Source organism: Brachypodium distachyon, chromosome 3, assembly GCF_000005505.3.
Source record: "Brachypodium distachyon strain Bd21 chromosome 3, Brachypodium_distachyon_v3.0, whole genome shotgun sequence".
Lineage (NCBI taxonomy): Eukaryota > Viridiplantae > Streptophyta > Magnoliopsida > Poales > Poaceae > Brachypodium > Brachypodium distachyon.
Window position 1 is genome coordinate 22,246,141 of NC_016133.3, and position 68,313 is coordinate 22,314,453.

The 68,313-nt window shown below is 48.6% G+C and overlaps 8 protein-coding genes and 1 long non-coding RNA gene across 20 annotated transcripts in view; 7 read left to right on the forward strand and 2 right to left on the reverse strand.

Moving 5' to 3' along the window:
* The first annotated feature begins 16,592 nt into the window (after positions 1–16,592).
* Positions 16,593–23,245, forward strand: LOC100821420 (NEDD8-conjugating enzyme Ubc12). Of its 2 annotated transcripts, XM_003573791.4 has the most exons (6): positions 16,593–16,776; positions 17,935–18,047; positions 19,157–19,265; positions 21,713–21,791; positions 21,879–21,995; positions 22,818–23,245. In XM_003573791.4, exons 2-6 carry the CDS (start codon positions 17,939–17,941, stop codon positions 22,953–22,955), a joined length of 552 nt encoding a protein of 183 aa, XP_003573839.1. In that variant the 5' UTR covers positions 16,593–16,776; positions 17,935–17,938; the 3' UTR covers positions 22,956–23,245. The 2 variants fall into 2 exon arrangements, with proteins under 2 accessions (XP_003573839.1, XP_024316703.1); XM_024460935.1 differs by lacking the exons at positions 16,593–16,776; positions 17,935–18,047 and adding an exon at positions 18,088–18,817.
* A 2,771-nt stretch (positions 23,246–26,016) lies between these two features.
* LOC100839102 (phenolic glucoside malonyltransferase 1) lies at positions 26,017–27,890 on the forward strand. Its single transcript, XM_003571670.4, has one exon. It carries the CDS (start codon positions 26,174–26,176, stop codon positions 27,557–27,559), a length of 1,386 nt encoding a protein of 461 aa, XP_003571718.1. The 5' UTR covers positions 26,017–26,173; the 3' UTR covers positions 27,560–27,890.
* A 4,325-nt stretch (positions 27,891–32,215) lies between these two features.
* LOC100839410 lies at positions 32,216–36,345 on the forward strand. Its single transcript, XM_010236361.3, has 3 exons — positions 32,216–33,795; positions 34,287–34,476; positions 35,627–36,345. The coding sequence occupies exons 1-3, from the start codon at positions 32,275–32,277 to the stop codon at positions 35,752–35,754; spliced, it is 1,839 nt and encodes a 612-aa protein (XP_010234663.3). The 5' UTR covers positions 32,216–32,274; the 3' UTR covers positions 35,755–36,345.
* A 1,013-nt stretch (positions 36,346–37,358) lies between these two features.
* Positions 37,359–38,496, forward strand: LOC112271817. The gene is made up of 2 exons (XM_024461998.1): positions 37,359–37,822; positions 37,932–38,496. The coding sequence occupies exons 1-2, from the start codon at positions 37,411–37,413 to the stop codon at positions 38,021–38,023; spliced, it is 504 nt and encodes a 167-aa protein (XP_024317766.1). The 5' UTR covers positions 37,359–37,410; the 3' UTR covers positions 38,024–38,496.
* Positions 38,497–43,422: 4,926 nt separating this feature from the next.
* Positions 43,423–49,584, forward strand: LOC100821726 (probable cinnamyl alcohol dehydrogenase 1). Of its 9 annotated transcripts, none has more exons than XM_010236363.3 (11): positions 43,423–43,752; positions 44,719–44,826; positions 44,927–45,009; positions 45,678–45,731; positions 45,966–46,115; positions 46,369–46,467; positions 46,858–46,971; positions 47,082–47,309; positions 47,526–47,811; positions 48,936–49,086; positions 49,163–49,584. In XM_010236363.3, the coding sequence occupies exons 3-11, from the start codon at positions 45,005–45,007 to the stop codon at positions 49,357–49,359; spliced, it is 1,284 nt and encodes a 427-aa protein (XP_010234665.2). In that variant the 5' UTR covers positions 43,423–43,752; positions 44,719–44,826; positions 44,927–45,004; the 3' UTR covers positions 49,360–49,584. The 9 variants fall into 9 exon arrangements, with proteins under 9 accessions (XP_010234665.2, XP_024317693.1, XP_024317694.1 ...); XM_024461925.1 differs by having other exon boundaries at positions 43,424–43,752; positions 46,357–46,467; XM_024461926.1 differs by having other exon boundaries at positions 43,424–43,752; positions 45,681–45,731; positions 46,357–46,467.
* A 713-nt stretch (positions 49,585–50,297) lies between these two features.
* LOC104583624 lies at positions 50,298–50,996 on the reverse strand. The gene is made up of 2 exons (XR_731485.3): positions 50,905–50,996; positions 50,298–50,591 (listed from the first exon to the last, which is right to left on the reverse strand). It is a non-coding gene; the product is annotated as an uncharacterized LOC104583624 (long non-coding RNA).
* A 3,713-nt stretch (positions 50,997–54,709) lies between these two features.
* LOC100822350 lies at positions 54,710–57,643 on the reverse strand. Its single transcript, XM_003573794.4, has one exon. It carries the CDS (start codon positions 57,558–57,560, stop codon positions 54,984–54,986), a length of 2,577 nt encoding a protein of 858 aa, XP_003573842.1. The 5' UTR covers positions 57,561–57,643; the 3' UTR covers positions 54,710–54,983.
* Positions 57,644–59,661: 2,018 nt separating this feature from the next.
* On the forward strand, positions 59,662–62,715 carry LOC100840016 (protein DETOXIFICATION 29). Of its 3 annotated transcripts, none has more exons than XM_024460396.1 (8): positions 59,662–60,214; positions 60,316–60,860; positions 60,992–61,078; positions 61,206–61,262; positions 61,356–61,594; positions 61,772–61,890; positions 61,974–62,060; positions 62,312–62,453. In XM_024460396.1, exons 1-8 carry the CDS (start codon positions 60,017–60,019, stop codon positions 62,336–62,338), a joined length of 1,359 nt encoding a protein of 452 aa, XP_024316164.1. In that variant the 5' UTR covers positions 59,662–60,016; the 3' UTR covers positions 62,339–62,453. The 3 variants fall into 3 exon arrangements, with proteins under 3 accessions (XP_024316164.1, XP_010234666.1, XP_010234668.1); XM_010236364.3 differs by having other exon boundaries at positions 59,665–60,214; positions 62,361–62,715; XM_010236366.3 differs by having other exon boundaries at positions 60,078–60,214; positions 60,311–60,860; positions 62,361–62,715.
* Positions 62,716–66,899: 4,184 nt separating this feature from the next.
* Positions 66,900–68,313, forward strand: part of LOC100822656 (acyl transferase 1) — a 3,491-nt gene continuing 2,077 nt past the window's right edge. The window contains exon 1 of the mRNA XM_003573795.4: positions 66,900–67,584. Within this exon, the coding sequence (XP_003573843.1) occupies positions 67,159–67,584 (426 nt within the window). The 5' untranslated portion in view covers positions 66,900–67,158. The remainder of the gene's footprint in view (positions 67,585–68,313) is intronic.

Consider the following 68,313-nt stretch of genomic DNA (forward strand, 5'->3'; position numbering starts at 1 on the left):
ATCTTCTTCTGCAACTCGCATCCCCGCGCTCTTGCCAGCTTCCGCCCTCGCTCCCCATGGCGCCCCCCACCACCAGGAAGGGGAAGGAGGTCCAGTCTTCGAAGAAGCCCACGACCAGCAAGACCGAGGCGGCACTCAAAGCGGCCGCCGCCAAGAACCAGAAGAGGCGGGAGATGCGCGCAAAAGTAGCCTTCTTCCGCCCCGGCTACAACGGCGAGGCACTGGGGAAGCTCCGGCACGCCATCGCCTCCAACTTCAACGAGCACGGGGAGACGCGGATCTTCCCGGCGGGCGTCGAACACCAGGATAACGACTTCCGGGTGTTCGCGCGCTTCCTCCTCTGCGGCATGGTGCCGCCCTTCTCTCTGTTCTTCCACGCGCTGATGGAGTCCTATCAGCTGCGGGTGGCGCAGCTCCACCCCACCTCGCTCTTCCTCCTCGCCACCTTCTAGTTCCTCTGCGAGGCGTTCGTGGGGGTGATGCCGTCGGTGGGGCTCTTCCGACATTACTTTTACCCGCACATCGACAATGCGAAGGCGATGTCGTCGAGGGTGGTTTTCCGCGCCCACGACCAGATGAAGTCAGATTTCATCGTCCGGTCGGGGAAGAAGATCGAAAAAGAGTGGCGGGGCGACTGGTGCTGGGTCCGAGTGGAAGACCCCCAGGAGTTCATCCAGCCGCCGACGAAGCTGCCGGTGCCCCAGATCAGCTGGCAGGATAGGTACCACCGCGACGCCGACCTCCTCCCCATCGTGGAGAAGATCAAGGCGCTGCGGCTAGCGGGGCTCACAGATGTCGACGTGGCGCACACCTTCGTCCATCGGCGCATAGCCCTGCTGCAGCTGCGTTCCCGGCCTGCGTGGATGTACACGGCCTCCGGGGACAGGACACGACTCCAGGCGGACGGCATGGACTTGGAGTCCCTCAAGACGTGGGTGAAGGGGATCTCCGGCGAGGTCTTCCAGTCGATAGAGTTCCCGCCGGGGGTCTCCGCTCTCCATGCCGGCGTCAAGGCGCTCAGCGACATCGTCGGCGCCTTCCCGCCCTGCAACGAGTGGGGGCTGATGGACGACACCCCCACCCGCGTCCCGCACGCTCCTCCGCAAGCACCCCGCGGGAAGCAAGTGCTCGAGAAGAGCGAGGGCGGGTCCGAGCCCAACTGGCCCTCCCACCGGTCGCTGGACGACGAGGCGGGCCAGGTGGCTGTGTCCCTGGAAGTCGTCGCCGTGGAGGACGACGACGAGGAAAGCAACGACAACGCGCCCCAGATCCTGAGAAGGTCGAGGGCGTTCACGGCGGCCGCAGCCACTTCCACAACAGCGACGTCCGCCCCGGCAGCGGCCCCCAACCTGGCGGCGGCCGCCGCTCCTGGGGCGCCCGTTGGTACCACGACGGCATCCGCGGCAATAGGGGCCGCGAGTTGCCTCGGCGGCGGCCCCTGTCTCGCCGGCCCCGGGGTGCTCGCCGGTACCCCGGCAACGTCAGCACCTGCGGGGGCCATCGGCGCCCCGACCACGGCCTTCGCTCCGGTAGCGGGGGCCTCCGCGAGCTTCGCGCCCGGCGTCGCGGCGGCATCGCCATCGACACCTGGAGTTCTCCGGGTCACGACGACAATGCGGGCGCCCACGGCGCCGCCCGCTCGGGGGGTCTTCCGGGGCTTTGCGCTCCGGCGCAACCCTCCGAAGTTCTCCTCGCCGGCGGGCACCAGCAAGAGGGCGAGGAGTGATTCCCCGCCCGGCTCGCCAAGCAAGAGGACGCGCGGGGACGCTGGCGGCGCCACCGACCCCGTTGCCTCGGGGGCCAGCGTCGGCGCGGGCGCGCCCTTGGCGACCCAGCCCAAGCGGAGGCAGAGCCGGCACTAGGTATGTCTTCGTCGATTCCCTGCAACTGCAATTCCTGCTGGCCAAATTCACAAACATACCTTCCGTTTTTGCAGCGAGCGGCAGCTCGCCCGCGGCAAGACCCTTGGACGCTCCCGCTGGCACAGGCGAAGTAGTGGAGGCTGCACCGGCAAGCCCGACGGCCGCACAAGGTAACCGCCCCGGTCGCCCTTATTTGCCTTCAATAGCACCAACCATCGCCGACCCTCACGCTTTTCCACGGGTGCAGGCACAAGTGCGCCCGCGCCAGGAACAGGCGCGGCCGTGGTCGACCACGACACGGTCGTCGGGACCACGGGGGCGGAGGGGGAGTCGGAAACGGCTCCCGTGTCCGCCCCCGCCGTGACGGACACAGCGGCCGCCCTGGGACGTGGCCGGCTCGGGCTCACCCGCCGTCCGGCAGGGGACGACCCCCGCCGGAAGCAGGGAGCCTTCTCCAACCCCGGTGTCCCGGAGCCTGGGCACGGGGGAAGTTGTCGGGGAAGGACGGCAAGACCCGCGGGAGCAAGTGGGCGACCCCGCGCCCAGCTCCACTTCGGCAGCTGGGGCTTCATCATCCTCTGGGGCCCTCCCCGGCACCGACCTCGGCACCCTCGCCGGGGTCGCTTGGAATCCTCTTACCTGGGATCCGAGCGTCTTCGAGCGGGGGCACCGGTTCCTGGACGCCGTCCAGGACCAGCAGTTCGCCTTCGTCACCTCCTACAACGAGGTGAGGGAGCGCCACACCGCCGCCAAGAATCAACTCGGCGAGGTGCGGGAGGCCATTGAGAGAGAGCGGCGCGAACTCTCCCGGCTGCGAGAGGAGGCGCGCCTCGCCGAAGAGGAGGCGCGGCTGGCCCGGCTGGCCCGGCAAGCCCTGGAGGCTGCTCGGGAGCCGGTAGTCCCGGAGACCGAGCTCCGTCGGCAACTGGAGGTCCAGCGCACGGAGCTCCAAGGAAGGCTCGACGCAATGGCGTCAACCCTAGAAGCTTCTCGGAAGGAGCATGCCGAGGTGCTCGCGACGGCCCAGGCGCAGCTGGACGAGAAGAGCGAGCTAATCGCCAACTACCGCGGCGAAATCGAAGGCCTCCGCGTCCTGCTGAAGGTGCAGGTCAAGGCCGCCGAGGATGCGGCGAGAGCGGCGACTCAGCACGAGGCCGAGCTCAACTCGGTCAAAGGCAAAGCGGCCGGGCTTGAGGACGAGTTGGCCGCCGTCCGGGAAGAGCTCGCCAAGGCCGGCGAGGCCAACGCGACCCAGGCCTTAGAGCTTGCGAAGCTGGAGGGCCGTGTCAGCAAGCCTAAGAAGGCCGCGCAAGACGCCCGACTCCATCACAGCACGCTGATCGGGCAGCGGCAGCTCGAGACGGAGAAGTTGGCGAAGATCGCCGGGTCGCTGCACGACCTGCTGCCCAAGTTTGAGATGCAGGCGGCGGAGGTGGACGGCACGGACGTCACGACGCTGATACCCTTCTTCTCCGACTTGTTGGGGAAGCTCGGGGCGCTCGACGTTTGGATCGCCAAGTACGGCGCCAACGAAGTCGCCAAGTGCGCCCGGAAGGTTGCCGGGACAATCCTCCCGCGGATTCATCTCCGGGACCCAAAATTTCCCTTCGAGTTCCTACTGGACGCTTGGTCCGACAGCGAGGACGTGCCCACGCACACCCAAGCAGTGCGCGAGTTCGTCGACGAGGTCGTCGAGCGGATGCAGATGAAGCCGGAGCCTGAACCCCCCGTCGACCCGCCGGCCGAAGACGGCGACAGCTAGCTGCCGCAACCCCCCGCTAGACTCGTTGCTTCCCCTGTACCTCCTTCTTGTTTGCTTTACCTGCAAGTATGGCGCTTAGCGCCGTTTGGACAATGACCTTTTGATTAGTCCATGTAACCACTCGACACCTAGTCAATCAAGCTTGTTAGTTTGCTTAATTTCTGTCCTTTATTCCCGAGGCCGCCTCGCGGGGTGGTTCCCTTAGCCTTTGCGTGTCTTGCCTTGTGTTGCGGGGGGACTCGCGCACGCCTCACCCTCGACCAGACCAGGGACCCGGGACGGACCCGCAGTGCCGACCTGGGGCCAAGCGGTAGCGGGGAGCCACTCCGCTTGCGGGGTAACCACTCCAAGCCGTGTCCTCCCGGGGCGGACTCGGGAGCCACACGGGGAGCGCACTCCCCCCGCAAGCGTCCCTTTTTACACTCCGGCTACGCGCGGGATCCGGGGCCGCACCCAGCGGGGCAGTGCTCGGTTTCGTTCAGCTCTTAGCGAATTCAGCGTTCATGTTCAGATACTTAGCTTTTTCGTGCGGTCCAATGTTTCGCGATGCTCTGCAGTAGAGTGCAGACGGGGCGCTACCTCGGTAGGAAACCATCCGGGGTACCTGTTCAAGGGAAACGATCTCGGAGGGATGCGGCAGGAACGCGGGGGCAGGATCGCCGCTGGCGGCAACCGCCGCCGCCGATGCTACCACCACGCTCACGCGGCAACCCGCGCCCTCAGGGGCGGACCCTAGCCTTCAGGGACGAACCCTGGCTTAGGAGGACTCCGCCCCGGGAGCAGCCACAAGACGGCTATAACGCTCTCGGCGCCAGCTTCGCCACACCCCGAACGGCGGGTACGGGTGACGAGGAAGTTATAGCCTTCCAGCGACAGCCCCCGCAACTGGGGAGACCTGAGTTTTATCTAGGGGACCCGTCCCAAGGGATGCGACGACCCTTGTTACCTGGGAGCTAAACTGCTCGAGGGCCGCGGCAAGGACGCGGTGATGGGCCGGAACGAGCGACGAGCGCCGGCACCGGCGCCATCCCAGCGTCCTCGCAACGACCCGCGCCCGAAAAAGGCTCTCTCAAAGGGAATGCGGCTGGGTCTCCGTGATAGTGCACCCGCCGGCACAAGGCACGGATGGCACGCACTACCATAGAGTCTCCGCGCCGACCCTGATCCTTGCGGAGGTGTCCTACAGAGGGGGGCGACAAGGGCTCTGTGGCAATGCACCCCGTCGGCGCCAGACGCCGACGGGACGCACCACCACAGTGCCTCGGCGGCGACCCTCGCCCCGGAACCACCCCTTTGAGGAAGGGGCACAACGGCAGTGCACCTGTCGGCGTGGGACGCCGATTACACGCACTACCACCGTGCCTCTGCGGTGCCCCTCGGGGTGGGCTCGATGGGGTGATGCGGCAGGGGCGCAATGGCGGCGCACCCACCGGCGCTAGGCACCGGCGGGAAGCACCACCTCCGCGCCTCTGTCGCACCACCTGCTTTCACAGCCCCGAACCCGGCTTCGCTCTGAGCAATTCCATGGTTGGGGCACGCCTTTTATAGACACGGGAGGGAGGCTTGCCACCGCGCGCGACTGATCTGCACGGCACCCAGGCGCCTTTTCCCCGAACGCGGCGCAGTTTCCGCCGCCATGCTTACCGGGTAACCACGGCACACGTGGCGGCCAGCCGTCAACTCAGAAGCCTCGGAGTGTGGTGAACCCCTTGTGTTGCGGTCCTCCCTCACCACAAGGCACCGGTGTATGGTGCGACCCGTGGGCAGCTCACAGGCACCACAGCGTACAAGATTCCTCCCTTTCCTACAGGTTAGACTCTTACCAGATCCGAGGTGCTGAAAAAATTTCAAAACTTACGAAAACAAGTAACACAGGTAAATTAGATAAATCTCATCTCTCCTGCTTCCCAGCCCCCGGCACAAAGGGGTCAATGCCAAACTTGGATGTGAGCGTTTCCATTCCCGGGTGCAGCGACTGCGCGGTGCAGGCGGCGGGAGGCCGAGCAACCGCACGCCGAGTGGTGCACGTTGCGGGAAGCCCGCCAGCGGCATGTCCAGTGATGCACGTTGCGGGAAGCCCGCCAGCGGCATGTCCAGTGATGCACGTTGCGGGAAGCCCGCCAACGGCATATCCAGTGCCGGAACGATCCGGCAACGGGTTTTCGTGCTCACAACCAAGTAGGAAAAGACACCTTTGTGCATCTAAGGCAGGAGGCAAGAGGGGGAAAACACGCAAATGAACAGGGCAAGAACAAAGCTCGGGGGTGAAATACTTATCTTTATTCACAATTAACTAGCGGTTTACGCACGGGGGCTGCCCGGTCAGACTAGTTCGAGAGGTATGCATCGGAGGCATCACCTGAGGGTCGGGCTCCGCCGCTTCACGGGTAGAACTTGCGCAAGTGTTCAATATACCAGCTATTGGGCACCGGCAAGCCGTCTTCGGTTTCCAGGCGGACAGCCCCCGGCCTGGTCACCTGCACTACCCGGAAGGGGCCCTCCCATTTCGGAGTCAACTTGTTCCCGGCCTTCGTTCCTTCTATCCGACGCAGGACAAGGTCTCCGTTCTCGAGCCCCCGGGGACGGACTCGTCTGTCGTGATAACGACGGAGTCCCTGCTGGTAGCGCGCGGCTCGCACACCAGCCCGGCACCGAAGCTCTTCGATGAAGTTTAGATCGTCGACCCTTTGCTCGTGTTGGCTGGCGTCGCCGTACGCGTGTACTCGGGGAGATCCATACTTGAGCTCGAGGGGCAGCACCGCTTCTGCCCCGTAGACAAGGGCGAAAGGAGTTTCGCCCGTTGCCCGACTAGGTGTGGTCCAGATAGACCACAGCACGGGCTGGAGTTCTTCGATCCAGTGCTTCCCGTGGCCTTTGAGCTTGTCAAAGGTTCTCGTCTTGAGCCCCCGCAGAACCTCTGCGTTGGCTCGCTCCGCCTGTCCGTGGCTCCTCGGGTGAGCGACGGACGCGAAGCGCAGCTTAGTGCCCATGTCTTCGCAGTAGGCATGAAACGCCGCGCTCGTGAATTGCGTGCCGTTATCGGTGATGATGCTGTTAGGAACACCAAACCGGCACACAATGCCCTTAAGGAACTTGATGGCCGCATGGGCGGTCACCTTGCGCACTGGTTCCACCTCCACCCATTTGGAGAACTTGTCGATGGCCACAAACAAGTATTCGTAACCGCCAACCGCCCTTGGTAGCTTGCCGACGATGTCTAGTCCCCAGACCGCGAACGGCCACGAGGACGGGATGGCATGCAGGGCCTGGACTGGTTGGTTGCTCTTCTTCGAGTGGAACTGGCACGCTTCGCACGTCCTCACCAGCCGCTCTGCATCGGCCAGGGCCGTGGGCCAGTAAAAGCCATGCCGGAAAGCCTTGCCGACTAAAGCCCGGGAGGCCACATGGTGTGAACATGTGCCTCGATGTATGTCCTCCAACAGTGCACACCCTTCTTCCTGCGGCACGCAGAGGAGTTTGACACCATTTGCACGCCTGCGGTAGACGCTGCCGTCTATCACAGTGTACATCTTGGCTCGCCGCGCTACGCGCTCCGCGCCGACGTCATCCTCCGGGAGAGCCTCCCCTTTCAAATAGCGGGCGATCTCTTCCACCCAGGGAGGAATTTCTCTGCCAATGCATGCCGCCATATCAGCGGCATGGACCCCTGCTGCTGCAGGAGTTCCCTCGGTTGCCGGAGGGGCGTCCCCGGCAGCCGTCTGGGGGTGACTGAAGGAGCCAGTTGCTTCTGACAGAACACCCCCGCCGGAGGCTTCCGGCGCTCTACTGCCATCTTGGCCAGCTCATCAGCAACGAAGTTGTCCTTCCGCTTGACGTGTTCGAAGCACAAACCCTTGAACTTCCGTTCCAGCTTGCGAACCTCTTCCACGTACGGCGCCATTTGAGGGCAATCGTAGTCCTTGTTCACCTGGTTGATCACAAGCTGGGAATCACCGCGAACAACCAGGCGCTTAATGTCGAGGGCGGCCGCAGCCCGCAGCCCGGCAAGCAGGCCTTCGTATTCCGCCGTGTTGTTGGCGGAGTAAGCGAAGTCAAGTTGGACGGCGAGCCGCAGCTGGTCCCCTGTGGGTGACTCGATGACGACCCCAGCCCCCGCTCCCTGGAGACTGAACGCACCGTCGAAGTAGAGGACCCAGTGGCTCTCGTCCAGCTTGCTGGGAAGGCCGGTCTCCGACTCACTTTCTTCTACGCCCGTGGACGTCCACTCCGCGACGAAGTTCGCCAGGGCCGTGCTCTTGATGCTTTTGGAGTTGGCGAAGTGGAGGTCGAACTCCGACAGCTCCATCCTCCATTGGGCCACCCTCCCGGTGGCTTCACGGTTGGTGAGGGTCCTCCCGAGGCAGAACCCAGACACCACCGTGACGCGGTGCGCCTGGAAGTAGTGGCGCAGCTTGCGGGACGCAAGGAGGATCCCCAGAAGAAGCTTCTGTACTTGCGGGTATCTTGTCCGCGCGTCGCGCAACACAGTACGGACAAAGTACACCGGTCGCTGCACCAACCGCTTCCGAGGCGCCAGGGTTGCCGGCTCTGGTATGGTCCCTGGGTTTGAGGTGGTTGCCGGAGGCTGCTCCGCCCCCTGCCCCGCAGCCCCAATCCCCGGGACGTCTTCCTCCCTCTCGGCAACCAGCACCGAGCTGACCAAGCAACCCTCGATGGCTTCTATTTTGGTCGGGTTGGCCTGTATCCCCCGGTGTGAAACCAAGAAACCCAGAAGCTGCCCGGACTTGACACCGAAGGTGCACTTATCAGGGTTCAGCCTGAGCTTGATCTTGCGGAGGTTGTCAAATGTCTCCTACAGGTCATCAATCAGCGAGTCCCTACGCTTCGATTTGATGACGATGTCATCCATGTAGGCCTCCGCATTGCGGCCTAGCTGGGGCCCTAAACATTCTCGCAGGGCGCGCTGGAAAGTGGAGCCCGCGTTCTTCAACCCGAAAGGCATGCATGTATAGCAGTAGCACCCAACCGGGGTGATAAACGCTGTCTTTTCCTCATCCTCGACCGCCATCTTGATTTGATGGTAGCCGGAGAAAGCATCCAGAAAACTCAACAGGTCACAACCAACGGTAGAATCAACTATCTGGTCGATACGGGGTACAGGGGAGGGATCCTTAGGGCATGCACGATTAAGATCGGTAAAATCTACGCACATGCGAAGCTTATTCCCCGCTTTGGGCACTACTACAGGGTTAGCCAGCCAAGTGGGGTACAAAACTTCCCTGATCGCCCCGGCAGCCCTGAGCTTGCCCACCTCTTGCTTGATGAAATCTTTCCACTCTTGTGCCTGCCGCCGGATCTTCTGCTTGACGGGGTGCGCGTCCGGGCGCACCGCAAGCCAATGCTCAATCACCTCCCCGACGGTTCCCAGGCGAACACGTCGGCGTTTTCCCGGAGGAAGGTGACGAGGGCGCTTTCCTATTCGGCGGTCAGGTTCGCACCGATGGTAACGGTGCGCTCCTTGTCGCCGGCGTCAGCTGCAGCAGCGGCCCGGACAACCTCGCCAACGCACCAAGCAGCGTCTTTGAGATCGCACCCGATGGAGAGGACTCCGTACATGGACGGCATCTTGATCAGCGTCGGCGGACCAAGGATCCCGTTGTAGGGCAACGGGGTGTGCGCCACGTCGAACACTATGTGCTCGGTCCTCAATGCTTCCCGGGACCCGAAGGTGACCGGCAGCGTGATGCGTCCCAGCGGGCGCACGATCCCGGGGTTCACCCCCCGGAATGCTTCAGCTGCTCCATCGGCAGCTGGAGCTTTTCCACCAGCTTGGCGGACAGGAGGTTAAGCCCCGCTCCGTTGTCCACCAACACCTTGGTCACCGTCAGATTGGTAATGATCGGCGAGACGACGAAGGGTATTACCCCAAAACCCAATTGTCGCACCGGGTGGTCGTCGGCGCTGAAGGTGATCGGCACGTGCGACCACCTCAGCGGCTGTTGCGGCTCCGCATCCGGCAACAACACGCACACGTCGCGGGTGAGGCGCTTCACCGCGGCGTGGGATGGGAGAGCGTAAGATCCCCCATGGATGCAGGCGACGCCACGAGGCTCCTGGAAGCCTGGCTCGTCGCCGCCGGAATGGTCCGACTCGCGCTGCTCCTCGGCGCGCGCCCTGTCACGCCCGCGAGGAGGGCGTTCCCGCGCGGCAAGGGGCTGACCGCGCCCTCCTTGGGGTTCAACCCTGCCGGCACCACCGCCGGCCGGCCTCGGACCCGCTCTGGGGTCGTTCGGGCAATCTCGGGAGAGATGCCCAATGTCGCCACAATTGAAGCAGGATGCGGCAACTCTGCGCGTCGTGGGTGGAGTTGTTGTGGATAGGACAGCGGGACGCGTCGCCCTGCTTCCCGCCAGGTTCTCCCCCCGGCGAGGCCTTCTTCGTGGGCCTCGCGGCAGGAGCTCCCGAGTCCACAGCGAGGACTTGCTTCCCGCTGCGCTTACGGGAACCCTTCTTCTGCGAGCCCTCGCCAGGGCTCGCAGCAGCCTGGGCTGCCAGCTTGGGCGCTAGGCGCCCCTCCTCAGCCATGGCGCACTTGTGTGCCAAGGCGTACAAGTCCTGCGTCGTCCGGATCCGATGCGTGCTCAGCTTCTCACGCATTTTGGGGTCGCGGACGTTGATGGCGAAGGTGTTGATGATGGCGGCCGCCTCCGCCTCCGGGATAGAATAGGAGAGATTGGAGAAGCGGTTGACGAAGGCCCGGAACGTCTCTCCTGGTTTTTGCACGATGGTGTGCAGCTCCGCCATGGTTCCCGGGCGCTTATAGCCGCCCTGGAACGCGCTCACGAACTGCTCGCGCAAGTCTACCCAGGTGGCGACGAATTCGGCGGGCAGGTTGAGCAACCAGGTTCGCGCTGATCCCTTCAGGACCATCGGGAACCAGTTCGCCCTGACCTTGTCGTCGGCGCCGATGGCATGCATGCCCAGCGTATAGGTCAGGAGAAAATCTTTGGGGTTAGCAGTCCCGTCGTATGTACCGAGCGCAGGCGCTCGGAACTTACGGGGCCACACCACCCGCCGCAACTCGCGCGCGAACGCGGTGCAGCCGTCTTCTGGGCCCAGGGGAGCATCTTCTTGCTCCAGTGGGTGTCGGCGCTCCACCTCGCGTCTGCACCGGCGATCCAAGCGCTGGCGCAGATCCTCCTGTTGTCGGGCATTCAAGATGCCACGCGCATCGCCCCCCGGGACGGTGCGCGACGAATTCAAGGACCCCTCCGGGCCCCCGTCTACCAGGCCCCGCTGAGGAGGGGGAGGGTTCTCCCCCTGTCGCGAGGCGGGTGGCGCGCCTTCGCGCTCTGAGTACGGCCCGTGGCCGGAGCCTACCGGGGCGCCCTCGCCTTGCGGCTGTTGGGCGGCCAGGGCGAGAAGCGCTTCCAACTCTTCACCCCACGTCTCGTGCGCCGGCGTGCCCTGCTGCGGCTCGTACCGCACCATGACGCGCGCGGCGACGATGGCTTCAGCCGGGGTTCGCACGGGGGGCAACCGATTTCCTGAGCGGCTGCTTCCCACCCTGGCCCCGGACGCCTCCGGGTGCGCAGGGTGCGAACCCCCAGGGGTCGCCCGTGACGCGGCGTGCTCCGGGTGCCGCTGCCGCGGGGCATCCTCGGGTCGCGACTCCACCCGTTGGCTGGCCCGGGCGACGCCATGCGTGCTCGCCCGACTGCCCCCAGCGCTAGGGGCAGCCGGCCCCTTAGGCCGATTGTCGGTCGACGGTCGGGGAGGCGGTGCAGGCAGCTGCGTTTGCTGCACCCTCGAGGGCTCGGGATTCTCTTGAGCTCCCGACTCGGGTCGCATGTCGTGCGACCGCGTGTGCGCCGCTGGGGCCTCACGCGGGTCTATGCGTGAATCACCAGCCCGCTTGGGGGGCATGGTGACAAGGCTCGTCGACGAAGAAGAGTGAAGCCGATGCCGATGGGAACTTCCGCTGCCGGCGATCTCCGGCGCTGTCCACTCCCGCGCCCCCTACCTGGCGCGCCAGATGTCGTCGATCAGTGCTCCGACACCGGGGGCGTGCGGCCACGTCCCCCTTTTAGGTTCGGTAGGGGCGTCTGGGGCGGAGACCCGGTGATCGCCGGCACGGGCGATGAGGCCCTACACGGCCGGCGAGACGAAGATATAGAGGTACGCGCTCACCCAAGAACAGATGCACGCACGTTTTTTACCCAGGTTCGGGCCACCCGGAGGCGTGAAACCCTACGTCCTGCCTGTCTGAACTGATATTGATTACGGATCAAAGGTTTACAGGTTGCCGGGCAAGCTTCTCGGGCTTTCTCTCAGTGGCTAGGCGCTCCTCACCGCTCACCGTTGGCTGCTTACTGGAGCCAGTAAGCATCTATCGAGCGAGCTTCGTCCAAACCAACTAACTGACCAACTGACTAACCTCCCAACTGTCTGACCCGTCAACCCTCTAACCCCCTTGACCGTTGGCATGGGTCCTCCTTTTATGCACAAGGGGATGCCACACGTGCCACGGTGCATGGGCTACAAGTGTCCAACGGGGAGGCACGCAACTCTCCCTGGTGAGCTGGTGGCATGCATGGGTGCCACCTCCGCTGCTAGGGGCCTAGGGCCCTAGGTTAGGATTGGACAACCACTGTTCCTTGGATCGGACGGGTAACTACCCGTCGGTCGGCTCGTTTACTGAGCCGCGCGCCTTACCCCTTGCCTTGGTGGGACCGTACGTTCCGCACCCGTCACGCGCCCGTGTGGCGCTGTCCAGTGGGCCCCATGACCCGAGGCGGGGGCACGCGTCCGTGAACCCCCAGTCCCCGCAAGCCGGCCCGGGAAGCACCCGGGCCCAGCGCAGTCGGGACCTCCTCCCGGGAAGCAGCTTCCCGGGAGGTGCCTAAGCGGGAATATTCCCAGAAGCCCCGCTAGCCCCTTTCGGGCTGGTAGCTTGCCGGGAAGCTCGTCCGTGCTCCCCGGGATGAGACCTTCCTGGGAACCCGGGGGAGGGGGCCACGCGTCGCGCAGCGATGGTACCCCGGGTGCCACTGGTGCGACACACCTAATGCCAGAGAACATGAAAAAAGAAATTTGGCATATATAATTAGGAGACACTGACCTCATTAATCAAATCTGATACAACAGTTCCTTGCACATTAGTTGGGTCCAGTGTCAGGTCAATCACTGTTGGATTGATATGTTGTAACAATAAATTACTTGAATTACTGACACAATCATGGATAGTAAAAATGAAAATGAACTCCAAGCCTTACCTCAAGTATTGATGGGTCATCTTCATCACCATGCTCATCTATAATGAACTCTCTTGTCACCCTTGGCACATCTTGCATGATTACTTCCTCATTAGTTCTTCTCCTCCTCCTCTTGTGTCTAGGTTCAACAGGATCTGGCACTCCTCCTTCTTGGGCAGCCTTTGACTCTTCTTCTCTTCTCACATCCTCTTTGAAAGCAGCACAACCCTTGATGTTGAGACCAGTTTTCCTTTAGTAGCTGCACCTCATCTGCACACCATGCTTGCTAAGTCTAGTCCCTTCTTCTAGTTCTTCAGGTTGTTTTCTTCTGTTCCTTCTTGGTCTGACAATCTGTTTTGCATAGTAGGGAGGGTTCACATCCACACCATTTGTCCTTGTCCACTCTGCTCTATCTCTCACTGGAAATATGTGGCATCCATATGCATGTATGTATGTCTTGAGTGTATAGCAACTAGCAACCATCTCATTAGGTCTTATTCTTTCATGCCTAGATGCCTGTGAGCTGCCATCTTCTGCATGTGCATGACCTATGAGTCAGCTCAACAATGTAGCTGTTATCCCTATGGGTCACCTCAAACACACCCATACCAGCAGGACTCACAAAACAATTAGCTGCCCAATCAGAAAACTTCCTAAGCTTCTCTATGACCTTGGGACAAAGAGTCCCTTTCCATTCTTCTAAACACTCTGTCTGCTTGGTGTACATCCTGTTCATAAGCTGACATCTAATTTTCTCTAACATTGACAGAATGGGAAGCTCTCTAGCTTCTAAGATGTATCTGTTGAAGACCTCAGAATGGTTGTTAAGCAATACATCACACTTAGAAAACTCTGAGAAATAGGCCCTAACCCAAGGGTTAGGAGCATGTTGTTGAAGCCAATCATGTGCAGCAGGGCACTCTAACTGCATCTTTGCCATATTTTTTTTCAAATAATGAAATGTTGCTAGATTTGGCACATGCAAATACATGCTGCTTCACTATCTCCCCCTTGTGGACCATGTTAAGATTTTGCCATAGATGTCTAACGCAGAATCTATGCTCAGAATGGGGCCAGACTTCCTTCAAAGCATTAATTAGCCTCTTTTGCCTATCACTCATGATTGTGTAAGGATGTGTTGGTCACATGTAGATCATTTTTCAGAGTGTTGAGGAACCAAACCCAGTTATTGGTACACTCAATCTCCACTACACCCATTGCAATTGGGAATATACATTAATTAATTAGGGTCAATGCCCATTGCAGTCAATAATACACCCCCAAACTTTGTTTTGATATGTGTACCATCAAGAAAGATAAGTGGCATGCACCCTTTGATGAAGCCTCTCTTGCATGCATCCAAACAGAAGTACAAAGTGTTAAATGTGTTGAGCTTTAGCTGAAGATAGAAGGTGCTGCATGGGTTGGTTGTCCTCAACTCTTGACCATAATCCCATAAAAGCTTATGCTGTTTAAGTTCATCACCATATATCTCTTCCAGGCTGCTCTTCTTGCCCTTCCTAGCTTGAACCTGCTTGGTACGATGTTATACTCCCTCTGAACTTTGTTTGCAAATGCTTTCAGTGTCATCATTTCATCATTCCTGAATGCATCAATGTACTTCCTAGTTAGGAATGGTGCTGTCATTTCCTTCACCTGCCACACCACCCTTTCACATGTATGCAGGGACACAAATTTTTTAACTTGGAAACAGTTAAATCTGCTGTCCTTAGATGCACTAAGCTCCCATGAATAGCCATCTGCACATTGCACATCAACCCTTGTCTTATTGTTTCTTATCTTCCTCAAAGGGACCCTATTCTTAACAGCATAAGAGTCAATTGCTTTTCTCAGCTCCTCCACAGATGAGAAAACCACGCCCACCTTGAACCTTGGATTTGCCATGTCTGTCATAGCATTGAATGTACTAAAATTGAATAATGGTTCATCATTTTCTGCCTTAGGTAAATCTATGTCTTCATCATTCACTTCTTCATCCCTTTGTGGCCCTTCTTCTTAGTTCTCCACTTCCAATTCATCCACCACCTCTTTGTCAACATTATCAGCAAACAAGTCATCATCTCCTTCCTTAGCGTCATATTCACTGTCCACAAAATCAGAATCACTTTCAGAATTTGAACCATGCATTCCGTACCACATACTCCCTCCATTTCACAAAGAATGGCACGCACGCATTTCAAGATTTTGCTTTGACCGACAATTAGACTAATGATTTGAGGCTTATGTGTTACAAAAATTATATCATTGGATTCGTATTTCAAAAATCTTTCCAACGATATAAAATTTGTAATATATAATCTACATACAATTGGTCTAATCATTGGTCAAAGTTCGACCTCGTAAAGCGTGGACGCCATTCTTTGTGAAATGGAGGGAGTATATTACTACCACCATATATTACTTGTGATAGTCATCATCTTCTTCTTCTTGTGCATCCCCTAAGCTGCAGCCTTCACCACCATATATTACTACCACATCTTCTTCTACCATTCCAACATTGTTGCTACTCTTCTTCTTAACAGGTAGCTTTTTCTTCCCTTTGCATGGGCTTATGGGAAGGTCCTCATAAAAGCTAGGTAACTTGTACTTATCATCTACTACAGGCTGTTGTTTTGTGGGACTAAATACTTTAGGGAGCTCTGCTGTTACTTCAGTAAGGACATCATCCCACTTTTGGTTCTATAACAGATTCACATGGTCAACATAGATAACCAAATTCTTGCATTTTGCTGCAGCAGTTACCATCAAGCTAGCATTCTTGTCATCCTTCAAACTGACTAAACCATCACTCAAACGTGCACCAGGCTGTAACCAATAGGATCTAATAGACTTACTTGTCAGATCATACCCTAGCTCGGCAAGAAAACCCTCTACCCACAGACAAGACCATGTATCTGCATCGCAGTAATCAAACCAATCTACTTTAGCATCTAGATAGGTTCTGTTCAATCCAACTCCACAAAAGAAACCAGCATGTCGCATCTCCACACTGAATTTTTCATCGCAATCACCTGCATTGCAGTGCAAGCACGTCCAATTTCAAGGGAAAAACCCTAATTTGAAAACCCCAAATTCCCCCAAATCGGAACCCTAGAACCTCGAACTCCAGAGCGACCGCGAAATCAGCTTCTACATTGCGTCTACTACACAAATCGTCGCAAAAAACACACAAATCATTACCTACATACGTCCGATCAAGAACTATGCCATCGTCCCCAAAACAACCCCCAATTTTGCGACGGGAAAGAAAGAATCTCACCGTAATCTGGAGCCACACCGCCGGGTTCACGACGACGAGGCTCCATGGCCGCCTCGGGCCGCCGGACGGCAGCTCACGCTCCGATGGACCCCGCGCAGCTCCTCCGACGCCGACATCCCCTCCCCTATCACCCCTTCCTTTCTTCTCAGGATTTCGTGGTCGAATGTGAACAGCATCTGAGAAGTAGGGGGGTTTCTGCAAATATACAATGCCCTTGCTGCGCCGCGATTGTCCACGCTGGCATGCCACGTTGCCACGGAAACATATGAATTCGTATTTTTGACCGCGCGCTCATCCATGCCAAGTTGTAACACCGTAATTTGGCATTTTGCATGTATGGTGACTAATCTGTGCATCGGTGCCAAGTTGATCAGCGGTGCATTTACCTCTGCTGTTTATTTGGCCCGAATGGTTTGCCAGTATCTTCCTTTTCACAACCCGAGCTCAATTATGCAATTATAGTTCTTGGGCCTTGGCACCCAACTGCAGGCCAGCTAATCAGCTATACACACCCTCCTCCCTCCCTCTGCCCCATCTCGCTACCGAGCGACCCGGCCCCCTCTCTCCGTGGATCGCCCGAGCGCCGCCATCCATCCCGCTGCCGAGCGGCCAGCCCCCTAGCTCATCTTCCTCCTCGCGCGAGCGCCTCCACCGCAGGTTGATCTCCCCTTCGTTTCTCTAGCTCCCGACCGTTTCTCCTCCCATCACTCCACGAACGGATTCCGCCCTTTAGCTCCCCGTTTCATAATCTTCCCCAATTCTCAACTGAGGCAAAAATCAAGGTAGGGCGGGTGCCCTACTGGGTCCTCCGCCCGTGATTGCATTCATGCTTTGGTTTGCAGCCATGTGTTAATGGCCGAAATTTAGCTCTGCATTTTGTTTCTCATGAAAACATAGGTCAACTGCACGGTTGTTGTGCTAAATGTTGTTTTTGGCCTCTCGGAGTGAGTTCATTTCATATTTCTGTTTGCAGCCGTATGTTGCAGCTTTGCATTTTGTTGCCGTGGAAACGATAGGTTAACCATCGACTCTTGAGCCAAAATGCAGCTCTTTTCTTCCTTGTGAGTAATCAAGGTATTTGTACATAATTTCAATGAGAGAACAGACTTTAAAAGAGGGTTTTGATAACCTGGTCATCTGTATCGCCTGAAGTTTTGGAAAAGAGAGCAACAGCAGGGTTTTAGACAGCATCAACAGTTCAACACCCCAGTGCAAAGGAAACATTTAGAATGTGGAGTTTAGCCAGACCAAAGGAGCTTCAAGGCCTTAGGTGGTAGGTTTGGTCGGTCGTGCCCTCTAGCTGCCACTTGTTAGATCTGTAAAACCTTGTTCTTCTTAATATAATTTCATGCAGTGTCCTGCATGGTCTCAAAGATAGACTTTGACAATTGACATACACAGTCCAATGTGCTGCCACACAAACACACTGCCCCCTCGAGCATGATCGTGCTTAACCCCCTCGTATTGCCCAGCACCAGGCATGGGCCAGTGAAGGCACAATTGTTGTGCTGCTTCCATATCTACCAAGCGGCAAGACTGAGACAAGTCCTTTAAGATGCCCTACTGCCGCATTGTGAATCATAGCCGCTCAGCGTTGAAGCCGTGGGGCGAATTCAGGATAAAAACTTGTGCCAGGCCTGCGTTAAGAACCAGCATGCGACCTAGATTTGCCTTGTCGTTTCAGGTTCTTGATCGAACAATGCACACCGGTGAATGTGTCTGCGTCTATCTTGCCAACCTGTTCGACATCCAGCATCATTTCATAGTTGTGCATATACTGGTTTTGATTGTGATTATTTCTTTTCTGCTTTACAGAAAGATGATTAATCTTTTCAAAATAAAGGACCAAAAGAAAGAGGAGTCAGCAAGTGCTGCTGGAAAAGCACCTGTTAAAAAGCAATCTGCTGGGGAACTCCGTCTTAACAAAGGTTCATTGAATTTTAGGCAAACTTTTTCTTTTGTTCCTTTGTGCTCTTAAATACCACATTGGACCATGCATTGCAAAAGGCCACTCCTCTGTCTCATAATATAGTCAATCATTCGCCCCTTGCGTTAAGGCCCCACAATTATATTGGTTTATTAGATACTATTGTTCTCCTCTTACCTTGATTCATCTGATTCCTAACATGTGTTAGTTGAACAGGATGTTATTTTCAGTGAAGGGAGTATAATTTATCGGTAATGTCATTTAGTGAGCAGTCCCTGACATAAATCAAAGCTGCAAAGGCTGTCCGAACTGTTTGATGAGTTGGATTGATGCCATTAAATCTGCATTGTTCTGAATTCAGTTTACCAGCTTTTAGCAATTAATTCCGGTCCAAGTTGAATATAATCATAGCAGGCTCAGTTCAGATTAGGGAGTTGTTGACACATTCTATATTGTTTTTGTTCAAACATGATGGGTATTTTGTTTTTGTGTGTTTCAATTGTCAAATAACTAATCACAATTGGAAGTTAGTACTATTGCTGGAACTGTTGAGCAAATCTTGCATGCAGGCGCATTCCAACCACTGCAATCCACCTGCATATATATCCATCATGTCATGGCCACCTTAAGAGGTAACACCAAAAAGGTCCATTGATGCACTTAGTGAACTGTGTGTTGTTCTGCAACCTGCAAGGAAACAAGTTCATTAGAGCTTATCCAGTCAACTGCTGCATCACCTAGCCATTATGTTTGTTGAGGTTGTTACAAGAGGTAATTTACTTAAACAATCTTTAAGGGTCATCTAATTTGATTCTTTGGTTGGGTTGGATGTTATGAAAACCCAGCACTAATCCAGGATAAGTGTGTAAGATAGGCTGAACAGCTGAACAATCTGTGATTCTATTTAATATTCTGTGAGCATATGATGCATATATGCATATTATCGTGCCAACTTATAACTATTGTTGACGTTGCTACCTTTTTTTTTTTTTGAGGACAATTGACATTGCTAGCTCATTCTTTCGTATTTCATGTTTACAAACAGCTCATCAAAAATTCAGTGCATCTCATGAATTATTTATGCTACTACTTTTATCTGACACATTGCAGATATTAGTGAGCTAAACCTACCAAAGAACACATCGATTTCTTTTCCCAATGGCAAGGATGATCTGATGAGTTTTGAGATCGTCATCCGACCTGATGAAGGATATTACATGTATGTACCACACAGTGCTACTTTGCCATCATCGTGCAAAGTTGCATAATCTCGCAATACATTTTCTTTATCAATTCTAGTATTAATAGTTCTGTCATTTCTCTAGCAAGGATGAAGAGTCGAATAGTCTAGTCGAGTCGCTAGGGTACTTACTCATAGGCTAGTCACAACTAATCACAAGTAGTGCTTGACTATTGGCTACTTTCAACCCGGGATCTCTCCCCTTCCCATTATGAATAACGGAAATACAAACAGTGTTCCGAACCACCGAAGAAAACAAAAAGATGGACCAGGGGAGGGAGAGATAAGCCAGGAAAATATGTGGAGCAGGAAACCCACTGACCAGGCCCCGCATTCGGAAGCCTGACTATGGGACGAAAACCTGTTCCCTAATCTACAATCCTACTCAAGCTCAAAGCCAGCAACCAACAGAGTAACGTTAAACATTCGCCACGGAGGGCATACTTTCAACAGCAAGACCACAAAACAAAGCCCAGATCACGATCTCAGATAGCTTGGAGACATGCTGCATCCGGCACAGTTGCAGCAGCAGAAGCACCTTCGCCCCGCCAACGCATCAGGTCCTGTGCATTGGAGACCAGCAGCTTCGCCCCTTCCTTCAGTAGCTACTACAAATACCATACTACTGAGCTACTGCTACTAGGGTCTTTGGGCTTAGGCTTTGTCTTAGGTTCCTTGGATGGATCATACTGCTCAACTGATCCAGCTGCACCAACTTCTTGCCTTACCTCTGCCTCTGACATGATGCTAGCACAATATGGAAGGAAGAGGGCAAAGCACAAATCAAACTACCATATTTGCACGGGAGAGGATTGGAAGGAAGAGGAAATGGGAAAGCACTCACCAAACCAACAGTTTAGCAATGACAGGACTGGAAGGAGAGGAGAGGAAAATAGAGCAAGGGAGGAAGGAGAGAACAGGGCAAGGGAGGTAGGAGAGCAGATGAAAAGCAACAACCAGGAGTCCATGACAGGTTTGACTTGATCTGGAGGATAGGGTTCAACAACCTGCCTTATGCCTTTCCTGTTCAACCTGGCAGTGGGCCAATTTTGAGTCGGTGAGCTCAACCGGCTCCTATAGTCGACCAGTTGCTTGACTGTGCCAACCAGTCAAGTCGAGTTGCCCAGTGGACACCCAAGTTACGACTGGTACTGGTAAACTAGTCGCTAATTGCTCAACTCTTACACATTGCTCCCTACTGAAGACTGAAGAGACTATTAATTGCTCCAAAATTTTAAGATAGAACTTCAGCTTGAAACCTTGATATCCACAACGAGCTTAAGTTAACAAGCTATATAATGGCTATTCAGTTTCTCTGTATGTCTGATGAGTAGTGAAGACAAAAATGCTGCCACTTCTATTTTGACTAATTCATGCATCTCACTTGCTTTTCCAGTAGGCCTGTTCATACACGGTTTAGACGGGGTGGAGTGCTTCCTGAACCCGGCCTGTAGGTACTGGTCTAGGCTGCGTTGGTTTGGTTCGAGGGTGTTGACTTTAACGGGCTGGTGTGGGCGGGTTTAGGCGGTATGAACAGTTTACACTTGAAACAAAGCTAATCAGCTAAACAGCTACAATTACATAGCATGATAGCAATCCATGACAGATTGGTGGCTGGAGCTGGTAGACGAGTGCTAGTTCAGGATCACAAGCAACTTTCACCCAAACCTCGGTGGGCTGTCTGTCTCTCTCTCCATGCTTCTTTGTGCCTGTGTGTGGTCAAGGAGCAATGTGCCAATGCTGCTGCAAGGACATCGTAATTGACGCGCAACTGCGGCATGCTATTGCCGGCGATCAAGGTCTGCCCCAGTAGGTGAAATGCTGGGCTGCACCATGGAGGACGGTGTGCCACATATAGCATTTGCAAGGAGCTGGGCTGGGGCCAGTTCAGCGAGAAACTGCCCTGCAAGACGATTGCCAAGCCGAAGCTCTCGATGAAAGAAGACATGGAGGGCGTCCGTCGCAAGCTCCAGATCGTGTATCGCACCTGTCTGGCCAGCCCAACATCGTCAATCTCCAGGGTGCCTACGAGGACAAGTAGGGAGTGGCTGCGTGCTGCGAGGATGACGGCCTTGTCCTCGGCGGTGGGACACTGCTGACGTCTTCTGCCCTTCGATGACGTGGTTCGCTCCGTTGGTTCCCTCCATTCCCCCCAGCAACCCTCACCACTGCCGTGCCTCCGTGTTGGTACCCTGGAATTAGTGAATTTAACGGGTTCCTGCAATTGGTTTGTTCCAGCCCATCTCTAACCCCACCTGAAAAACCGGTACTAATCTGTCTCGTTGGTTTGCTGTGGCTCGGTTTGTTGGTATCATTGAGTCTGACCCAAACTGTGAACATGCCTACTTTCCAGTGTTATATTTTGTCAATGTTCATGCAACATACCAAAAATCCCCGGTTGATCATATTTATACTAATTTTTGTAGGAGTGGCTCTTTTGGTTTTACCTTCCAAGTATCTCCGTCTTATCCCCATGAGCCTCCAAAGGTCAAGTGCAAGACAAAGGTTATAATCCTACTTTCTCTGTACTGAGTGAGCTCCATTTTGCTCTTAACCAATCAGTCACTCTGTGTGTGTTTATCATACATTCAGGTCTACCATCCAAATATTGATTTGGAAGGAAATGTATGTCTGAACATTTTGCGTGAAGATTGGAAGCCTGTTCTCAACATTAACACTGTTATTTATGGCCTGAATCTTCTGTTTACGGTATGTCAGCTTCCTTGCTACCCCGATTCATAGCAATTTTGTATCTAGAAAAAGAGATGATGATCATGTAACAGCTGTAACCATGTCCTCCATCTCAGGCTTTTTTTTCTTTCTTTCTCATGTCCCCCATTCACTTAGTATGTCTCATACAAAGTAATACTAAGAAAACATTGAATTGGGTGAGACCTTGTAATTCACAACTTCTCTTTAGTTACATACTGGTAAAACTGAAATCAGTCTCTTAACATATTCTCATGGAACAGAAGATAAAGAAACACCTGTGCATAACCATATGCAATGGATTTGCCATTTAGTCACCAAGCTATTGAAATGCAGTCATTGAGTTCTGGTTAATGAGATGATCAGTCAATTGATATATTGTGCGTGTGGTAAATGTAGGTATATGTAAGCAGAACTCGTAAAAGCTAAATCATTTGTACATATGGATACGGTATCCAGCTCTGTAGACATTACAGTGCCGATTCTCACCCCATTTTCTACTGTTCTACAACTTTACTTAAACTAATCTTTTGTAATGCAAATAGTAACTGATAGAGTGGAGTGCTAAGAAGTTTATACCCTAAACTCTGCTTTTGGGGATGATATCTTGGGTGCACATTGTGTACGAAGGGGTTTATTGAGCCCAGTGTACCAGAGACCCAATTAGCACCTCTAATGGTCAAAATCTCATGGTAGTCTGACTGATTTTATGCTTAACTCTTTGTGGGTAGACTCGTTTGTGCATTGCAGCTTCTGATGCCAGAGTTTCTGTTCCCTAGAAAATTTGGTAGGGCTTCGTTTAATGTTCTATTTTGTCTACAGCAACCAAACGATGAGGATCCCTTGAACCATGAAGCAGCTGCAGTCCTTCGTGACAATCCAAAGATGTTTGAGGCTAATGTTAGAAGAGCAATGGCTGGAGGTTACGTGGGTCAACACTATTTTCCGAGATGCGCATGATGCTGGCTGTTGAATATTACTGTCTTATGCTGCCTTTAAAGTCATTTGGGTCCGTATCTTACACCAGCATGCCCAACATTGTTGTGTTTGAGTGGGTCAAAGGCTGTTGAAAGCATCAAAACTGCCCAAGGTGCGATGTTGATGTTGCCCATTGTTGTGGTATGCTTACAAATCTGTAAATTGGTGATCTGGTGGTGATACAGATAACAAGGATATGGTGTATCTTTAACTGCGGAACTCATATATCCTGAATCTCATATACTGTGGCGACGCTTTGGCCCATTTTGTTAGTCGCAACTTGTGAAAGCGTTCGTCAAAAAAAAAAAAATCTTGTGAAAGCGTATGACCGTTAAATATATGATGCATTACTGTGTGCGGACCCACTTTGTTAATAGAAACCTTTGAAAGCGAGTGATCAGTTCTGGTATCAGGTTGAAAAATAGGGCTGGTGTGTTTTGTTCTATTTCTGGTGCCGTCAGTAGACTGGGACCGACGAAGCTAAGTCGCCTTTTTTACATCACTGTTCTTTTACGAAACGACCCCCTTTCCTATTTGAGCTTACACATTCTCTGATTCTCACCGATGACTCGACGAACCAAGCTTGTTGAATCCTGACTGTTCAACTTGATTAATTGTCATATTTAGAATTACTCTCTTCTTCACAAATGCTGGCGTATTTAATTTCACCGAGACAAGACTTTGATCAAAAAATATTTTATTAATACGTAATTCACATGATAGGAGATTACAGTTATTAGCAAAAACCTTTAAAGACGAATCTATTATATAAATTTCATGTCTTAAAACAACGTATTGATAAAGTAATTATTGGTCAAAAAAAATTAATTGCGAAGAGGACCACCGATGATGAGGACATCCCAACCAATGATACAACCACAGCACCTACATCTCAAGTATCGGAGATACACGGGCCAGTTACGAGAGCTTGTGCCCACCAACTCAATTATCAGGTACTATCGTTTCTTAGTACTACGGGTAATATAAATGAGAATATGATCCTGTCTAAATCAGATGCTCTTATGTTGATTAAGAATGAAGGGCGAAGCCATGACGCAAGAGATTGGAGCAAGTCAAACTTCGAGGATGCCAGCACGCATACGAAAGGAAACGGTGTAACAACTACCACAAGTATACAAAAAGCAGCAGCCACTTAAGTCATGGGAAGAGAAGGGATGCTTGGACTGACACTTTCACTTGGTATGGACCAAAGGCCTTGTAACAACCCAAACCTTCATAAGATCAGGAAACACTAGTTTTTTTCCACCTCCCACTCTATATAAGAGCAACCACCACCCCTTTGGCTGGTTGGGTTTTGTTTAGGTAAGTTAGCCATTACTGCAACTTTGAGTTTCACCGTAGTGCCAAATCGGCCTAGGGAAGAACCGCTATCGGAACCCCACCTTGTTACTCATCTCCTTGAGACTACTATTGTATTTCAGTTACATCTGCAATATCAGATTGATTTATCTCAAATTTCTTACTTGTTCTCGATTGCTAGCAAGAATTGGAACTTCGTGCTCAGGTTGACGGCGCCTTCGGTTCCGTCAATAACCACAGGAAGTTTGTTCAGCGATTGCTAAGGCGCATCGTCATGTGCACGGTGTAGTCGAGTCGTGAGAGTCAATTCCGCCCAAATCGTAGTTATCCTTCACATCGAAAGATCGGGCCACCTCAAAAAGCATAGGAGGCATCAATTGATCTATTAGAATAATAAACAACAATACAGAGAACAATAAAAGTAATAAAATTTACAAATAGGTCATTGGACTACCTAGCGACGGCAACAAGCACTAGAACAAACCGAAGGCGGGCTATCGTCCTTGTCCCTCCCTCATCGGAGCCAGGCAAAGCTTGCCAAAATAGAGGTTGTGATAGTAAACGGTGGAATAATCGTCCTGCTAAGGCTCCAATGAACCAGCGCACTAGAGCAACAACTATCCCAAAAGATAAGAACCATAGATCGAAATAATCAGACCTGAAACCACACGAACAAACACGAAAGCCGACGAAATCCAAGGGATTCACCGGAAACCCAAAATGCCGGCCGATCCCAAAGGATTTGTTGGGCACACAGCTCCATGCGCCCTTTGTCGGCGCTAGGCGCACCGCTAGAGCGACGACGGGAGGGGAGGACCTTATTCTGATTGCAAGATGTTGCCCCCATTTTGCCATCTTAAAGAAGACGCTAGAAAAACCTAAAACAAGAAACATGAGATCCTTCCGCTGGCCAGCGCCCAGGATACGCCGCACCTCCAAGGCCAAGAAGGTCATCGAAGGTGGGACGGCTGACGGTTGTGCCGGTGGAGAATTTTATAACCCTAGTCGGCTGGAGGGGATCTATTTTTTTCTCATGATGGTTGACGGGTACGTACGATAATTATTGTCAAAGTCTTATCTTAAGAAAACCAAATACTCCCTCCGTTCCTAAATTTTTGTCGCTGTTTTAGTTCAAATTTGTACTAAAACAACGACAAGAATTTAGGAACGGAGGTAGTACAAAAGAACATTTTGACAGCCATTTTGCCGGTCAAAGCTAGCTTTGACAGGTTGGAGCTTTCCATGCAACGTACCCGCCGCGAGGAAATATCCACAGCCATATGAGTCCAGCGCAAAGGAAAAGAAAAGGAGGATTCGTTCGGATTTCTCGAGTCAAATAAAGAACCACGCTAATATGAACGCACCGATAAGACAGAACCACGGACGCTCCAGTGAGGATAGCCAAGGAAACAACAACGGGGTTCACGGCGACTAATTGATTATCCACTCCCGTACGTATGGTTCGACTTTGTTTTGATGATATAACAGCACGATTCTTCTCCATACTTCTTTTGACTAAAAACTCGCGCGCGGCGTTTTGGCTACGGCTCAAGAACGTGCGAAGGATTCGTGCTCGGACGGGTGTCCGCAACCCACTGGCTGTGGCTGGTATGCTTACATCATCCCTTGCGATAACGAGCGAGCTAGCATCGATGGTAAGTCCGCGCGTGACCACTGGAGAAGTCGAAAACATCATCTACCAGGAGTCCACAATTTTCGAAAGGGAGGACCGAAGGAGGAGTCCACAATTGGTAGTCCTCCACGTTATCGTCAGTGATGATGGAAGCAAGCAAGCCTCTTCTATTAATTAAGCTACTGTAGTTGTTCCGGTATATATTGCCTTGCCGGCCGACGTACGAGAAGAGAACTGTACGGCAGCCATGGCTCTACCACCTTCCAATCCTCCTCGCCTCAGCGTCCTGGAGACCACCCTCGTTGCGCCCTCGTCCACCGGCCCAGGCCCAGACCCGCCGGCGGAGTGCTCCCTTCCGCTCACCTTCTTCGACGTCTTCTGGCTCAACTCCCCGCCCGTCGAGCGCGTCTTCCTCTACCGCCTCGCTCCGGACGACAACATCCTGTCCAACCTTAAAACCTCGCTCTCCCAAGCGATCCGCGCCTTCTACCCGCTCGCCGGCCGCCTCCGCGCCACAGCCAACGGCCGTTACGAGCTACACTACCAGCCGGGAGACGGCGTCAGCTTCACGGTCGCCGAGTACGATCTCGGCGTCGACGAGCTCTCCACCGACGACCCGAGGGAAGTCTCCAAGATCGCCCCGCTCGTGCCTTCTCTGATCCCCAAAGACAAGGCCGGCAATGGGGCGCCGGTGCTCGCAGTGCAGGCCACCGTGCTCCACGGCGGCCAGGGACTCGCCATCGGCGTCGCCCTGCACCACGCCGCATGCGACGGCGCGTCCTCCACGCGCTTCCTCCACACGTGGGCCGCCGCGGCACGCAGCAGTGCCGAGAACGCGCCGCGGCCGGCGCCTCCTGTGGTTGACAGGACGCTCATGCCGGACCCGAGGGGCCTCTACGACCACTTCGCCAAAGCCCTGCCGACCGCAGACGAGATGGAGTACGTCAAGATGTGCCCCGACCAGCTGCTCGCCACGTTCACGCTCTCCGTGGCCGACACGCAGCGCGTCAAGGACGCGGTCGCCGCCGAGGCCACGCGCCGCGGCGTGAAGCCCCCGCCGCGGTGCTCTTCGCTCGTCGCCGCCTTCGGCTTCATCTGGTCGTGCTACCAGCGAGCCAAAGACGCTGATGCCGACCAGACAACGCCGACCTACCTGCTGTTCCCGGTGGACCACCGGTCACGGATGAAGCCTCCGCTCCCGGAGGACTACTTTGGGAACTGCGTGGGCGCTGCCCTGCACGGGGCGCCCATGGGCGAGCTCGGGGAAGCCGGCGCCGGGGGGCTCCACACCGCCTGCGCCGCCGTGGCCGCGGCGATCGACCAAGCCCTGAGCGGCATCGGCACGCCGGAAATGGACTCGTGGATGGAGCAGATCAGGGAGGCTGGGGCGTCCGGCGGTGGGGTGCTGTCTGTGGCCGGGTCGCCCAGGTTTAAAGTGTATGAGATGGACTTTGGGTTCGGGCGGCCGGTTAAGGTGGAGATCGTGTCCGTGGCCAGGACCGGCGCCATGGCCGTGGCGGAGAGCCGGAGATGCGCCGGCGGCATCGAGGTCGGCATCTCTCTGCCGCCCGCTGCCATGCACAGGTTCCGGAACTGCTTCCACGATGCCATTGCGTGGCTTCAGGACCATTAAAAAAATGATCGAGAATTCGAGACCGGACTGATGCCTACTTTGACCGCCTCGATGTGCTATTCCGTATGGACCGTATCGACTGGACGGAATTAAGATAGATGTTGTTGTAGCTAGCATGACAATGACTATACGTACGTTGTTCATCGTATGGTTTGAGGTATAATAAAGTGCATCGGCATACCGTGAAGTCTATTGTATATACCGGTGACATTAGAAAAACTGCTCTCACCGGCATACCTACTTACTGTAGTATCGCTGATGTCATTAACGCCGATGTGTCAAGTTAGTCTTAAATTTCAAAATTACAAAGCTATTTAAATTTAATTTTTTATATTATTTGCTGCAGGCCCTACAAGTTTATTAGGAAGACATTAACAAGGCCGTCAACTCGTTACGAAGACGAAAGAGAATGCCCCAACTCATACGGAGTAGTTCGAAGTAACGATCTCTCCACTGGATCGTTTCTTGGGCGTGGTACTAGAATCTCTCGAGACTATTTAATCGATGCGCATGGTGTTGTCAGTGATGATTTACCAGCATTTTAACTCTGTTGCCTGCTGCCTATCCAAATGAAAAAGGTAAAGAACTTCACAAGTTGATCCCATGATTTCGCTGGGTCCCGCGCTAGGTAACGCACAAGCGTCCAACAGCTATTTCGGTCGCTACCTAGGTCTTGCTGGCTCGTCCGTTTCTACTTAAGAGCTCGTAACTTTTCGTAAGTTTGATCAAATTTATAAAAAAATATTAGTATCTAGAATATCAAATGTTGTAATATAATAAAATTCTTGCGTGTTATTCTGTCAAGAAAGGTGTGGAGATGAGGTCATCATGGACCAAGTCCTATTTTTTTACTTGGTGCACACAAAAGTTATGAACTAAGAAACCCTTTTTATCACTTTGCCCTCATTTTTCTCTCTCCCTCAAAGGTAGCCATGGTATTTTGTCATGTACCCCTAGGCTATAAATCCCTCACATGGGGGCATGTATCATTCACTCTCAACTTCAATGTGATCAAAGGTAAGAGGGCTAGAGCAATCTAAGAATCCCGCTCTCGAGTGCTTGGGTCGAGCCTAGTCTCGACTCGACCTCGAGACCGCACCTTAGGAAGCCGAGGTTCCGAGTCGTCTGGTACGGCCTCGACTCGAAGTAGAGGGATCGGGTTAGAGTCTCGAGGGTATCCTAACCTCGCCACTTGGGAAGACAAGTTCGGCCCAAGTTCGAGGCGGCCCTGAGAGATCTCCCGCCATGGGTGACTTAGGAAGACGAGTTCGGCCTAAGAACATGGCTAACGACCCCCTCGAAGCCTCTCATAACATAGGAATAACTCGTGCCCGCACGGTCGACCGAATCTATTCAAAAAATATCGACGTGTCAACTTGTCCAAGTGTACGATGACCTTCACTATAAGGCCGGCGTACACTCCCTACATACTATTCTCGCATTTGTGCCATCGAGCATTGACACCTCTTACTCTTGTTGTTTTCTAGAACAACAACATCAAATAAGTATACTATAAAAATATACTCCCTCCGTTCCTAAATACTTGTCGTGGTTTTAGTACAAAATTTGTACTAAAACCACGACAAGTATTTAGGAACGGAGGGAGTATATCATAATGGTTCTGATAAACTAATTTAAAGTCGCAGACATTGGCATATTTTCTATAATTTGGTTAAAGTTTAAGAAGCTTGATTTAAAACAAAGATAGAAATTCTTATGTTGTAGTACTTCCTCTGTCCAACAAAGGATGTCTCAATTTTGACTAAATTTGAATACATCTATACACTAAATCATGTCTAGCTACATCCAAATTTTGATAAACTTGAGATATCTTTTGTCGGAGGGAGGGAGTAAAATAAACCCTTATATGGGCTGGACCACGAATCTTACGTGGCAAAGACAAGTCAACATTTCTACACTCAAGTCCACATACCAACAAGGCGTGGTCAAACCTACATGGCACTGGTCAAAAGAAGTCAATAAGTCAAGCCTCTATTGCCATGGTCAAAGAGGAAAATGAGTTTGAGTAGGGACCAAGAAAGGAGACAAGGGGGATAAGTGCAAAAGAGCAAAAGATGTAGTGATGAGGCTTTTGTCATCAAGGCGCACTTCTATCATTTGCCCATACTTTTTTCACTTGGTGGACCATAAAGTTATGGACGAAGGAGCACTTTTATCATTTACCCATACTTTTCTCTCTCACCAAAGGTAGCCATGGTCTTTTGTTATGGACGCTTAGCCTATAAATACCACCCATGGATGTATTCATTCACCCCCCCACTTGAATAAACTCAAGAGAAGAGAGCTAGATCATCCTAGGGGGGCTGCTCTCGAGGATTTAGGTCGGGCTAGTCTCAATACGACCTTAAGGACGCACCTTAGGAAGCCTAGTTTCAAGGTTTCGGTCCGTCTAGTACGGTCTCGACTCGAAGCAGAGAGATCGGGAGAGTATTGATGGTATCCTAACCTCGCTATTTGGGAAGACGATTTCGGCCCAATTCCGAGGTGGCCCCGAAAAATCTCTCGCCATAAGTGACTTGGGAAGACGAACTCGGTCGATGCACTTGTGTAACGACCCAATCGAAGCCTTTCCTAACATAGGATTAAGTCGTACCCGCAGTGTTGATCGAATCTATTCAAAAAATATTGATGTGTCAACTTGTTCAAATATAAGGCGATCTTCGCTATAAGACTAGCGTACACGTCCTACTTTTATATGCACCTAAGCCATCGAGTTTTGGAAACCCTTACTCTGTTGTCTAGAACAACAACATCTTACATCTAGGAACGAAAAGAATACTTAATAGTTGGTAAATTCTTGCAATAAAACTGTTGCTGGTGTGAAATAACAAAACTGTGAACTTATTTGACACTCTCCTCACCTCCACACCAGTGGATTCACCGTCTCCGGCAACTATCATTCCTCGCCGCGAGCCGAACCAAGGTTCCGTGTGAACTTTGGCTCTGACTTGAGTTACGGCGGGCTAGCCACCATGGCATCTGAACAAGTAGAGGATAGTGGTGCATGCTTGTGAAATCCTATTGCTGCGTTAAGATATCGTGTAGCGATGAGGTAACAGCTTAATTCCCTACATTTTTGTGAGGTCTTTGTCTCTTTGATCCTGCTCTTGTATTTTTTGCTAGAGGAGGTGTAGTCGCTGCGACGTTGCAGCTCACCTCCGATCATTGCCGAGTTTCATGCTACATTATTCTTATTTTTTTTTTAGTGAAACATTATTCTTATTTAATAAAACACCTCTTTTTTCTTGTAAACATGACACGACCGATGAGTCGATTTGTCGAGAAGCTCCGGCCGAAAAGAAATGGGCCTTTGTTGGAAAATACTGGTAGATATTACGAGCTCATAGCGCCTGCTCCCTAGTGCCCCTCCCCATCCCCTCTCCCCTCGCCGCCTCCCGAGGCCGACGCTGGCGAAGCTGCGCGCTGGTCAGTGACGGGGGCACGGGGATGTTTCGGTTGCTGCATCCTGCGGCGGTGGTGTCGGTCCTGGCCGGCAGGGAGCGGGGATGCCGGGGCGGTGGCCCCGGAAAGCGGATGCGTGGCTCGTTCCTCTCCTGCGGCGAGCGGAGCCTGGCTTGGTGCGAACCGGGGCGTGGCGGCGCGAGTGGAGGTCGTTGGGGTTCGGATGCGGGCGCGGCGTCGCGCATGGAGGCCGCCGGGGCGTCGTGGCTCCAGGTTGGCGGCGCCAGATCCATGGCTCGCGTGGCCGGATCCGAGGAGTTGGCTCTTGGCAGCGTCCTCGGTGTTGCGCCTATTCTGGGCCTAGCGGGCCAAGGCCATGCTAGCTCCTGGGGTTGGCGTGGTCAGATCCGGTGCGTGGGACGGTTGCGGTGCCCGGGCCAGTGCCTGTGGTGGTTTTGACGCATGGCGTTCGACGAGCTTCGCCGGCGCTTGCAATGGTACGGTGGCCCCTGGTTAGGACCTCTGTCCGCTCCTGTCCGCGGTGGGTGTGGCGGCTGCGGGTGAAAACTCTGCATCGGCGTTGTCGGTGTCGTCGATGACGGCGTCCATGAACGTCGTTTTCCTTCTTGAAGGCGTTGTTGTGCAGTTCCGCCACATACCATCCTTTGCAAGCGAGGTGCCTCCGAGCGAAAACTTTGACTCGGTGCCCGGGTCGGGTAACGGCGACGTCCTAGGATGCCGTATCCTCCTTGGAGCCCTCGTTTGGCGCCGGAGTTTGCTCGCTGCGGTGGGCTTGGTTTGAGTCCTGGCCAGGGAGGGCGACTTCGGGCTACACGGGCTTGCCGATGCGCGAGCCGCTCCCGTCGGGACAACCCGTCGGGACAACCCGTCGGGACAACATCTTCTGTCTCCGGTCGTCGAAGAAGCCCCGCTCTGTCTACCTTCTTTGGCGCAAGGAGCCGTTCCCTGTTCGGTGCCGTTGGAGCGGACGAGGTCTTCGTCTTTGCGGTAGCGGCTTGTTTATTCGGTTCCTGTGTATGCACTTTGTCAGGATTTTTCGTACGACTTTTTTTGAATAAACTGTGCATTTGTATCTATTTTTGGGCCGGTTTTCCTCGTAAACATTACCGATTCTATTCTTCTAATGCAATCGATGACCTTGCGTCCTCGAAAAAAAGAAATTACGAGCTCGTAAATGGGCCGGGCGTCTACTAGAAGCAGCCGCGAGCGATTCCTTTTTCCAGAGAGCACGCGGGCGACACGGTCACACGGAGCACAAAACCGACCCCGAAATGCTCCTCCGCCGCTCTCACCACTCCCCTCGCCGCGCTCCTCTCCTCCCCGTCCTTCACCGTCTCACCATGTGTAGCTCCGCTCCCGCCTCCACCTCTCCGCCGCCGGCATCGTTGGCTGCCGTCGACTACCACTGCCGCACCAAGCACAGCCTCACCGCCGGCTACGCGCGCGGCCCGGGCCGCCTCGACTGGGCCAACCAGCCCAATCCCTTCCTCCGCTTCTCCCCTTCTCCCGTAATCCCTCTCCCCAACCCGCCTCCTCCGGTGGCCTCGCGCGTCCACTACCCGGCCCTCTTCCACTCCCCGCCCCCGCCGCCGCAGCCGCTCTCGCTCGACTCCCTCTCCGACCTCCTCTTCCACTCCCTCGCCCTCTCCGCCTGGAAGTCCGCCGGCGCCTCCACATGGTCCCTTCGGGTCAACCCCAGCAGCGGAAACCTCCACCCGACCGAGGCCCACGTCCTCTTCCGGGACCCGGAAGACCCCGGCCGTCTTGTTGTCTCCCACTACGCGCCCCGGGATCACCTCCTCGAGATTCGCGCCACCGTGCCCGCCACCAGCGACTGCTCAGCGCTTCTGCCGCCGCCGGCGACTGCGGTCCTGGCGCTGTCGTCCATCTTCTGGCGGGAGGCCTGGAAGTATGGAGAGCGGGCGCTGCGGTACTGCAACCACGACGCCGGCCACGCTCTCGCGGCCGTGGCGATAGCTGCCGCCACGCTTGGGTGGGATGCGCGGGTGCTCGACGGCCTGTCTGATCAAGATCTCGGAAGGCTGGTGGGGGTGGACAAAGGGTGCCCTGCTCCTCCTGAGGGGATACCGGACAAAATGGTGAGGGGCAAGACGCCATGGGTGGAGAGGCATCACCCAGATTGCGCTGTTCTGTTGTTCCCTGCTGGCTCGGAGCCTGAGGTGGACTATGCGAGGATGAGCCAGGCGCTGAGGGGATTTCATGGGTTGGAGTGGGTAGGCAATTCGAATGGGCTTAGTAAGGATCATGTGGTGTGGGATGTCATATACCGCACGGCGGAGGCAGTCAAGAAGCATGGTCCTAAGCCTGGTGAGCGGTTTTCAGTAAGCCCATGGCGCATGAGTGCAGAGTTATCAGAACGGCTATATAAGGAACTGACGGTGCAGGAGGTGGTGCGGCAGCGGAGGAGTGCGGTTGACATGGACGGGATGCACGTAATGCGGAAGGAAGAATTTTATCAGATACTGCTGCATTGCTTGCCATCAGGTGAGGTTAGCTTGGGGGAGCAGCAGGGGCCACAGAGTGCTCTGCCATTTCGTGTCTTGCCATGGGACGCAGAGGTGCATGCCGCATTGTTCATCCACCGCATCTCAGGGTTACCCAAGGGGCTGTATTTCTTGGTGAGGAATGAGGAGCACTTGGATAAACTACGACGTGCTATGAGACAGGATTTTGAGTGGGCTCGACCAGAGGGGTGTCCTGATGGCCTCCCGTTGTATAGGCTAATGGAAGGGGATTGCCAGCGGTTGGCAATGCAGATATCATGCTTGCAGGTATATGAGTGTCAACTTTTTCATTAATATAAATATTGTTCTGACTGCATACAAATTTTGTTACGTACGTAGCTATTAGGCTTTCTTGTGCTCAGATCTGCACATACTCCCTCCGTTTTTTAATATAGGGTGTGTATTATTCTGCACGAATATTAACGCGAAGCCAGCCGGTAGCAGCGCTAGTTTCTCCCCCATGCAACTGCCGAGTATTTTGACCGAGTAATGGAGAAGCTCGCTGCCTAACTGCCTTCGCACGCCCAGCTCATTTGAACCAAGTTCTCCCTCCCTGTACATTGCGAAAAATGCTAGCAAAAAATACACGCCCTATATTAAAAAACGGAGGGAGTACTACTTTTGTTTATGTGGCTCATCTTCGATTAGTAACTTTATGGAGCTAATTTGAATACACCAGTTGTCAGTTTATAGTTTATCATGGAAGCGAATATGATATACTCTGAGTTTTAGTTAATCCTGGCTGATTTTTTATGCAGGATATTGCCTCTCATGGATGTTTTAGCCTTGGAATGATTGCTCGATTTGAACCTGTGCTGCATGAGAAAGGTGAATGGATGTATCCCCGTTTATTCTGGGAGACTGGTGTTCTTGGTCAAGTTCTCTACCTTCAGGCCCATGCTGTTGGGATATCGGCCACAGGGATTGGCTGCTACTTTGATGATGCTGGTAAGTTGAAGCAGAAACATCAAAGATCAATTTGTAATCAAACTGCATCACTTTAAAACAGTTGCCTCCATTAACCTTATATATGCACAAATCTTACAAGATGTGCTTGGTTTAGTAATCCTTGTGCTGTTTCCTTTATTTTCCTTGTTATAATCCTTTTCCTGGAATATCTCATAAATGCCACACTTAAGTATGCAAAATTTTGTGGGGCTTGTGAGTACAGTATGACTCCTTTCCAATTGAAAACTACTTAATTTTTTTAGTATGTTCTCATTTCTATAAGGATTAACGGAACATATAGTGCTTTTGAGTTATATTATGTTCCAATTTGTTTATTTAAGTTATGGTCTGATCAATTGGCTGTTGTTTCTACAAGATCGAGTTTGTAACAGCTACAAATTTATCATTATGTTATGAGTTTGAAGCTGGTGATGAATATTTCTGTTATAGACTTGTAGTTCCCAAATATTGAACACCTTACCTAATTTAACAGCTACAAATTTTCCTTCTGTTTCATTCTCTTTTGATGATTGTAAAACTCTTTCCTGTACTTAAGTTCTTCCTTATTCTCTGTGTCAACAAGCATGGCATACAATCAATTTTCAAGTTTGTTCTTTACAAAACATGTCTCAATTTTAGCTTCCTGTACTTTAGTTCTTCCTTATTCTCTGTGTCAACAAGCATGGCATACAATCAATTTTCAAGTTTGTTCTTTACAAAACATGTCTCAATTTAGCTTTTTTTTTTCTCAATTTCTACTTAAGTTTGTTCTTTACAAGCATTTTAACTTATTTTTTCTCAATTTTTGTTCCTGAATTTGCAATCTTCGTGACACTCACATTATTATTGATAGTTGCAAAATATTGTTTTTGGACATAGTTCTGTAGTAATAAATCTCTATGATCTTTGGGCAACCTACTTATCATCTATTGCGCATTGGTATTGAAACTCTTTTTGATATTTATACAGAATACAGATTTATTAATGTGAATGTTACCTTCAGCCAAAATTACACTCGTGTTGATATTTATGCAGAATTTGCAGTTGTTATGCGAATGCAACCTTCAGTCAAAATTGCACAATTCGTCATCCAATAAGCATAGTACGCTATTATAGCAATGCTCTATAATTCCCCACTTTTTTTGTGCAGTTCATGAGGTACTTGGCTTAAAAGACCTCGAATTCCAAAGTCTGTATCATTTTACAGTGGGTGCTCCTGTGGTTGACAGGAGGATTTTGAGTCTCCCTGCATACCCAGGTCCAGGTATTGATGCATGATTCCTAGGTCCAGGGGTTCTTGCATACCCCCCAGTACCCCACGGATCAACATTCCAGTGCCAGGATGAAACAGGAGTACCTGTTTCTTGTATAGTAAGCATAGCAGTAGCATTTTTCACCTTGTAGTTCCTATAACTTTCATTGGCTTAACCCTCTCATGTTTTGTAGCGGTTGGCTGAGTGAATGAATCTTATGATCATAACATGAGTCTGTACTGACCTTCAAGCAGGCTCAGAATGTTGATACCGTGTAATACAGAGCACAAAAGAGTGTGTTGCGATGAACATGCAGGCGATCAAGAGAAAAGAAAAGGATGCTCAGAGATATAACCTTTTGAACGATGGAATTGCTGTCGGATTTCACATTTTCTTGATGTGTTTGTGGGCCCCTTTACTGATCGGCATATACCTTTACTGGGTTCCTCGGAGCGAAAATCTCATCGAAGTCTATTTTTCATCTTTTTTCGTGCTTGTTTTTACTACTTATGTAGGATGGAGCGAAAAAAAACATTATATATACAGTACCTACTTATCTGTGTCAAAAATGTATTATTGTTTCATTCGTAATATTTTTGCGAGAAAACAGAAGGACTATATCCGTGTTCGGGTGTTTACAAGAATGATTATCTTAGAGGAGTAAATACTTTCAATTGAGTAATTACAGATGAATTTGCACGGATCCAACTTAGTTTGCGAGCCGCTGACTAAAATTAGAATAAATTTTTCTCGAACAAAATAAAAAATAAAATTACGGAGTAGTTTAACTTCTGATAACATATTCAATGAGTAATTGGTAACCAAGTTCGCCAAGTGCCAACTGGTGATATAGTTTAACTTGACATCACATACAAGCTTGGTTAAGTTAAGTTAGCCATCTTTTTTTCTCTTTTTTCGCGATGAAAGCGAACCATCTACGATAGAAATTGGCATAATTGACAGGACCACGCAGCGGAATGGTGTGATGATCATGTGCAGCGCTTATACGGAGTATATACCTCTTGTTTGATCAACTGTCTGACCAAAAAAAAATTATACGACTGCCGGACGTGGTTCTGGCGCGCTATACACGGTGAGATCATGTCGCACACGTCCCTCTCCGTTACTCACGGTGAGATAATGCATTGTGCCAGATCATGGACAACGGTGAGATAATGCATTGTGCCAGATCATGGACAAGCACCAATTGCATATCGTACCCTGATTCGGCGTCTGCCTGCAGCTCCAAGCAATGCAAATTAGGAATCCTAACAGGCGGCTCAACGTTATCTAATGGTCCAGTCGTCGTGGCAAACCTCTTGTTAAAACAAAGTTAACGTTAGTCGTCATCACAAATACAGTGCTCTCTCCGTTCCATAATTCTGGTCTCAAATTGTATAAAATTGCAATTAAGAATTATGAAACGAAAAGAGTATAAAATAAAACCATAATGACCTAGTCTAAGCGAGCAACTATTCGAGTCGGTTACTAGAATTCTAAACACCTAACCGGCTAAGCTCCAGCCATTCTCAACGACACGAACATGGGCAGCACGCTCGAACCAATCTCGACCGTTGACAAACTGATCCCTATAAAACGTCTCAGCAGCTAGCTAGCAGACCTTAATCGAGACCACCTTACAAAACAAGAACAGTAGCGTCATCAAACTATCAAATCAATCATGGCGCACGTCCGTCCATTGCTCCTCCTAGCGACCATCTTCGCTGCCGCGGCCAATAATGCCATGGCGACCACGCCGACGAGCGACGGGACGACACTTCCTCCGGTGCCGGACGCGCTGGAGCTCCCGCCGCTCCCGTCGCCGGCGGTGCCGGCGTGCCTGCAGGAGCTGGCGGTGTGCGCGTCCGTGTACCAGGACAGCTCCAAGCTGGCGCCGTGCTGCAGCTCGGTGAAGAAGGTGATCAAGAGCGACAAGGCGTGCATCTGCAGCGCGCTCGGCGAGGCCCAGAAGGCCCTGGAGCAGCTCAAGCAGCAGCAGCAGCCCGGGATGAACGCCACCGCCCTCGACGGCCTCGAGATGTTCCGCCAGTGCAAAATGCCTACCGACAGCTGCGACCCCGCCAAACCTGCAGGTACGTGCGATACATTCTGTCAAATTGGTTGCTACGGGGTAATTAATTAACACAGATATTGTTCCCGAATTGTTCTGTATCCTCATGTTTTGGCGACATTGCATTGCAGGTTCCCAAAATGTAGGAAATGCGGCTCCTGGTGCCAGGTCGATTGGTCGATTTGACATCATGCTTCTCCTCCCGTTGTTCTTCCTACTGTAAATCATGGATTACCGGCACCGTCCTTTGCTTCATTTTCCATGTTTCCCTCATTCTCAATATATGTAATATCATGTACTCCCTCCTTTTGGCGTTTTGGTTATGTTAAGACAAGCTTTTGATAAAAACAAAATACCTTATTAATATGTACCCTATCCGTCACATAATTCTTATATCAAATTTGCACAATGGATGTATCTGTTTCTAAAAAAAATTTAGATACATGTAATATTTCGACAAGAGTTATGGGACGGAGGGAGTAACTTATATGATACGAAATCATGATTATTAGCAAGAACTTTAAAGACGAATCTATAGATATAAATTTCATTTATGAAAAAACACGTATTAATAGAGTTATCATTGATCAAAGCCTTATCTTAACAAAACCAAATACGCCAATCTTTATGAAAAGGAGGGAGGATGTTGTATGTCTACGGAACAAATTGAAAGAAGAGACAATGGTTTATTGTTAATTAATTAAGTACACTGCTTTGAAGACCCAAAATAATTGCACCAATGAAATGCGGCTAAGAAATTCATGATTGAAAAGGTTGCCCTCCGTACCTTACCACCAAGCTCTAGTTCACTACAACAGAAATGTCTTGCAGAGACATTTTCTTTGAGGCAATATACCCTTTGTTTCTACCAATTTGTTGTAGAGACATTTTGAGACAGAGTTTCATGTAGAGGCAGTCCTATGAGGCATTGTAGAAAATGTTTTAAATATAGAAATACTAGTTGAGATATTTTTTGAGGCTTTTAATAGATTGTCGCAAAATTCATGTAGAGACATTATTTTGAGATACTTGATGAAATGACCTTATGATATGGTTAGAGACACTATTTGACACACATCTTATGTTGTGTAGAGACAGTTCTAACAAGTTTGAGACATGTAGTAGACTACTCATAAAAATTTCATTCGGAGTATAAGCAAGAATTGGTGTCAGGTTGAGATGGTTAGGTGAGTGTGTAGTTTTCCTTAAGATCTTGAGTTGGAGTATTGGTTTCAACATGATTTTTTCGATGTATATTTTCTAGCACCTGAGTATAATGTCTTACAAAACGTCCCATTGGACACAATGCAATGTCTTTACGAAATGTCGCATTGGATGTAGAGCCAGTATTGTGCCTATGCAATGTCTAAAACAATAGAAATGTTTTCTTAGTGTCTCATCACACATAGCGACACTACCACCGTAGTGACAATTTTGTGGCACTGTAGTACCAAGTGTGCTAAAGATATATAGTGACAATTATGGTGTCTCTAGGAACAAAAAATAATGTCTCTATGGGCTATTCCTCTTGTAGTGGTTGTTTGTTTTCTGTATTTTCTTTTGTAATCTTTCGGTTGGATTCTATCCAACCTTCTTTGACAATTAATATCTTGCTGCGGCAGTTTCATGTAGAAAAAAAAGGTTGCCCCTGTGTACCGGTAACCATGTAAGCGCCAATTCGTTATTGGTGAACGAAATTGTTTAAATAGTAAGTGTAATTGTAAAATATAGATTGAGTTTAATTATGAAGTTACATAAGTGCATAAAAATTCAAATAAGTCACGATGTAGAACTAATGACTCGTAGTTACTTAGGTTTCATAATTTTCCTAATTTGACGGATAAGCCAAGCTTTTGACCACTTGTAGGATTGATTTTTTTTTTTAGCGAAACGCGTAGGATTGAACATTTTTTATGATTGATACCAACTCACCCAGATCCTCGGTCCTGGGGGATGCGTGATTTGATAATCATGCATGGCCCAACTAAGTCCCATGGCCCAGTTACACCCGCATGCCTACAACCTCAAGGCCCAGACCAATCTTCTCCTCAACTCCCCGTCTCCTGCATGACTGCACAATCCCTCCCAACTCATGAGAATGGTCTTTCAACCAGGTTTTAAATAGTGTGCTATGATTTTAGCGACGGCCTCCTCCAGATGGTATACACGCTATATCGTGGTATAGCACGCGCTACTTCAAATAGCATTTTGCAAAAAAAAAAACTAATATAGACAAAAATTAAAGGATCCAGCATAGCAAGCCACTAAAAAGTTCTCCAATCATTTACAAGACCAAATTCGTAGCATAAACATAGATATGAGGCACAATTAAATAGTTTTAAGGAACCAAGCGTAACATCCAAAGCTCATGGTGCAACAACATAGCAAAAATATTCATTCAGAACTAGATGGAGAATGCATTTCGACAACTCTGATTAGCAGAGGATCCAACAGATTGCGCCCCAGGAAGCAACTTCTTCTTTTTCCTAAGGTGGAAAACTCTCTTTCTTTTTTATGATACGGTTGCTCCTTGTGACGCACCTTTAGCGTGCTATACGAAATAGCGTTTAGCGCAAAAATAGCATCGGTATCGAAAATAGCGCGCTATTTAACCATGCTTTCAACCCCTTTCCGTCCTCACTCGCGCATTCGGCCGCAAGAGATAGAGATCCTTGCGTCCATTTTGGTAACGACAGGGCAGATGCCTTAACCTAACACGACAGAAGAATCCAAGATTCAAAAAGTTAATGACGGACAGGGGCGGAGCCAGAAATTTTGCCAATGGGTTCGTTCAAGATTTGGGCAATAAACTAACTACTCCCTCAATCCCATATTAAATGCCAAAATATTACATGTATCTAGAGTATTTTATTATATAGATATGTTCATATTAGACAAATTTGAGTCACTTACTATGGGACGGGGGGAGTATATTATTTTACTATCTTAGACCATCTAAAAAAAAGTATAGCACTCAAAAGGAGCATAAAAACGAAAATAACATAACATGTATAACCATCACATTAAAACTGAAGGACGAAAACATATCGGTTGATTGAAATTCATAACCACGTTTTTACATAGCTGAGAAGTAGTGCAAAAAAACAACTTTGTAGCAGTACCGGCAGCTTTGCTGTTCCTGAAAAATCGTAAAAAAACAATAGTGTTAATTTCACAATTATTAAGATAAATACAATTAGGTGAAATATATAAAGTCTGCTGGCCTGTGTAAAGAACTCACATCTCAAAGTTTTTCTTGTCAATTTTTCATCTTCTTGAAAACATTAAGCACGTCTTCATTACTAATGGTAGGAAACATGTCTTTGTCCACGTCTTCTCTCATCTTGCTTCCTAGGATTTCTCGTATGCTCTGATATTCTCTTCCGATCAGCCGGATCATAAGGTAATTCATCTAAATTAATTTCTCTCCGAAAAGAAGGCCGCGGCAGACTAGTGTTAGTAGATTCAGATTGCTTGTGTCTAAAGGGTAGCCTTGAAGTGCCTGTATCATTATCTGAATCTACCGATCTTTTCTTTTTCTCATAATATCGTTCCATGGCCTAGATCAATTAATCAATCAAACTACAGAGGAAAACAATCAGAGCATTAGTAAAGATTACGGTAGACACTAGACGGGACTTACAGTTGAGGGAGATGAGGATTGAGGTGCTTGCACCTGATTTTTGAGAACTCAGCAAGTTGTCGGCTACTCGGATTGCCGCTGCCGTCGTCAGCGTCTGAGCAATGGACGATGTGAAATGACAGAGACAAGGGAATTAGGGGATTCAGAATTGGGGCTTTCCTTGTTTTCGTTGCCAGATAACGAAACACGGAAGAATACGAGACGACGTCGTATAGTACATCGTAGAGTCTAGATAGATCGATTCGTGGACATGGGTTGCTAGCTAGGCCGTTGGTTGCCTAGTTGGGCCTGACTTACCACGGGCTAGCACCTTTCATCTAGACCAGCAGCAGGGGGTCAATCGTCGACCGTGAACTTTTTGGGTTCAGGCGTTCAGCCAACGAGCTATGTCTCTATTTCTACTACTTATAAATCTGCTGGGTTTCTATTTTGATCCATGAACAAACCCGCGGGGATTAAATTTGACCCAGACCCATCCCCTAATGGGGTAAAAACCCGCGGGTTTACGGGTTTCGGGGCCCCATTGCTATCTTGAGGTTCAGCCAACGAACTATGTGTCTATTTCTACTACTTATAAAGACACCCACTTGACTGAAAGTCTGCCTGACATCTCTACTATGTCCGTCCCATATTAAGTAACTTTCTATTAAATGTATCTAGAAGCTTTTTAGGCACAGATACTTGAACAAATTTGAGTCACTTAATAATTAATATGGGACGAAGGGAGTATTTATAAACCTAATTCATAAAGAGCTGACGTTCTTTATTCTGCGTCCACGCGTGTACGCTTTTTATTGGTCAAGCAGCTTCCAACCTAGAGTTAATGTTGCACACGACGCACCTTCGTGGTTCCGCGCGAACGGTGCGCATCGCACTACAAGCCTTGGCTTGGATGCTTGGCTGCCCGTAGAAGCACGTGAGATGCTAATTAGGCATGGTGCATGCATGCATTTTGTACTTATCAAATGCCGAGACTTTAGTTTGGATGCATGGCTGCATGTATGCATTTTTGTACTAATAGATCTCACTCGAAAAGTTTCGACATATATTTTGACCTTTTCTTGTTACCAAGCAATAATGCACAAGTTACCGTCATACTCAGAAAGAAATTATAATGTGGTAACTCGGCACTAATAGAGTGGCAACTTCATAAATTGTTGGGTGGTAATTTTAATGCATAAGTAATCTATTTTCTATGAAGTTGGCATGCGGCAAATTTTTACTAGCAATGTGGCAGCTTCATATATTTCAGGTGGTAACTTTAAGGCATAGTAACCATCCTATTTCGTATGAAGTTGTCATGTGGTAACTTGTTAGTAACAAAGATGGTAACTTCATATGTTACTGGGTGGTAACTTTAACTCATAAGTAACCACCTGTTTCTGCATGAAGTTGTTGTGGTAACTTTATGTGTTATTCGGTGGTAACTTTAATGCATAAGTAACCATCTTTTTGTGTGAGAAGTTATCATGTGGTAATTTGCTGCTAACATGGATGGTAATTTCTTATATCATGTGTTATTCGGTGGTAACTTTAACGCATAAGTAACCATCCTTTTGTGTAATAAGTTGTCATGTGGTAAATTGTTGCTAACAGCGATAGTAACTTCCTATATTATTGGGCGGTAACTCTTAAGACAGATTTTTTTTGTTAAAACATAACAATATGGGATCAAGTTTCGAAGATCTCGTCTAGACAAAACTAATCGTGAAGACGGATACTAAATAGAGTACACGGTTTGAGACCTATAACCTTTTAAAGTTTGAGATTTCACAAATGCATTAATAATGCACGCATGCAATATGTACATACCTATTATCCGTGATCAACCTAGCGGTCCGCACCCTGACCAACGCATGTACGGTCGCGCGTCAGCAGAGTCCATTGATCGATGCATCAACTTGACTGAAAGTCTGGCTGGCTGGAAGATAAGGCGGTACCAACGCGCCTAAAAACACTCCATCGGCCTCGTGTGCGTCCCTTCAGCCCCGGCCCCGCCGCGGCGCTGCGCCTGGCCGCCGTCTCTCATCTCCAGTGCTCCATTGTCCCGCCCCGCCCCGCCCTGCCACCACCGTCTCCCATCTCCACCATACTGCCGCCCAGCTCCACCTCGCCCAGCCACCGCTGACTCCTGCCGCCATTGGGGACTCCTCTCGCTGCCCCTCACTCAGTATAATCCTCCCGCCTCTTCCCGTTTCCATCGCGATACAGCCTCGGAGCCTCCAAATATGAAGCCGCCTGATCTCCGTCTACGGTGCCAAACCGAAGCACGCCGCCTCAAGATCCACCTGGAGGGATTTCTTCCGTTGGTAAGCTCGACCTTGCTTGGATTGATCTCTCCCTGGTCTACTTTTTCTGGTTTTGAGAGAGTTTGGTTTAATTTTGTACAATAAGGTTGTTGTGATTGGGTTCTGATTCCGTCCGTATTGATCAAACAATTTGGTTTAATTTTCAGAGATGCATTACGCCAATTTTAGTCGATGCAGTGTGTTCTAGCAAATGCTCACAAAATTGTAATGGTATGGGCCAAGACACATTCCAGCGGTGTGTTTTGACAAACGTCACAAAATAACGGTGTCTTCCAGCAAATTTCCCCTTAACATCTACTAGGGTTCGCTATTGGTTGCGGTGGGCATTCGTCCCCTATGTTGCTGCACTCTGCAGGATAGGAAAACGTTTCGAACGAAGAGTTTGAAAAATCCTAGACACATTTGCTAAAGGGTAGAATGATAATTCAATGTGAAAAAAAAGTCAAACTTTCCGTTTTGGACCATACAATGTGTTCTGGCAAATGTCCACGAAATTGTAATGGTACTCGGCAAAAACACATTCCGACGGTGTGTTTCGGCAAAGGCCACGAAATAACGGTATTCTCCAGCCAATTTTCCCTAATATCAATTGATTACTCAAGATGCTTGACTCGGTTATTATTTTGTTTGTGAACTGATGTTTATCTCCCTTTAGTGAGAAACTAATGGACATATGGATATGGACTTGACACAATATATGAACTTGACATAATATAAACTTTACATGATTACAATGTAAGGTCAGATTTTGCCATAGCTATAGGCTGGGCTTAATTTTTTTTGTCACCACTAGAATCTGTACACACATTCCGAATTTACTTGATGGGTTATTTATTTTTTGAGGTCTCAAATGTGCCTGATGCAATATTTTATTGTAATAAACAATGAGATTGGCACCGTAGTAGTACAGAGGTTCATACGATCGAGGACAACTAATCTGATTCTCTCTATTGTATAATGCTACAGGTATGATGTTCTCAATTTTTATCAATACATGGTGATATCGAGGTAGAAGGTTTTCGCACTACCAAGGATTCAAAGACCCTCTGCTTGTTCCTGCTAGAAAAGGCACAGGTAAAAAGTTTTTTGATAGAGGCAGCGTAAGAATTGCATTACATGCCACGCTTGTCCTTGCGGTTGTTTGATCTGATCGATCCGTGCATGGTTGCTGCAGGCAAATGGTTCCCGCAGGAGAGAAACACACGGCTGGAGAACATGACATGGAGACTGGAACCTCGTCAGGAAGAATAAAATGAGGTGTGAGTGCCTTTTGCGTTGTGTCTTCTTTTTGTCTAGAAAAGAAGACTAAAGGCTAGATTAATCTTCACATAGGTGCATTTTATAATTTATAGAGCACCAAGCTCTGTTCAACGAAACGCCGCTGGTTGAACTTTTGGGCGATTGACTTCTGTCCTCAAGTACTCAGAAATCACAATAATGTTGCACCCGGTGTTGTTTCCACTTGGTCTCTGGCTCTTCTTCTCCCCCTTTTCACCTTTAGAGTGGTGCCATGTCAAAGAAACTTGCGAGAAAATGACATGTTCCAGTAAGTCACGGATCAAAGAAACGAGAAATGGTTTAAAACTATGATGACAATATTATACTGCTAGAATCTCATAATATCAATCGAGCAACATGTGTGTTGCACCACTGCTAGAATCTCATAAAACATAGATGGTGCTGGTATAGGAATATTCTGTTTTGCTATTGCAAAATATGCAACAATCCTCCATCCGAGTTGTTCATAGAGTGTGTCCGAGACAGAAGTGTCTTTTCCCAAAAATTTAAAAATATGTAGAGAAGGACGCTAAAATGCCGATAGTGTTGCATATCCATCGTTTCCGTTTCAATAGTGCATTTCAGTTGTCGCGTTGCGAAGACGTCCATTATACGTACAAGCTCACTAGTTGTTACTTAATCGGCAGAAGCCATTGGTGTAGGGAGGACCCAACGCCTGCACGGCAGCTCCGACCAGAAAGGTAATTTAAGATTTTATTAGCGAGGCTTTATTAGACTCAAGGTCGCGCATGCGGCATGCCACGTTTTCTTTGGACATCCCACGAGTCAAGTCAAACCAGCCACGTCAGTGGTAACCACCACCGCACACACCTCCTACGCGTGACGCGTCGCCCACTCGCCCCCTAGCGGTCTCCCATTGACAGCGCCGCCCAACACCTATGCCAACTCCCTGCTTCATAGAAGATCCCTTCCAGGAAACCCAACAAAATACTAGAAGATCCCTTCCTGCACGCGAGGTTTCTGGGTTCTTCGCCGCCACCGAAGATAGAGAGGCGCGCACCGGTGCGAGGAGAGGTTGGCGCTGGTTCTTGGTTCCTCTGCCTGCTTCTCTCACTACCTCCAAGGTAAGTACGACCTTCTCATCCATTTGTTTCGGAGGCCAACATGATGTCTTAAGATTTTATCGTCTGATCAAGCCCCGCCGCCCAGGATTCTGTATTGAAATGGAAACGAAGTCTTGCTTTCTGTTCTAGTGGCGAATGATTATCTAGTTTGTTCGGTTAATTTTTAATTCTTTAGAATTACGAAGGGGAGGATTTCGCAAGTTACATGACCAATTGCGTTGTCGACACTGTATTGTTTCAGTTGTTTCTGCAGTTTAATTGGCATGGCTGCTGAATGCGAGAGTGGCAACTGTCATGCTTGGGCAGCAAAAGATCCTTCTGGAACACTCTCTCCATACAAATTCAATCGCAGGTAAACCACGTTACACTCCCTTGTGATTTCTCAAAGAAAAAACAACAATAAATTTTTGTTCTTCTTAATATGACCTTCTTTGTAGCTCTGTTAACAACAACAACAACAAAAATTTAGGTTTAACAGTCTTCTTTCATGTTGCTGAATGTGCTATTTCTAGCCTCGTTAGATCATGCTCGACATAATTTTCACCTACCTGCACTATCACTAGCGATATAAAGATGCCCTAGCAGAGCTAATTCGTAGCACCATCTTTGTACAGTATTGCCTTAGAGGCTTAGTGAAGACAATGAAGATTAGATCGCTGATTTCTGGGATTGTCTTTGCAAAGTTAGTTCCCTACTTTCGTTTTATGAGACTAGATTTATGCGTATACGCATTGCTTACCAGGACTGTACAGAGTGGTGATATTTCTTTGAGGATCACACATTGTGGAGTCTGTTATGCTGATGTTATCTGGACAAGGAATCAGCACAATGACTCGGTGTACCCTTTAGTCCCTGGGTAAGCTTTTCAGATTTATGTATTACTGGATTTTTTTATATTGCGGGGAAACAAATAGTGAATAAAGGTTTATGTGCTAAGTTGGGTGCTTACAATTCAATGTCGTATAGGCATGAGATAGCTGGAGTTGTAACTGAAGTTGGATCAGACGTCAATGGGTTTAAAGTGGGCGACCATGTATGTGTTGGGACATATGTGAATTCATGCCGGGATTGCGAGAACTGCAATAGCTTCCTTGAGAACCACTGCTCAAAATTTGTTTTCACTTTCAATGGTGTTGATACAGATGGTACTGTCACCAAGGGAGGATACTCAGGTCACATAGTAGTTCATGAAAGGTATGGATCCAATTTTTTTTTGTCTGAATAGGCAAACTATTTCGTGGCAATTAATTCCAGCTACGGAAAAAATTGGTGAAATCATAAACGACATAGTCATTCCAGTAATTGCTTTGGTTATAATTATCTTTGGACAATTCATAATTTGTCAAATTAGTTTCTGCCTTTTGGGAAAAGTTGAATGTTGTATTTCGTGTCAATTCATTTTTATGACAGGTACTGCTATAAAATACCTGATGGCTACCCATTGGAAAAGGCAGCACCTTTAGTTTGTGCCGGAATCACTGTGTATACTCCAATGATTCGACATAACATGAACCAACCAGGGAAGTCACTTGGTGTCATTGGACTTGGGGGATTGGGTCACATGGCAGTAAAATTTGGGAAATCCTTTGGACTGAAGGTCACAGTTTTTAGTACAAGTGAATCAAAGAGAGAAGAAGCTATCAGCCTTCTTGGTGCAGATAATTTTGTGATATCATCAGATAAAAAGCAGATGGAGGTACTGAAAAATCTTTAATCTCTATTAAATACTGAGTGTCAAGCAATGTTATTATTTGTCCCAGATGACATTAGATTCCAATAGAAAAAGTACGAAATGCACAAAGGAACATCACTAAATCATACTACAATCCTCATAAACCATACTGCAATCTAGAGCCTACTAGATAATTATAAGTTAGTAGTAAAATATAACTAAATCAGGCAAGTAAAATATGTCCTTGATTGGTCTGTCTCAGGAGAGGAAAAATCTGTTGAAAAAAATTCATTATTTTGTAGGGTGCCCAGTTTTTTCATAATTCGTTTAAAATGTTTTGGTACTGTTTGATTTTTCAATGGGCAAATAGTTTTAGCATATGGGAAGAGACATGATCATCTAAAGATCGCAGTGGTGAATCCTTGTTTTATCTTTCCATACATCTGGGGATAGAATCCCACATGAAGCACAATTTTGCAGTTTGCTTGCATTGAAAAAATTGCTCTCCGCGAAAAAATAAAATAAAATTGGAGAACGAGTGTTTGAACCCAGGTCATTAGAATAGAAGACAAAAGCTGAAGGACATACTGCTAGCTGCTAGGCCAATCAAACTAACGCGCATAATTTACACTCTTTGGCTTATACATGTTCTTTTGATTTATTTATTTTCCAAATTCAAACAAGTATGTCCCAAATGGATTTCAAAATTGCAGTTGTTTTTGGGGGGTGTAGATTTTTCCCCAAATGGATTTCAAGTCGAAATTATAAATCGCGGTCTGCTTAGCTAATTTACTCAATGCTTTACCAATGTGTCACCTCAAACCCTGTCATATAATATATCCATTTCATATATTTATAGTTGTGTCCTATATGAGCTTTCAGAAAATTTCTAGAAATGGATTCAGGAAAAAACAAGTTGAGGATGATCAAACAAACTGTTTCTATATTTTATTTTATTTTTACTCAATATTGTTTTCACCAATAAATGAAATTAATGTTTTGCATGGTATTATGGCATACACAAATCGCTAAGTTATATGGTGTTGTTCATGAGCATTGATCACAGGATGTCTCTCTCCGATGGGATGAACTCATAGCAAAATCGTAATCCTTGTAAGTTGGGAATAACAAAACGTTCACTTTTGCAGTCGCTGAAAAGTTCCCTGCACTTCATTGTTGATACTGCCTCTGGTAACCACCCGTTTGATCCTTACCTCTCACTTCTGAAAGTTGGGGGTGTAATGGCGCTACTTAGCTTTCCAGAAGAAATCAGAATTCACCCTGCAACTCTTAATCTGGGTAACTGATGCACATTTCTGTTACCAACACTGCTAGAAAGTAATACGAAAAATCACTTAAATCTTTACTTTTGCAGGCGCACGGACTTTGGCTGGAAGTGTAACTGGGGGGACGAAGGATACCCAGGAGATGATAAACTTCTGCGCAGCAAACAAAATCTACCCAGATATTGAGCTGATAAAGATAGACTACATCAATGAGGCTCTCGGGAGGCTTGTTAACCGGGATGTGAGATACCGCTTCGTAATAGACATAGAGAACTCTTTCAAGTAATATGTTAGCAGCTCGCACCTTTGGGTGATGGTTATTACTTAAAAAAGTTTGTGGTATAAGTTTCATCTTCTACAAAACGGTGGCTGATAGGAGTGGGCTATGTTTCATGCCTGTGTACAGCTCCTCCTTTGTTCTGTTCGGTTCTGGTAACTTTAGTAATAGCATCTACCGTGCCAAACGATTGCAGTATTTTTCTATATATAAAGTAAGGATTTTATTGCTCTTTGTTTCCGCAACAAACACAATTCTCAATTTTCTAGAAGTAGTGCAGATGTATTAGATGATCTTTACAATTTAACTTGGTGACCGTGGGAGTGGCGGGTGGAAAATGGAACAAAAGAGAATACGTCTAATCTGTACCTGATAATAAAAGCAGCAGTGTTTCCGTGGTTGGGTTTCGTCCGTCGGACCGGTTTTGCGTTTTAGCCCTTATTTGTTTGAAGAATCAACGCGCAGTCTGGACAAAACTGGGTTTTTTTCTGCAAAAAACTGGGCTTTTTCGCAATTTTGCCCTCTGTCTCCTGCTACGGGCTCGACCTCCGCGCGCGTCTGGCCTTCATGGACCGCCGCGGACGCCGCCGCGGGGCTTCGTAACCGCCGCATCTGCCGACCGCTGCGCCGACGCGGCCCGCGGCTACCTCGTCGTGGCTGGCAAGCCCCCCACCGAGGACCAGCTGGACCGACTCCTCGACGCCGGCGGCAGAGCCACCGAGGACCAGCACAGCCTCCATAGAACGAGGCGCAGCCCCCGCCGCAGATGTGGGCAGCAGCAGGCGACCGGTAGGCTTGCCCAGCGGCCGCATCTCCCTACGCATCTCCTTGCCGTCACAGCATCTCATATTCCCATCCCCTCTCCCAAATCCTCCTGCCGTCGCCTGGACTCCCTTGATCAGAATGCCCGCTTTGACACTCTTGTCAGCCAAAATGACAATCACCAATAACATCAAAATCATATGTTTGTGTGTATACAAAAGAACATTATGGTGAATAGGCCAACTTCAACATACAATATCTCACAGATCATCGAGTAATTCTTTTTTTGCAAGAACACTAATCGTGCATATATATCGCAAACATTAGCACAGTGCATGTGCAAGACCAGGAATTTCAGGTTCAAAAAATTCAGAGCACATAGCAACACTGAATCTAGACTCTAGACACATAATTCATCAATTCTTGTTTCCTTTTCCTGACTTGATTGCCGCAACTTGCTATTCTGAACTCCAATTAATCTGCAGGAGAGAAATGATTAGATTGGATACTTCGTTGATGTTCTAGGGTTCAAGAGCGGGGAGGGGAACCAAAGCAGACAGAGAGAGGGATGGAGGGAGAGAGAGAGAGAGAGAGGGGGGGGGGGGTGTCATGTAAAGGGGATATGGAGGGGCCGCCATGGGAGGAGGTACGGTCGGAGGGGCGCTGTGAGAGGTAAGAGGCCGGATCAGGTAGAGGCGCCATGGGAGAGGAAGGGAGGTGCAGGATGAGGTACGGGAAGAAGATGGGAGGAGCGAGGCTAGTCTAGGGATAAGGTAATGGACAGAAGGTTACCTGCAGCAGCGCCGTGTCATCGTCGAGGTCTCTGCCACGCTCCTGCTCGCCGCCCTCTACACGTGCTCGGTTGCGATATGGACATGCTAACCATGGATACGACCATTAGAATTCTAATTGTTGGTGTCTCTAATAATTATAATCAGGTGAATTCAATTACAAAATGTTTTCAATATGTTACTTGCAAAAAGACGGAGCTACTATCTTGTGTAATCTTATTATGTAGTATTGAATTTTACAAGTCCAAAGTGAAGATGAAGTGTTATAACCTGCAAAGGGAGATTCAAAGTGAAGCCTATCAAGTCTACTTTCCAACAAATCAAACGGCACATGATTCGGAGCTTGCTAGAGAAAAATATCACGAATTAAAGTTGAATCCGATTCGGGTCCGAGCTGTCAGGAGATCCGAATTTGTTTTAATCATCCAGGCCGCATCCGGAGTCCAAATCAAGCAAACAAGTACTTGTTGGAAAGGTAATTACAAGACCTTTCCAACGGATCTGGCCCCATCAAGAGATTCGACTCGTGCTGACCGTGGCGGACAAAACAAGATGACGGATCTGTTTTCCTGTTTCCTAAAGAATTGTAATTTGTTAGGAAAGTTAGAGATAGAGTTGGATTTCGGACTCCTTATTCAAGGTGGACGAAAATATCTCTCCCTCCTCCTTTATATACCGCATGAGCCCCCCTAAGGAGCCTTGAGTTTTGTTTAGTTAAAAGTTAGCCATCGCTACTACTTCGTGTAATCGCGTGTGTCGGTTAGACCACCGGTTTTACCGCTTTCGGAACCCCAACTTATCGTCTCGTTGAGACATTGGTTTGATATAGTATATTCACAATTTTAGATTGCATCTGCTATTTATCTTGTTCTTGCTTGTTCTTCGATTGCTTGCAGGAACAAAGACCTTCGTGGTCAGGTTGATCGTGCCCCTGCGTGATCAATAACCCTCTAGAGTTGGTGTATCGATTGCTAAGACGCTGCCTCCTAAGCCGTAGTCGGATCATCAACGTCACCTCCTACCCAAATCGAGAGTTATCAATCTCATCGAAAGATCGGGCCACCCGCACCCGTATCAGGTTGTGGCAGACCGAAGGGCAAGGGAGGGGTGCGCGACGAAGGGCGAGGTAGGCGAAGACGGTGGCGTACGGGCTGCGCGGCGGGGGACGGCATGCAAGCGGCGGCGGACGTCTCACGGGACGACCTAGATTTTTCGTGCCGGGATGGAAAAGGAAGAACAACACGGGTGGGGACAAGATAGGCGGTAGGTGAAGGGCCCTCGCATTCGCGCTACAGTATCGGCGCGATGTGGCTCTCGCGGTTGGCCTCCCAGAACAGAGAAGAAGCACAGAATACCAACCGAGCAACCGTTAGAGTCGAGGAAATAACAAGTTTGCCACCGCGCGGCTCCAGCTCTGACGCCCGCTACATGCTGACTCCGAAGCACACACGCAGAGTCCATGACACGTGGGGCCACGAGACCGTGCTGGACAGGATCATCAGGAGGCCAAAGGGCATCTCCAACAAGTTACCAGCTAGTACCGGTACTAAAAAAATTCTCTCCTTTTCTCAATGTGTTTCATATTTTCTTATTCAATTTTCTTATGGATCCACGTGTCATTTTCTTTGTTGTCTTGGTATCCGTGTAGTATTTGTTACTTTTTCAAGTAACCATTATTTGGTTGTGACATTTCTCTCTCATCCACATTGGTCACTAATTTTTTAGCACCCTTGTAGTATCTCTTGTTGAGAATGTCCCAAGAGGAACTTGATGTGAAGAGAAAGGAGAAGGGATTTCGCGCATGAACAGTATGAAGGAAAAACAATCAGGGCGACGTGGGCTAGCCCAGCATCCCATCCACCGGCTCCGCTTTAATGTTTTAGATAATTGCAGTAGGCATTGCGAGGGACTTCTATACACGAATTTTATAGCCAGCTAAACACTGGAATTGGAGGTTGCCCAGTTCCAATTCCTAATTCCATGCATGAATATATCTATGTATAAACATAGTGTTACAAAATTTCTCATCTAAAACCATCTCCATGTCTCTGACATGGGTAGCTCCAAAATTCCCCTTTCTATAGCGGTTTTAAGTCACTCCGCTGTGTGAGAAACTATTTCATATACTGCACAGCTGGTTTTAAGTCACTCGCGCCTAGAAACTACCCGGTACGTATGCCTGAGTCAACGGTTGTTAGCATGCACGGAACTATGGAAGTTAAGATCAAAATACTACTCCCTCGGACCCATATCAAGTGACTCAAATTTGTCCATAATGGACATATCTATATATTAAAATACGTCTAGATACATGTAATATTTGGGCACTTAATAACATTCCCGAACAAGTAAACACAATTTTAAATTGTTCTTAACAATAGAATTGGATCAGAATAAAACTAAAAGTCAATTCGTTCGAAATGAAACAAAGAAAAGAGTTTAGAGACGACTCAAAAAATTTAGAAGGATTTTACCTTTGAAGTCAGTCAGTCAAAATTAGCCAACTTGAGTCATGAGTATAAATGTAATTTGTTTTTTCTGTAAGGAAATTAATACGAAGGGAGTACTAATATTCATGCATGTGCCGACATGTGCGTATTTTCATGCATGCAGAATGTGTTTTGCCGACCTGGCAATGACAAGGCTGGGATAACTCATGCGCAAGATTTCTCACACATATATGCATTAGTACACTCTCTCTGATCCATATTACTTGTTTCAAATTTGCCCAAATATGGATGTATCTATGTTTAAATAGCGTCTAGATACATGTAATATTTTGACAAATAATATGGATCAGAGGTAGTACACGATGACTATTATAATCCTTTACTTTATTATTTCTCTAGCTTCTATAAAATACAAATAAGCATGTATTAATAAAATAATAGTAATTATAGTTCCTTAACATTTGCATTGTAATCTCCCCTGTCGTGTGATGGTTTGAAACATTACTAAACAATATGTATTGTGGTAGCTTTTGGTAAATTTAATACTTGTGTGTTCAATATATGATTTTATGAAAATTGTGTTTGTCAAGTGTGCACATAAGAAAAACTCAACAAACTTTTCTGGAGGATTCAAGCATTAGCTCAAACTTCACATTATAATAATTTCATCAGGGAAGTCCAATTGTGAGTTTGTGACATCTCTCCTCTGCTCCCTATAATCAATAAAACTTTTCCTTCAAAATGTCATTGCAGCACCCAAACAACTATGTATACATTTTCAATGGCTTTTCCTGTAGGATTCAACTGAACATAAAATCCAATTTCTTTACTTTTTTTTAATTCTTGCGATTTCAATTTCCAGTTTCGCAAATATGATGTTAATGGGCAAACAGAAAGCAATCATAGTCCTGAAAACAGCCAGCAGTCTATCACTGCCTCGTTGGCACAGGTAGATACCTAGAGTTCTCAGTTTTTGACTTATTTACTATATTTGCTTTTTAGGAGACTTTTGCGTCACAGAAACCATAAATATATTCACACAAGCAACAAACCTGCCTTTGCATCCTCAAAGTGATACCTGAAGTTTTACATCTTCAGTTCAACAAAACTTCTGGGAGTGGAAGAACAGCTGCTACAGAGAGTCATGTTCACCTGGCATCAAGAATGTAACATTTTATGCTCTCCTCAAATGTTGTTAATTTGAATTCTTATATTATTAGTAATTACCTGCAGGGAACCAATAGTTACCTACTGGATCACTCACTATACTGAAATGAGTTGAGCTCGGGTGGAGGGTCTGACCGATTAAATATTTAAGACATGCTTAGAAAATCATAAAAGCAAAATGTAATACTGTTCTCTAAAACTAAGATGTCTATATTCCATTGATAAGCCTGCTTGATCCATGCAAAATAGATAACAGTCAAGATTTAAATCAGGAATAAAGCATCAGTTCCACTAACACAATGGCCCCTTGGAGCAAACACAAGATGCATGCTACCACTAAGTTACTTTACAGGATTTGTGTTTGCGGTATGCCACTTTCTAAGTTCCACTAGAATCTGAACCATCTGATTCTCAGTTCTGAGAATCTGCTACCATGTTTGTATTGTGAATCCAGAGATCACAGTCAAAGTTCTGAGTTTCTCAGTCTTATTGCAGCCACTTCATCCTTCATTGCCTGACAATATTTTTCAGCAGCTTCTACTTCCTTCTCCAAGCTGACTAGATCAATTCCTTCATTCGATTCATTGTGCACAGATGCGCTAAAAGCTTGCTTGTTTTCACACAAATGTCTCTCCATTGTTAGTATATTGTGTTTCAGATTGCTTAGATGGCTTGACAGTGATTTAACACCTTTTGATTCTTGCTCCTTCGTCCGGGCATCCTCGAGCCTTGCCCTGGAATCGTGAAGCCTTTTAAGTCTGGTCTGTGGCTCCTTCAGCCGGGCAATGAAATGCTTCACGTTGAACCCAAGTCGTTCCAGTTCCTGAGCTTTTTTCATCAAATATGCAATCTCAGAAGTATCTGTATCACATGATGTCTTGAGCACCTCCATAGCCAGGCCCACCAATAAAAACCACAGTCCACAGTACGCCAGATCACCTAGAGCATCATCGTTAACCAACCCTCTGTAATGTGGTCTCTGGGGAATGAGCTCAAAGAACAGAGGGTACTCCCTCATGGCAGCTTCAGCATAAGGGTCATTATTGCTATTCTTCAGTGCTTCTCGCTTTCTTCCACCTCCTTCATCTTCGTCGGAGCTTTCCTCCCATTGCGAAAAAAGCCCAGAGCGCACAAACTCTTCTAGCTCGAGGACAAGTTGGCTATCATGATGTTCAGGATCAAGGATACTCTGTTCCTGATCATCGTCAAGGTTTATTACTTCACATTTCTTATCATGCGATTCAAGAACAACGCATTCATCATCACTGTCATGTTGTGCCAATTCATCACGTTTATTACACTCAGAATTAGGATCCTTCTGGCCTTCAAAATGCAAGTAGCTCTCAGTGGAAGGTCTGTACTCATAGCACTGTGGACCTTCACGGCTCTCAATACCAGATGTCTTTTGTTTCTTCATATTCATATCAACATCTTCAGAAAGTTTATCTCTTCTTTGTTTATTCCCTTTCTTTCTTTTCACCACAGTTGCACTGCAGTCCGTTTCAGATGAACTAAGATCAAGGACAATTGCACTTGTTTTATTCTCATGAGCTGCTTGCCCTTCTCCAATGCCTTTTCTGTTATCTTTCTGGGTGGTTTCTCCAAATTTATTTGTCACGTCTACGACATGTCTGTTATCATCATCAAATGAACGTGAACTAACACTGTTCTCCTGGCATGCTAGAACTGAGCTACCATATTGATTGGCTTCCTGATGCCTGAAGAACTGCCCATTACACCATTCAAGATAATCCTTGGTAACCACCCCACGTCTACAGATGCCAGGTATCCATACCTTGATTGCTCCGGAATCAAGTCCATGGACAGTAGACAAAGGAACATCCTGATCATAACCAAGCTGCCTTGCGACAATATGTGGATTGTAGATTGTTGAATTATCCATGCCATCACCATACAATCCAGTCAACACTGCTTGCCTGATAATTGCAATGTAATCCTCAAACCACTCTGGCTTATCCTTACCTCTTGAGCTCACTAAAACAGTTTCCTTGCTGAACCATTTGGGTTCAGTCCAGTTGAGCGAGTTCTCCAGGTAAGGCCTCCACTCAAAGCAATCCTCTTCCTGCAATACACGTAAAGAGTCCTCTGCTGTGGTCTTGCTCCTCCTGCGGGTCCAGTAGAGTACACGAACACTGGAGACAGGGAACTCCGGTGCCCTCAGCTGCGGCGGTCGCAGGGAGTAGTAACGCTCCCACATCCATACCTGCAACAGCCAGAGCGGTGCCCAAACATCAACACGACCCCTCGCCCCCTCCGTGACCCTGGAAGTAACAATCCTATCCATCTCAGCATAGAGATTAGCCACCACTGCTGGCCCAAGGGCAATGCACTCACCAAGACTGAGCCGTGCGGCAAGTGCGAACACGCACTCAGGCAGCTCCCCGCCCTTTGACCGTAGCCGTGGGGTAACAAAAAACGCTAGCCAATACGCGAGGAATCCAAGCCACCGCAGTTCGTCGTCCTCGCCAGGGCGGATTCTGCTGTCGAACCACTCGAGCCACAGCTCTGCCGACACGCGGTGGGCTTTGCGTGCGCAGGGGTGGAGCTCCTTGATCTTCTCCTTCTCAACGACAAGGCGGATGCGGAGTTCCTCCTCAGCCAGGGTGAGGGGCCTGTCCAGCGGGGCGCCGGAGGGGGACAGGCCGGCGAGGAGGAGCGCGTCTTCGAGGGTGAACGTGGCGGGGCCGGCGGGAAGGCGGAAGGTGTGGGTTTCTGGATGCCAGAGGGAGAGGAGAGCAAACAGGGCGTGGCGGTCGGGGGTGACGGCCGCCGTGGAGGCCGCTACGGCGTCGTAGATGGCCGCGGAACGGAGGAGGGGCGCGAACGCAGCATCGGAGAGGGCGGTGGTGACCCAGGCGGACCAGCGCGCGCAGGGGGAGAGGTGGCGGAAGGAGAGCGGCGGGATGGGGTGGGGCGCGGAGGAGGAGCACAGGGGCGGTGGTGTTGGGCCGCAGGGGGGAATGGAGATGGGGAGGAAGGATGGGCCGTGGCGGCCGTCGTGAACATCGGGGGCGGGCATTGTGAGGGCTGTGCGCCGCCAATGCGGCGGCGGCGGCGGCGGCAGGTGGACTTGGGACTGGGAGGGGGGGAATTTGGGAGCTTTGCCAGGGTTTTGGGCTTCGGTTGGCTGGTTTCGGGGGGAAGTCGCGGGAAACTGAAACCGTCTCTTCCGAAATAAAGATACAGTACCTCTTACCTATGAACTTTCTCGGCGTAAGTTGATAATCTTGTGAGTGTACTGTTAGGATTGTCGACAAAGTGTATTGTTAGGATTGTCAATTTTTATCAAATTGTACGGCCATAGCGATTGTCAATTGTTACCAAATTGTGCAGTCACAGCGGCAAAGGCACATTCATCATACTCGGATACCACGCATCGCACGTTGCACTGCATCGTGCATGATTTAGGGCCTCTTTGAGATATCAAAAACCTATAAATAGGAGAAACATAAGATTTCAATAAGATTTCAGTATCATGGAATGTTGAATCCTATTGAAATGCAAAATACAAAAATGTGTATTAATAGTTGTTTGATTGCACCGCAGAAAAAATACAGGATTTGCTTATTATGTGCTACTCATTGTTGTCGTAGAGACAAAGACTCATGAAATTTTTTCTTTGGGATTGCATGAGTCCATTGGAAATATTCCTATGGTTTCAAATCTTGCAAATCAAACGAGCTATAAAGAAAAAATTCCTTAGGAATAGAACCCTCCAAATTTTCTATGAAAATTCTTTGAATCAAAGGGGCCCTTAGTTGGATTGGCTTACTGGTACATCATGCAAGTTTAAGCAAATGAACCAAATTTTACAATTTTAGTTTATTTGGTTGAACTAAGTAGGGTCAGATAGTACCTTCAGACCTTCATGATCACCCATTTGCACCTCTACCTATTGGGGTTTAAACTTTGAAGATGAGCCAGATCCCTAGATTTGCTAGTCATTTGGAAAATGTAACGAGCTTAACGGGCTTCTCGTGAAACTCGTTAGTTCATTGATTAAGCTCGTTAGTTAACAAGCACGAGCTAAATGAGAAATGTAATGAGCTTAACGGGCTGCTCGTGAAACTCGTTAGTTCGTTGATTAAGCTCGTTGGTTAGCGAGCACGAGATAAACGAGTCCAGCCACCGAACGCTCATTAAGCTCGTGAGAAATGAGCTTTTCTTCAAGCCATGCTGGTATGCAGACGGGAGCTGTTCTTCAGACCAATTTCAACATGACAACATTCATCTAGGTTTATGGGTAAGTTGGGATCCGTTAGCCCATACTCCCTGACGCTCCCCTTCCCTACACGAGGTGGAAAGGGTCAGACAAATCAAATCACGCATCGATATGTGTTCTGAATACAAGACTCTATAAGACTTGAGTAAGGAGGTAGGCCTGATTTATAATAATATCTATAAAGTTGATCGGCAGTAAGCTTAATTTAATGTTTGTAAGCTCAATAAAGTGTTCATGTCATCATCAATTAAACCAGCTTTTAGCATCTGCATAGCCAAGGAAAATTCTCCATTGTCCACTATGTGCCGCACAAAACAGAATTCTTTTTTATGTCAAGACACTCTCATCATAACTCTTTACTTTAAGGATAGGATGTCACCCAATTCACGAAACCATGTCCTCTCTCCTTTCATCATCCCAACAAAGAAAAATCATAAGAACCGTACGAATGTAGTTCAAAAACTGAGGAATACTTAACCGTCACTCAGGTGTCTAACTTTCAAAGGCATATATGATGTTCATATCCAAACCAAATAGTGTTTTATCATTAATTTGTCAACATTGATTATATGAAAATAGGACGCCGCATCTCCAGCTTATTTTTTTGTGTCTAGGTAAATCTCCAAGTTATTATTACCAAATTAGAGTAACACAAACATGTAATTTAGCCTAAAATATATTTATATTCCCAGTCACATGAGAATTTAGTCATAAAGATAAACAAAATTTGTATATCATACATGCACATTTGTATTCTCTCTTAAATAAATCATATTATGAGTTCCAATACTACTACCGTAATATTGATTTTATTTCATTGCAATCTTTTTTTTTCCTTTTTTTCATGTATAGACAGATGCGTTGTTTTTTAAGACGAGCGACACCGCACGCCGCACGGTATCCACTGGTTTATTGAATCGAACGCCTTGAGACCTTGAGCTGGAGGAATGGGCTCCGGGTGATACTTAAGTTCTGTCGAGCCAATCAGTACTAGTACTACTACTTGCTGTAGCATGCGGTCGTACCATTCATTGTTGAGCCGTTGGCTGAGGGAGTAATGGTTGCCGGGGTTAGATAGTACAGCAGCACTATTCTTTACCAGATCTAGAATTCTCATTATTGTTTTTCAATTGCCTGATTATATGTTTGCGAGGACACACGGATCTTGTAAGAACAGAAGCTGATATTTGCTCATCTCCTGCATCTGGATCGATGTCTCCGCGCCTTACTAGATCGACAGCAGGAAATTAAGTATGAAGAGGCTTGCTCGCAAGAGCTGGGAGGAGTCAAAGCTACTGTGGCGCGTGGCCTTCCCGGCGGTCCTGACCGAGGTGTTCCAGTTCTCCATCGGCTTCGTCACGGCCAGCTTCGTCGGCCACATCGGCGTCGTGGAGCTCGCCGCGGTCACCGCCGTAGAGAGCATCCTGGAGGGCTTCGCCTACGGAGTCCTGGTAAAGCTCACATCCATCCATCCAAACATTGATTCCTCAAACTTGCAGAATTAGAATGCAGAGAGCTTTTAACAAGAGACACACGCCACGCCGCAGCGCAGTTCGGCATGGGCTGCGCCCTGGACACGCTGTGCGGGCAGGCCGTGGGCGCGGGGCACCTGGACATGCTGGGCGTCTACGTGCAGCAGTCCTGGATCGTCTGCGGCGCCGCCGCGGCCGCGCTCGCGCCGGTGTACGCCCTGGCGACGCCGATCCTGAGGTCCCTCCTCCGGCAGCCCGCCGCCGTGGCCGACGCCGCGGGCCCGTACGCGCGCTGGGCCGCCCCGCGGCTGCTGGCCCACGCCGCCAACTTCCCGCTGCAGAAGTTCTTCCAGACCCAGAGCAAGGTCTGGGCCCTGGCGCTCATCTCCGCCGTGGGCCTGGGGGCCCACGTCGCTCTCACCTATGTCGCCGTCAGGAGGCTCGGCTGCGGCCTCCGCGGGGCCGCCGTGGCCGGGAACGTCTCCTACTGGCTTATCGACGCCGCGCAGCTCGCCTACTTGCTTAGCGGCAGATTCCCTGACGCCTGGAAGGGCTTCTCCGTCGATGCGTTCAAGAACCTCGCCGCGTTCGTCAAGCTCTCCCTCGTGTCAGCCATCATGGTCTGGTCGGTATAACTGTTTCCAATTTCTGATTAATTAAACAGCATTACTCATTAATTACTTGACTAAACTCTTCGCCCTTCGGAACATGATCTTTTCATTCAATATCCGATTTTGTGTCGTGAAATATATGCAGTTTGGAATTTTGGTACTACGCTGCATTGCTCATTCTTGTGGGTCTCCTGAAGAATGGCCAACTCCAGCTGGATATCATGTCAGTTTGGTATGCTCCTTGTAACTCTTTTCCTTTTAATTACACCACACACGGATGATCTGTTTTTCTTTCGAGAAGGAGGGATGTTTATTTTTTGAGCTTTTCCAAGTCTCCAACACGTACTCACGCTTTACAGCATCAACTACGAGTTCTGGATCATGATGGTCGCACTAGGCTTCAGCGAAGCAGTCAGGTAACTAAAGAAGAGCAACGAGCTCAAACTTATCTGAATATACAGCATCGGTTTAACAGAGCGAGCTCACTGAAACGCATGTTTATGATCCAGCGTTAGGGTGTCGAACGAGCTCGGAGCGGGCAGACCAAAGTCGGCCAAGTTCGCGGTGGCCGTGGCGGCCACAACAACGGCCTTCATCGGTGCCATCTTCATGGCTGTCTTCTTCATTTGGAGGAGTAGCTTGCCTAGGGTCTTCAGCGAAAACGAGGAGGTGATACAGGGAGCCGCAAGGATGGGGTATCTGCTCGCTGTCACTGTCTTCTTCGTCAGTATCGGGCCAGTGCTCTCGGGTAACTAATCCAACGTATATACTGGAGCAGTTTTTTTTCTCTCGAAATATTTACATGTTTTCACTTCCAAGGCATTGCTCCTGCAAGTTAATGATGCGATGTCTTTCGCCGCAAAAAAAAAGGTAATGGTGTGGTTTTTAGAGTAAAATTACCTTTTTTTTTCAAAAAAAATTGCAGGTGTGGCTGTAGGAGCAGGGTGGCAATTGCTGGTAGCATTCGTAAACATCGGTTGTTACTATTTGGTGGGCATTCCAGCTGGGGTCCTGTTTGGTTTCAAGTTTAAACTGGGGGCATTGGTGAGATCACTAGAAAGTCATTTTTCTTGTTGATTATCATCGTCTTTGATTTGATGCAGATATAATGGTCTGTAATGTTGCAGGGGATATGGATGGGCATGCTAACAGGCACGTTACTTCAGATGACCATACTTCTTTGCATTATCAAGAGAACACAGTGGGAGAAACAGGTATATAACTGTTAGCACATAGTTTTGCTGATGCTTCAAGGCCTGACTTTTTTTTTGTGTAAACCATAGTCACCTAAATTTTGCACGTCACAGAGCCTAAAATTGTTGTATGTCTCAACTTTTACTAAATTTGAATGTATGTATACACTAAGTCATGTCTAAACACATTCAAATTTTAATAAATTTAAAACATCTTTTGTTGGACGGAAGGAGTATCGTAAGTGCGAATTAACTTTACAAAACTATACCAGCAATTTCTACCAGTTAATGGAACATGACGAATCGGATGTACTAGTACAGGCCACATTGGCAGCAGCGAGGATCTTAGAGTTGGGAGGAAAGAACGAGGACCAGCCGTTGATGACAACGACGTGCACAGAAGATGATCCGATGGATACTGCAAATGATGAAATTTATATGCAAGCAAGCAAGAAAAATGTAGAATTAGTGTGTAAAGAACAAGTATAGAAGGAGTATATTTTTGTTCGTTTTGCTCCGTGGACGGAAAGCTTATTTATCAGTGTAGCGCCCAAGGTAGCGAGGCACCGTTGAGAAGATCGTCTTTGTCCAGGAACTTCGCACCGTGGCATATTCTTCTGGTTGAACCTTACTTAAAAGAGCCGACAGAAGCAACCGAGAGTCTCTTTGATTGTTAGGATTTTCAAATCATAAAAGTAGAAAAAACATTTTGATTGAAATGTGTAACAAAACACAGGAATAAACCAGTCAAGTTGGTTGATTGCATCACCGAAAAACTTGGCAAAACTTGGCACGGCTGTGACAAGGACGGACCCAGCGGTATGGCAAGCTACAACGGCCAGCACACCTAAAATTCAGTTTACTTGTTTAATATATATATATTGGAGTAGTAAATGGTCCGCCTACAGCTTATTGGGCATTACAACCGGGGTGGGCTGGGCCTCTTGACTCCCGACGTATCTATCTCGATCTCGAGTATAAATGATTGCTAATGCTATGACTTTCCAATTTCTCCGATTCTCAGCTGGCAGACGGCAAGCACCGTGACTTCCCATCTTCAGCATAGTTTAAAAACCAGGAACGAAGATCGAACCGTTAATTCGAGCTCTCGGTTCAAGGATCCGACCGGTAGTTAATTGGTCCAATTGCGGTTCTATAACATATAGATACATCTAACTTCAACATTATACACAATGAGCAGTTGGATTGGATGGTTACTATGTGCTGCGTGTGTCCCCTGCACGATGTTTCGACCGGAAAAAAATGTGGTTCCCTTCCTTGAAGACCGGCCAGAGGCTCGGTTCCGGTTTTTAACAGTTTAACCGGCGGTCTGGTTTTTTAAAACTATGGGGTCTTCATCACGACAGTGGGTGCCCATTACCCGTTTACCAGGCGGATAAAAACCCCATCAAGGTACGGGTATGGGCCAAAATTTTACACATGGGTATTTATGTAAAATGGGAACAATATTGTACCCGACAGGTATGACAAGTACAGGTATGGGGATGTAGAACCCATACCCATGTACCCATATATCTGTATGGAGGATTGGCAATTGGGTCTCTGTACACTGCACATTTCATACTCGTGGTGATTCTTTGTTATTTTTTCAAGGAATTAACCGATCTGTGATGAAGGGCAGGCTTGGCTTGTTGGCCATATTTAACCAATCTTATGAGAAATATGTTGTTATTTTTAGCAAATATCCCAATGTTTTTGTCAAATACACTGTTGTTTATAACCATGTGAACAAAACATTACACGGGTATTTTTACTCGCGGGTATTTGTCTACCCTAACGGGTCACGGGTATGGGAAAAAGTTGTACCCGCTCACGGGTATGGGTAACATGTCAAGTCATGGGTGACGGGTATGGCTATGGGGTGTCATGATCCATGACCATACCCCGTGGGTGCCATCTTGACTTCTGTTGTTTCATGTTTTTTTATTTTAAGGTATTTTGAGTGACAACACCTTACTTTTGGATTTTTACCATACTTGTTTAACACAGAGTATCTAGTATTCTGGTGAGCTTTCACATAATTGTATGGTACATTATTTTATGTTGTGTAATTTCCCATACCTTGAAATTTATGTTAGATCCGTCACTAGCTGTGACGGATGTGCCAAGTGTGGGCGTATGACGATTAAGGGGATGAGCCACCATGGCAGGCCCCTTCAGGCCGTCTTGGCACTGGAAGATGGGGCAAAATACACGTTTGGACCTTGTACAACTATTAGACGAAAAGGTTGTTATTTCTGAAAAAATACGTTGAACCGTTGAGTGGTGTTCTGCCCAAAAGCCGGGACGTGCAATTTTTTCCTTTTTACTGACCTGCAGGTGAAACCCTGCTCCTGCAACGTCCCCCTTGACTGCGCCGACCACCTGCCCGTGGGCCCAGTGTATTGACTGATGCCCTTTCTGTCGGTTGGGCGCGCCCTACCCGAGATGCAGATACCTGCATCGTGCGCCTGCCCGCCCGCCCAGCCGCGAAGAACTTGGCCTCGCCAGGAGCCAATGGTGGTCAATACCGGTGCTAAGAAGTTTTAGAACCGGTTCTAAACGTTGGAGCAGTGCCGTGCTAAGAAATTTTTCTTGGAACCGATTCTAGTACTTGCACCGATTCTAACACGTCGTTGACAATTTATGGACCCCAGCCGCGGCGCATCTTGCCGTGACCGGAGCCGAAGGAGGCCGAGGCAGGAAGAGGAGCGCCTCACCTCGACGTCGCGATTTCGGGAGGAGCTGGCCGACTGGACGACGGGAGGCCGGGCCGGCGGTAGAGGCCGGAAGGAGGAGGCCGTAGGAGGAAGAGGAGTAGGCGGTTGCGGTGGGATGAGGAGGCGGTTGCGGTGGGAGATCCGGCTGCAGCGACGCCATGGATCGATGGGCACACAGGGAAATCTACTTGCAGCTTGCGGCGCCATGGATCGATGGGCGCCATGGATCAATGGGCATACAGAAGAAGATAATCACGAACAGGAGGGGAAGCAGCCGGAGGTGATTTTAGGATTTGGGGATCTTGCCTTCCTTTGGTGTGGGGAGGTTTCTGGAGAGTGGAGATGGAAACTTGTGGGGTCAACATGCTGCTCGGTGGGTCCCACAAGCCGAGGCTAGTAAAAATGCACATCGCGCCTGTTTTGGTTTTCTTAGGCTGGTTATAATGGGGAGTAACTTAGAATAGTAACATGATTATGTTACTAGTCTAAGTTACTACCTCCGTAGTGGGTAGTAACTTATATGTGGTGTTATATATTGTATCATTTATTAGCTTGTAGACTCATCTTGTCTTAATTTGTGTGATGTTATGATAACATATCTAGTTACCACATTTTTCTCTTTCTTCATTTATTGACATGCCATGTCATCAAAATGTCTAGTTGACATCTATGTTACTATCCAAGTTACTTGCACTATGACCAGCCTTAGACTCAATTTTTCCATCTAGAGTTTCACATTGGCCTTGCTGTCCCGTGAAGACATGGATTTCTTATGACATTGTCATTTAAATTCTGGTCGCTGGATCTGATTAAGAACAAATCAGGATCCATCACCAAATACTTTATGCTTAATTATGATCGGAGTGGTCCAACAGCTGGAAAAGCGCGCACAGGCAGCCCGATTCATCGATGTGTCACAACTCACAAGGTCTTATTTATTGCCCTAGGCTCTAGCCACAGCTAGGATGGTCAACTATCAGTGTGCTACATTTTGTCAAATTATTGGATGCATGCATAGTTGTAGTAGGCTCAAAACATTAATCGGTGTGGCTGTCTTGGCTTTAGATGGGCAGGTGGGGTGCAGTTTGAAGGACGATCGAACAGAGGACGACACCAAGTCCGGTCGGTGAATTTGGTTATGTTAGTTGCGTATGGGAGCTGCATCGAAATTAAATTTATGAGCGCATCTGATAGCATGGTAGTATAAGGTCCTATTTGTTTGGCTTATGCTTCAGCTTTGTTGTTTTTAGCTTTCTAAAAATCACTTCCTCTGTTTACTCATAAAGCTGAGAAGCATGTTCGGAGGTGCTTCCCGCAGTTTCTTGGGGAAGCATCTCCAAACGTGGTTCTCAGCTTCACGTGTAATTGGGAGAAGTGTTTTTAGAGAGTTAGAAGCAAAAAAAGTTGAAGCAGAAATCCAAACAAATAATAAGACCTAAGATTTCAGCATTCCTGTTCACTCGCCGCATGCATGAATGCTGGTATATGAATGCTGGACCTTTATGGGCAGCGCGAATTCACATTGTGGCAAAGACCATTTGCAGGACTACAGCCCCATCAAGGATCTAAGATCTAGGTTTCTAACATGTTGCAGCCTGCCTGGTATAAAGGAAAGATGCAGATAACCTCTCCAGCTAACGACGCCGATGGCCCCATATTCTGCTTGTGTTCTCTGCATGTAAAAGATGCTATAAAGTCCTCATGTTATCCAGGCCGGCCTCTGACACGCAGGCTTCAAATTTTGTACCAACGATGCAAAAAAACAACAACAGATAAACCGAACAAATCGACATGAGAAAATAGGAAAAATGAAGGATTTCACAAACAGAAAGGGCACATTAATTGAATGTCCTGCCTGATATATGTGCGAGAGAAGCAAAACAAATACTACTACAACGTGGTTTCATTTCTTTCTTCTCTTTGAGAAAAAAACATGCAACGTGCATGGTGGTTGCTCCATTGATGCATGCCACTCATCTCTTGGCGGTCATTCAATGTAGCAATGGAGCAGTACACTAACTATACATATCTCTGAGACTCTGAGCTAGCACGGATAAGTGATTTCAGAGAGAATCAATGCAGAGATAAGCTTTTGCACAGGTGAGATCTCAGAATGACATTATAACTTTACAAACTGGCAGCACTGCTGTATCAGCTTGCTAGTGCATGTAACCACCAGCAGTGCAGTCCATGCATCCATGCATGGGACAGGGCACACATCTCACGTTGCTAGCCATAATCACTCAATTAATCATGATCAAACATCGACCTAACGGCTAGCAATATTGTCTTCAAGTTCATATATATATAGCACACATTGCATCCGGATTCTTCCGGCCAGTCTCACTAGCTAGCTACATCGATCGATCAGAATTCAGAAACAGCAAGGTAGATCGGCCATGGTGAGCTTCAGGGCACAGCGGAGCGAGCCGGAGCTGCTATCGCCGGCCCGTGCGACGCCGCGGGAGACCAAGGCCCTGTCGGACCTGGACGACCAGCGGACGCTGCGGTACTACGAGACGGTGGTGGGCTTCTTCCGTAGCAACAGCGGGCGGCCCGATAACCCGGCCCAGGCCATCAGGGCGGCCCTCATGGAGGCCCTGGTGTACTACTACCCGATCGCCGGCCGGCTCAGGGAGGACGCTGGCGGGAGGCTCGTGGTGGACTGCGCGGGCCAAGGGGTGGTGTTCGTGGAGGCCTGCGTGGACGTCCGTCTCGAGGAGTTCGGGGAGCCGCTGCTGCCGCCGTACCCGTGCGTCGAGGAGCTCCTGTGCGACGTCGGCGACACCAGGGCCGTCGTCGGCAGGCCGTTGCTCTTCATGCAGGTGCATTTCTAGCTTCACGCTTTCCTTCTAAATTATATGCATGCATGCATTTATTATCACAGGAGCTACGTTCCTTTGTAGCTATTTGCGGATTCAATATTTTTAGAGAAATTAATGTATTTCTTTTTTCATCGTTAAACTTATCGAAATGCAAGCAAATGGTCCCTCAACTTTTTTCCGCATACTTTTCATCCTCTCCATGTTGGAAGTGAACATCAATGGTTCCTTGCCCCATTCAAAGCGGTATTACTGCCATCATATCATGGTTTTGGACTAGAAATTGTGTCGTTAGCCTGTCAGATTGTCATCACTTTTCATTTTATCCCTCGAGTCTACTTGTTTCCGCGGAAACAAAAAAAAAATCTAAGCCGGTGTGGTATTTTGAGACCAAAACATGACACATCAGCACAAGTAAATACACCACAAGTCCATGAACTCGGCAAAAATGAACACTTTAGTTCATGAACTCAAAAACACACACTTAAACCCATAAACTGAAACTACTGTGTTACTTTAGTCCAAAAACGGTTCAGCGAGGCTTAAACACGTCACGTGGCTGGCACGTCGGCTTCGCTCAGGACCGCGGGCTGCTACTCAATTTTCTCACGACTTTTTTTTTGCAAAATCACCATGCCCGAAACGCCCGTGAGGGGCAAGGCGGCCGTGACCATACGGGGATCTTGGGGGCCCGAGAACCATGTCGTTGCCGCCGCCGCCTCGCCTTAAGGT

Excerpts from the sequence above, each read along its gene's own strand:
- LOC100821726 (XM_024461925.1), top strand. Across the intron at positions 47,812-48,935 it reads CAGATAAAAAGCAGATGGAG|TCGCTGAAAAGTTCCCTGCA; the intron begins GTACTGAAAAAT and ends TCACTTTTGCAG. Across the intron at positions 49,087-49,162 it reads CCCTGCAACTCTTAATCTGG|GCGCACGGACTTTGGCTGGA; the intron begins GTAACTGATGCA and ends TTACTTTTGCAG.
- LOC100839410 (XM_010236361.3), top strand. The coding sequence starts at position 32,275 with ATGCTCCTCCGCCGCTCTCACCACTCCCCTCGCCGCGCTCCTCTCCTC. Across the intron at positions 33,796-34,286 it reads TGCAGATATCATGCTTGCAG|GATATTGCCTCTCATGGATG; the intron begins GTATATGAGTGT and ends TTTTTTATGCAG. Across the intron at positions 34,477-35,626 it reads CTGCTACTTTGATGATGCTG|TTCATGAGGTACTTGGCTTA; the intron begins GTAAGTTGAAGC and ends TTTTTTGTGCAG.
- LOC100821420 (XM_003573791.4), top strand. The coding sequence starts at position 17,939 with ATGATTAATCTTTTCAAAATAAAGGACCAAAAGAAAGAGGAGTCAGCA. Across the intron at positions 19,266-21,712 it reads CCTGATGAAGGATATTACAT|GAGTGGCTCTTTTGGTTTTA; the intron begins GTATGTACCACA and ends TAATTTTTGTAG. Across the intron at positions 21,996-22,817 it reads GCCTGAATCTTCTGTTTACG|CAACCAAACGATGAGGATCC; the intron begins GTATGTCAGCTT and ends TTTTGTCTACAG.
- LOC100840016 (XM_010236364.3), top strand. The coding sequence starts at position 60,017 with ATGAAGAGGCTTGCTCGCAAGAGCTGGGAGGAGTCAAAGCTACTGTGG. Across the intron at positions 60,861-60,991 it reads GTGTCAGCCATCATGGTCTG|TTTGGAATTTTGGTACTACG; the intron begins GTCGGTATAACT and ends AAATATATGCAG. Across the intron at positions 61,263-61,355 it reads GGCTTCAGCGAAGCAGTCAG|CGTTAGGGTGTCGAACGAGC; the intron begins GTAACTAAAGAA and ends TTTATGATCCAG.
- LOC100822350 (XM_003573794.4), bottom strand. The coding sequence starts at position 57,560 with ATGCCCGCCCCCGATGTTCACGACGGCCGCCACGGCCCATCCTTCCTC.
- LOC100839102 (XM_003571670.4), top strand. The coding sequence starts at position 26,174 with ATGGCTCTACCACCTTCCAATCCTCCTCGCCTCAGCGTCCTGGAGACC.
- LOC112271817 (XM_024461998.1), top strand. The coding sequence starts at position 37,411 with ATGGCGCACGTCCGTCCATTGCTCCTCCTAGCGACCATCTTCGCTGCC. Across the intron at positions 37,823-37,931 it reads CGACCCCGCCAAACCTGCAG|GTTCCCAAAATGTAGGAAAT; the intron begins GTACGTGCGATA and ends ATTGCATTGCAG.